Source organism: Pristiophorus japonicus, chromosome 24 (genome assembly GCF_044704955.1).
Source record: "Pristiophorus japonicus isolate sPriJap1 chromosome 24, sPriJap1.hap1, whole genome shotgun sequence".
NCBI lineage: Eukaryota > Metazoa > Chordata > Chondrichthyes > Pristiophoridae > Pristiophorus > Pristiophorus japonicus.
Genome location: NC_092000.1, coordinates 4,871,890 through 4,942,960, shown reverse-complemented (window position 1 = coordinate 4,942,960; position 71,071 = coordinate 4,871,890). Strand labels below are relative to the sequence as shown.

Sequence of the window (71,071 nt, the reverse complement as noted above, 5' to 3'; positions counted from 1 at the left end):
CATGGAGGGATTTGTAAACCAGGATGAGAATTTTGAAATCGAGTCCATGTTTTGATCTATTGAAACACGGATAATGATGGCACGGAGGAAGTTACCTTTCCTGTCCCGACATTTGTCTGTTGTTTCTCACTCCCCACTTGCTGCCGGAGGGAGGGGGCAGGTTTAACCCCCATTCCCCGCCACCGTCACCGGCAACAGGGCGAGAGAGAACCAGGAGGTGATAACGGCCCGAATGCAGCCGCCCGCGGTGTAGCTCCGGAGCGTGGCGCGGGTCTGCGCGATGGACACCAACCGACCTGATGTGGGGCCCTCCTCCGTGAACCCGTGGGCAGCGTGATCCCACGGAACCCAGGGGCGCAGCCTGTGCGGGAACATACCTGGGGTCACTAGGCCTGCTCCTCCAATCAGAAAAGATAAAAAAGAAAGACTCGCATTTATATAGCGCCTTTCACGACCACCGGATGTCACAAATCGCTTTACAGCCAATGAAGTACTTTTGGAGTGTAGTCACTGTTGTAATGTGGGAAACGCAGCAGCCAATTTGCGCACAGCAAGCTCCCACAAACAGCAATGTGATAATGACCCAGATAATCTGTTTTTGTTATGTTGATTGAGGGATAAATATTGGCCCCAGGACACCGGGGAGAACTCCCCTGCTCTTCTTCAAAATAGTGCCATGGGATCTTTTACATCCACCCGAGAGAGCAGACGGGGCCTCAGTTTAAAGTCTCATCCGAAAGACGGCACCTCCAACAGTGCAGCACTCCCTCAGTACTGCCCCTCTGACAGTGCGGCACTCCCTCAGTACTGCCCCTCCAACAGTGCGGCGCTCCCTCAGTACTTCCCGTCCGACAGTGTGGTGCTCCCTCAGTACTGCCCCTCCGACAGTGCAGCTCTCCCTCAGTACTGCCCCTCCGACAGCGCGGCACTCCCTCAGTACTGCGCCTCCGACAGTGCAGCGCTCCCTCAGTACTGCCCCTCCGACAGTGCAGCGCTCCCTCAGTACTGCCCCTCCGACAGTACAGCCCTTCCGACAGTGCGCGCTCTCTCAGTACTGCCCCTCCGACAGTGCTGCACTCCCCCAGTACTACCCCTCCGACAGTGTGGTGCTCCCTCAGTACTGCCCCTCCAACAGTGCAGCCCTCCCTCAGTACTGCGCCTCCGACAGTGCGGCGCTCCCTTAGTACTGCCCCTCCGACAGTGCGGCGCTCCCTCAGTACTGCCCCTCCGACAGTGCGGCGCTCCCTCAGTACTGCCCTTCCGACAGTGCGCGCTCCCTCAGTACTGACCCTCCAACAGTACAGTGCTCCCTCAGCACTGCCCCTCCGACAGTGCACGCTCCCTCAGTACTGCCCCTCCGACAGTACAGCGCTCCCTCAGTACTGCCCCTCCGACAGTACAGTGCTCCCTCAGCACTGCCCCTCCGACAGTGCGCGCTCCCTCAGTACTGCCCCTCCGACAGTACAGCGCTCCCTCAGCACTGCCCCTCCGACAGTGCGCGCTCCCTCAGTACTGCCCCTCCGACAGTACAGCGCTCCCTCAGCACTGCCCCTCCGACAGTGCGGCGCTCCCTCAGTACCGCCCCTCCGACAGTACAGCGCTCCCTCAGCACTGCCCCTCCGACAGTGCGCGCTCCCTCAGTACTGCCCCTCCGACAGTACAGCGCTCCCTCAGTACTGCCCCTCCGACAGTGCGGCGCTCCCTCAGTACTGCCCCTCCGACAGTGCAGCGCTCCCTCAGTACTGCCCCTCCGACAGTACAGCGCTCCCTCAGCACTGCATTGGGAGTGTCAGCCTGGATTTATGTGCTCAAGTCTCTGGAGTGGGACTTGAACCCACAACCTCCTGACTCAGAGCCGAGAGTGCTGCCCACTGAGCCACGGCTGAATCAGGAAACAGAATTAGGTTTTACATAATTTCAGAAGGGAATCCTATAATCGGATTTAATTACAATGACTTTACAGGATTAGAATGTAACTACTAATTAGCTTAATTGCACCAACCACACAACATCTTCGATCTGTTAGTAAAAATGTAATTTTGATGATAATAATTATCGGCGTCAGTGAAACTCCAATCTTGGCAGAAACAGGAAAAACTCATTTGATTTAATGACACTATCCGATTTCGATGATGAAAATAGTTCAAACACGCCTGGTGTGTCCCCTGATGCCTGATGGAAACAGGCCCCGAGCCTGTTTGAATCGACCGCAACATTTCCGTGCGCAATAGCTGGGGCGGTTTGTGGGCGATTAGCCCAACTCTCCAGCCGACGGATAATCTCGCACGTTGGGGATCTGACACATGCGGAAACTCCATACCTGCGGCCTATTTCGACAGGCGGCGTGACAGGGTATTCACGGAGTACGCCGTCACTCCCAGCACAACTTCTGGCCCTGTTGAAAGAAAATGCAAAGAGCTTTGCGAGGTGACCAGGTGCTTGGGAGAATAAAACTCCCAGTTCCCCAAACGCCGGAGAAACGAGCAGGCCACAGAGCCCGGGTGAAGATCTGATTCAACAGCTGCAGGAGAAGGTGGGTGCCTGGGGGGGGGGGGGGAAATATTACGGGGGGCAAAGTAAAAGATCGAAAGAAAACACATTTGTGAAGTCAATGACCAGGAGTTTCCGTTGGAACTGCCCCTGGACCGTCCCGTGAAGCATGGCGGAACGCCCGGTGACCTCTGGCCAAGTTACGCTGACGGAGGGCAGGGCCGGGGTCAGGGCCTGATGGGCCTGGGGCAAACTGATCCACGTGGGCCGACAGTTATCTTTCTTCATTACATCAAGGATACGGTTCTGATCCTGAGTCTGGAAACATAGGCCGCTATATTCAACAATGGAAGCATATATTCTGTACCAAGTGGCGAACATTGCAATACTAGACTCCGAGACATATATGCACATTTCTCTCAAAAACATGTGAAATAAAACAGGCTGGTAAATATTCTGTTCTGTGTATTGGTACATTAATGTATATAGGTAAGTTAGTGTATATAGGTACATCAGTGTATATAGATACATTAGTGTATATCGGTACATTAGTGTATATAGGAACATTAGTGTATATCACTACATTAATATATATAGGTATATTAGTGTATATAGGTATGTTAGTGTATATAGGTACATTAGTGTATATAGGTACGTTAGTGTATATAGGTACATCAGTGTATATAGGCACATTAGTGTATATCGGTACGTTAGTGTAAATAGGTACCTCAGTGCATATCGGTACATTAGTGTATATCGTCTACATTAGTGTATATAGGTACATCAGTGTATATTAGTACATCAGTGTATATAGGTACATCAGTGTTTTTCAGTACATTAGTGTATATAGGAACGTTAGTGTATATCGGTATGTTAGTGTATATAGGTACATCAGTGTATATAGGTACGTTTGTGTTTATAGGTACATCAGTGTATATAGGTACATCAGTGTTTTTCAGTTCATCAGTGTATATAGGTACATTAGTGTATATCGGTATGTTAGTGTATGTCGGTACATTAGTGTATATAGGTACATTAGTATATATCGGTATGTTAGTGTATAGCGGTACATTAGTGTATATAGGTACGTTAGTGTATATCAGTATGTCAGTGTATATCGGTACATTAGTGTATATAGGTACATTAGTATATATCGGTATGTTAGTGTATAGTGGTACATTAGTGTATATAGGTACGTCAGTGTATATAGGTAAGTTAGTGTATATATTACATCAGTGTATATAGGTACATCAGTGTATATAGGTACATCAGTGTATATCGGTATGTTAGTGTATATCGGTACATTATTGTATATTGGTACGTTAGTGTATATAGATACGTTAGTGTATATCGGTATGTCAGTGTACATAGGTACATTAGTGTATATAGGTACATCAGTGCATATAGGTACATTAGTGTATATCGGTATGTCAGTGTATATCGGTACATTAGTGTATATAGGTACATCAGTGTATGTAGGTACATTAGTGTATATAGGTACATTAGTATATGTATATAGGTACATCAGTGTATAGTGGTACGTTAGCGTATATCATCATCATCATCGTCGGCGGTCCCTCATATCGAAGGTGACTTGCTTCCACACCAAAATGGGATGAGTTCCCAGGTGTTTCAATGAAGGACCTAATATTCCAGATCCTGAACTACATCCTGAAGGGTGGAAGATGCCTGTGGGGGGATTTTTTTAACGTGGGGTGACCGTTGCACACCAGCCACCACACGGGGCTTGACAGAGCGAGGTCTTGGTCCAGTGGCAAGGGTTAACCAGGACGACTGGAGACCAGCTCTGCTGCACGGACCCAGTGTGTATAGGGACTTCTGTATATCGGTATAAACAAGTGAATCTATTTTCCTCGGTCTTGTTTTTCCGCTCTTATTGTCGATTCTATTCAGTCTATTTGGGAGGCCTTATATTGTTTCCTACATTTATTCGTTGGGCCTGGGACTGCAGCTCCATTCGCGCCGTGGTCAATCCCACCCCCCCCCACCGCAGTCAATCCCTCCCGCAGTCAATGCCCCCCGCAGTCACTCCGCCCCGCGATCAATCCCCCCCCCCCCGTGGTCAATCCCTCCCGCGGTCAATCCCCCCCGCAGTCAAAGCCACCCCGCAGTCAATCCCCCCCTCCCCCGTGGTCAATCCCTCCCGCGGTCAATCCCCCCCGCAGTCAATGCCACCCCGCAGTCACTCCGCCCCGCGGTCAATACCCCCCCCCCCCCGCGGTCAATCCCCCCCCCCGTGGTCAATCCCTCCCGCGATCAATCCCCCCCGCAGTCACGCCGCCCCGCGGTCAATACCCCCCCCCCCGCGGTCAATCCCCCCCCCCGTGGTCAATCCCTCCCGCGGTCAATCCCCCCCGCAATCAATGCTCCCCCGCAGTCACTCCGCCCCGCGGTCAATACCCCCCCGCCCCCCCCCCGCGGTCAATCCCCCACCCCGTGGTCAATCCCTCCCGCGGTCAATCCCCCCCGCAGTCAATGCCACCCCGCAGTCACTCCGCCCCGCGGTCAATACCACCCCCCCCCCGCGGTCAATCCCCCCCGCAATCAATGCCCCCCGCAGTCACTCCGCCCCGCGATCAATCCCCCCCCCCCGTGGTCAATCCCTCCCGCGGTCAATCCCCCCCGCAGTCAATGCCACCCCGCAGTCACTCCGCCCCGCGGTCAATACCACCCCCCCCCCGCGGTCAATCCCCCCCGCAATCAATGCCCCCCGCAGTCACTCCGCCCCGCGGTCAATCCCCCCCTCCCCCGTGGTCAATTCCTCCCGCGGTCAATCCCCCCCCGCGATCAATCCCCCCCGCAGTCACTCCGCCCCGCGGTCAATCCCCCCCCCCCCGCGGTCAATCCCCCCCGCAATCAATGCCCCCCGCAGTCACTCCGCCCCGCGATCAATCACCCCCCTCCCCCGTGGTCAATCCCTCCCGCGGTCAATCCCCCCCCGCGATCAATCCCCCCCGCAGTCACTCCGCCCCGCGGTCAATACCACCCCCCCCCCGCGGTCAATCCCCCCCCGCGATCAATGCCCCCCGCAGTCACTCCACCCCGCGGTCAATCCCCCCCTCCCCCGTGGTCAATTCCTCCCGCGGTCAATCCCCCCCGCGATTAATGCCCCCCGCAGTCACTCCGCCCCGCGGTCAATCCCGCCCGTGGTCAATCCAATCCGCTCCGAAGTCAATCCCTCCCTGACGGAGTGGGAACAGCTCTGAGGACATCCCCCGACCAATGGTTCCCATCTCGATCTTGTCATGTTCTCGGGGGTGGAAATTTGGTCGTTTCTCAGTTGGGCCGGTGTTCCGGGCGGTGGGTTACATTTTGCGCCGGCAAATGATTTCCGACTCCAGCCGCAAAATTCATCCGTCGGGCCCGGAATGTGGGGCAGAGCGCTCAGGGAAGCGTTGCGCACCTCTCTTAGGGCGCTAGGCCATCTGAGCAAAGGAAAATCCCGAGCTAAACAGCAGGCCTGGGAGAACCCTGACAGAGGGCTCGGGGGGGAGGGGGGGAATCTGTAAAAAAAAAACACCAAAAACATTCCCAATAAACAACTCACGCCACCACAACATAAATCGCAAAAGAAACACAATCACATTTACCTGAGGTGGACATTACTGACCTCACTGTGGCCGTTACTATTGAATACTATTTGAATGGGGAGAAATTACAACATGCTGCGGTGCAGAGGGACCTGGGGGTCCTTGTGCATGAATCCCAAAAAGTTAGTTTGCAGGTGCAGCAGGTAATCAGGAAGGCGAATGGAATGTTGGCCTTCATTGCGAGAGGGATTGAGTACAAAAGCAGGGAGGTCCTGCTACAACTGTACAGGGTATTGGTGAGGCCGCACCTGGAGTACTGCGTGCAGTTTGGGTCACCTTACTTAAGGAAGGATATACTGGCTTTGGAGGGGGTACAGAGACGATTCACGAGGCTGATTCCGCAGATGAGGGGGTTACCTTATGATGATAGATTGAGTAGACTGGGTCTTTACTCGTTGGAGTTCAGAAGGATGAGGGGTGATCTTATAGAAACATTTAAAATAATGAAAGGGATAGACAAGATAGAGGCAGAGAGGTTGTTTCCACTGGTCGGGGAGACTAGAACTAGGGGGCACAGCCTCAAAATACGGGGGAGCCAATTTAAAACCAAGTTGAGAAGGAATTTCTTCTCCCAGAGGGTTGCGAATCTGCTTTTGTACTCCATCCCTCTCGCAATGAAGGCCAACATTCCATTCGCCTTCCTGATTACCTGCTGCACCTGCAAACTAACTTTTTGAGATTCATGCACAAGGATCCCCAGGTCCCTCTGCACCTCAGCATGTTGTAATTTCTCACCACCTCCCCATGACATTCAACGGCATTACCATCGCCGAATCTCCCACCATCAACATCCTGGGGATCATCATTGACCAGAAACTTAACCGGACCAGCCACATAAATACTGTGGCAACAAGAGCGGGTCAGAGGCTGGGTATTCTGGGGCGAGTGTCTCACCTCCTGACTCCCCAAAGCCTCTCCACCATCTACAAGTCACAAGTCAGGAGTGTGATGGAACACTCTCCACTTGCCTGGATGAGTGCAGCTCCAACAACACTCAAGAAGCCCGACACCATCCAGGACAAAGCAGCCCGCTTGATTGGCACGCTACCCACCACCTTCAACATTCACTCCCTCCACCACCGGCGCCCCCTGGCTGCAGTGTGCACCATCTACAAGACGCACTGCAGCAACTCACCAAGGCTTCTTCGGCAGCACCTCCCAAACCCACGACCTCTACCCCCTAGAAGGACAAGGGCAGCAGGCACATGGGAACACCACCACCTCCACGTTCCCCTCCCAGTCACACACCATCCTGACTGGGAAATATATCGGCCGTTCCTCCATCGTCGCTGGGTCACAATCCTGGAACTCCCTCCCTAACAGCACTGTGGGAGCACCTTCACCACACGGACTGCAGCGGTTCAAGAAGGCGGCTCACCACCACCTTCTCACGGGGCAATTAGGGATGGGCAATAAACACCGGCCTTGCCAGCAACGCCCACATACCTGGAACAAATTTTTTTAAATATCCTTTATCACCATTCCGCACGCCATCTTTCGAAACCCTGGATGGGATTCTGACCTCCATAAGTTGAAAATACACGAGAACACTCAGTTCTCTTTCTGAACTGGGTGCCTTAATAATGCTGAGGGTTGCAGTTTGGATCGTTTGCCTCCTTCCGTAATATTTATAAAATTCATAAACACCTGTGTCAGCTTTACTCGAAGTGGTTTCAATTCTGCAAAATGGGTGCACCGGATGTTGGCAGGAGGCGGGAGGGATCACACTGGAATCTGCCCTTGGGTTTTAGGAAGTACTCGCGGGCTTGGCGATATAACGTTGCCCATTCCTTCAGTAGTTCATTGTGAAGCTCAGCGCTGGTTCCTGCATCGTCGTACAGGATGGCTGGAGAAGAAGGCTTTGAGAGGTTTGCTGTGGACAGTCAGCAGAATGAGCATCGTTCAAAGTGGATTCCAGGTACATTAAAGTGAAGTGAGGATGGGAGTGAGCGGGCCAGTGGTCCCCACAGCATTTTGACGCATTATTGTCAGCTCGTGTCATTTGTGGCTCAGTGGGCAGCATTCTCCTCTGAGCCAGAAGGTTGTGGGTTGAAGCCCCACTCCAGGGACTTGAGCACATAAATCTAGGCTGACACCGCACTGCTGTGCTGAGGGAGCGCCGCACTGTCGGAGGGGCAGTACTGAGGGAGTGCTGCACTGTCGGAGGGGCAGTGCTGAGGGAGCGCCGCACTGTCGGAGGGGCAGTGCTGAGGGAGCGCCGCACTGTCGGAGGGGCAGTACTGAGGGAGCGCGGCACTGTCGGAGGGGCTGTGCTGAGGGAGCGCCGCACTGTCGGAGGGGCGGTACTGAGGGAGCGCCGCACTGTCGGAAGGGCAGTACTGAGGGAGCGCCGCACTGTCGGAGGGGCAGTACTGAGGGAGCGCCGCACTGTCGGAGTGGCAGTACTGAGGGAGCGCTGCACCATCAGAGGTGCCGTCTTTCGCATCAGACTTTAAAACAAGGCTCTCTCTCAAGTGGATGCAAAGGATCCCGTGGCACTATTTTGAAGAAGAGCAGGGGAGTTATCCCCGGTGTCCTGGGGCCAATATTTATCCCTCAATCAACATCACTAAAACAGATTATCTGGTCATTATCACATTGCTGTGTGTGGGAGCTTGCTGTGCGCAAATTGGCTGCCGCGTTTCCCACATTACAACAGTGCCTACACTCCAAAAGTACTTCATTGGCTGAAAAGCACTTTGGGACATCCGGTGGGATCATGAAAGGTGCTATATAAATGCAAGTCTTTCTTTCTATAAATTGTCATGAGAGCTACTGATCTGATGCTGGTTTTGACTGGGGGAGTGGGAGAATATGTTGGTCAGGACTATATTTTACTAGTCAGGATCTTCTTCAATTATGTTTTCCTGTGGTCCAAATAAAACCGACACTGCTCAGGGGGCACCTGTTCCTTTCAGTTAGGACCTTGTAACTTAAGCCATTTGCAGTTTTTGTTTAAGGTACTGTAATGTATTTGCTTCATGGGCTCTTTGCTTAAGAATTCACAGCAACACATTGCTATTAAGAACGAGTTGGTTTATTAGCAAAAGGTTTAACAATCACACGACACATTACCAGGTCATCCACCAGGCTCACAACCACCTGCCCCATCGTGGATCCCCCGAACCCAACTGGCCGGGGTTTTATTGAGTCTTGTGAACATCACGTGACTGGCTGAGCCACTCCCCAATTCAACGGCTCTACAAACCTGTGAGCATGCGCATAGGTGCGCACATTACAGGTACCTTGCAGGAACTGCTGAGGGGTTGAAATTCGATTAGGCCTGAGAGCGGATGCCCGTTCAAACTGGTGCAGCCAGCATGCCAAATTCGTGCAGCCTGCTCATTGACCTGATTGGAGCACTGAGCCCAGGGCTAAGCGCACAGCTGGTGGGGTAGCAATATCGGGCGCAGACTGCTGGCCAATAAAATGGTGCCTCAGATCCCTGTACATCTTAAAGGGCCGGGTGCTTTGTTGCAGAAGCACCTCGTTCTCACTCTGCATGCAGCCTTTGCTCAACAGGACTGAGAAAAGGCTGGGAGATTATAGAATCAGACAATCATGGAAATTTACACGGAATGAGGCCATTCGGCCCATCGTGTCCGTGCTGGCCGACAGAGAGCTACCCAGCCTAATCCCACTTTCCAGCTCTCGGTCCGTAGCCCTGTAGGTTACGGCACTTCAAGTGCACATCAAAGTATTTTTTAAATGTGGTGAGGGTTTCTGCCTCTACCACCCCTTTCAGGCAGTGAGTTCCACCCCAGACCCCCACCACCCTCTGGGTGAAGACATTTCCCCTCAGATCCCCTCTAAACCTCCCCCCAATTACTTTAAATCTGTGTCCCCTGGTTGTTGACCCCTCTGGTAAGGGAAATAAGTCCTTCCTATCCACTCTATCCAGGCCCCTCATAATATTATACACCTTAATAAGGTCTCTCCTCAGCCTCCTCTGTAACAAAGAAAATTGTCACGTATCCTACACGGCTACTGTTGATACTATCACAAGGTGTGCCACCAGAGGGCACTGCAGTGGGGGGGCTCGTAGGTTACCTGTACAGGTGTGCCTGGCCTCGTATAAAAGGCAGGCCACCAGGTGTGGTCCTCACTCTGGAGTTAACTAATAAAGGATTCGGGTCACTACAGTTCAATTACAACACACTGCCTCGTAGAATCATTGTTAGAGCATCTAAGAACACTACAAAACCAACCCCAGCCTATCCAATCTTTCCTCATAGCTAAAATTCTCCAGTCCAGGCAACATCCTGGTAAATCCGACAGCCCATCCGGAACGGGGATTGCCTCCTCCTCCTGAGGTGGTCGGGGAAACCGTGGTGTCAAAGGCTGAACCCTCATGATGGACAAGTTGCAGAAGAAGCAGCGGACCCCCACGAAATGGGACACCCGCCCCAGTGTGTACTAGAGGGCCCCTCCCAAGCTGTCAAGGCAACGGATCCATTGTTCGAGCACCCTGATGGTCTGTTCGATGAGCTTCCTTGTGGCAGCGAGGTTGACATTACGTGACTGCTGGCCACGAGTGGTGGGATCGCGGAGGGGAGTCATCACCCAGGTGTAGAGCGGGCAACGGGGACATCAATTAGTTTCCTCTTATCTTGAAGACATCAAACCTCCACACACTGTTATTTGAAATGTCAACATATTAAACTCCAGCCTAGTTGAAGGGTTATTATTATCAACAGAAACAAACGCCAACTCACAAAGTGAACTCGGTTCAGTCGGGATGTGACCAACTCCTGCAGTCACTTGTGAACTCGCTGGTGTCTCAGCGGGTTGGGTGACTGAGTGACTCCCTTCCCACACACTGAGCAGGTGAATGGTCCTTCCCCAGTGTCAACTCGCTGGTGTCTCAGTAGGTCAGATCTTACTGACTGCTCCATTTTTGATCGGGGCGGAGGAGAGGCGAGAGTTCGGGGCCCAGAAGCCCCGAGGGGCCCAGGGTCAGCATGGGGCCCAGCCCACACTGTGCGATATGTGAGCGCACTAGGTCCGTGCAGCAGAGCTGGTCTCCAGTCGTCCTGGTTAACCCTTGCTACTGGACCAAGACCCAGCTCTGTCAAGCCCGTGTGGTGGCTGGTGTGCAACGGTCACCCCACGTTAAAAAAATCCACGCACAGGCATCTTCCACCCTTCAGGATGTAGTTCGGGATCCGGAATATTTGGTCCTTCATTGAAACACCTGGGAACTCATCCCTTTTCCTCGATAGGAGGGATCGTCTAATACTAGAGCTGGTCTCCAAGCAGCCACCCTCGGGTTTGGCGGGGTGGCTGGAAGATTGCTGGTGCACCCCGGGACTGGTGCAGGATGGAGGCATCATGACCACTGTCAGGATAGCAGGCATCCAACATCATGATGTGCTGGGCACGGTCACACACCAACTGCACATTGAGTAAGTGGTTGCCTTTGTGGTGGCGGCACATCTCAAGGTTGATGTGCGGCGCCCGCAAAGCCACCTGTGTGTGCAGTCGATGGCGCCCTGCACCCCGGGGAAGCCCAGTATCCTGGCAACGCCACGTGCACACTCCTCCTGCTTCTCTCTGTTCCGCGAGGAGAGGCCCCTTTTCCTGGCGCACAGAGGCTCCACAGAGGCAGCGATGGACAGAGCACTTCAGTGCAGTTAAACGTCCCAAGACGCTTCACAGGGGCGTCATCAAATAAAATCTGACACGGAGCCACATAAGGAGATATCAGGGACGGGTGACCAAAAGCTTGGCCAAAGAAGTCGGTTTTAAGGAGCGTCTTAAGAGAAGAGAGGTAGCGATGTGGAGAGGTTTAGGGAGGGACAGAGCTGCATTGGCCACAAGCGTTTTGGGACACCCTGAGGTTGGGAAAGACGCTATAACAATGCAATGTTTCCTTTACTTGCATCACAATGTGTTCATGGTGTTTGGCATTGGCTTTTTGAAGGCGTATGGCTTTCAAGAATAAATGATAAAAGTGAGCTCATTTGGCGACGATTACATTTGTCCATTATTTTGAAGATTTTAACGCTATATAATACGATATCCTAACTGGTGTCATGTTTGAAATATCCCAGCTAGCCGATTCAAGTCACTTCTGATGCTCCTAATATTCATTCTTCTGGGTGTCTTCCTCATTCTTCTGATCGCTGGAGTCATCAAATGTGAGTAACTTCACACTTCATGTCCATGTTGTTTTTTTATAATACATTCTCGGGTGTGGGCGTCGCTGGCAAGGCCGGGCATTTATTGCCCCTTGAGAAGATGGTGGTGAGCCGCCCTCTTCCTGAACCGCCACAGCCTCTCGCCTCTTGGGCAACGTGTAACTGTGGGACAGACCGACAGCTAGCAGACAGAAGGCCCTGGACAAGTAGCCCATTGCAGCGTTAAGCAGATAGCCTGATGCTTACACGTATCGGGGGAAGTGGCACAGAGAGCTTCACTCTGGACCCAACCCATGCTGGGACGGCCCATACCCCACATACTTACATAGAATATACAGTACCCAAACAGGCCATTCAGCCCAACTGGTATTCCCCTCCCAGTCACACACACCATCCTGGCTTGGAAATATATCGGCCGTTCCTTCCATCGTTGCTGGGTCACAATCCTGGAACTCCCTCCCTAACAGCACTGTGTGGGAGCACCTTCACCACACGGACTGCAGCGGTTCAAGAAGGCGGCTCACCACCACCTTCTCAAGGGGCGATTAGGGATGGGCAATAAATGCCGGCCTTGCCAGCGACACCCACATCCTGAGAATTAACTTTTAAAAGTCTGTGTGGTGAAGGTGATCCCACAATGGGTTCAGACTTGGTAAAGTAACATCACCTTCCAGCAACAGCATTGACTCAAGGTCAGCTGATGTGTGGCTGATTGTAACAAGGGCGAGGAATTTATCGGGCCAAGTCACTGCCCAGCGCAGAGAGTCACTGCCTCTGGGACATTTTAGGTAGCAAATACTCCAGCATGGGTCAAGTGTAGAAATATTCAGGATGTCAAACCTTGCTCGAATTGCAATGCCCAGAATGTTATTATTTTAAGAATGTTCTAGAATCATTACATCTCGTATTGGATGAGCAATACCAGCTTTGCTTGAGAGAGGACCGCAATGTCTTTGCTTCATGGGTTCTTTGCTTAAGAATTCACAGCAACACATTGCTATTAAGAACCAGTTGGTTTATTAGCAAAGGTTTAACAATCACACGACACATTACCGGTTCATCCACCGGGCTTACAACCACCTGTCTCATCGTGAATCTCCCGAACCCAACTGGCCGGGGTTTTATTGAGTCTTGTGACTAAGCCAATCTCAACTCACTGGCTCTACAACTATTTTTTTTTGTAGACACTAATAATCAAATGTCCCCTTATTAAAGGGGGGGGGGGTGGGGTACACTCCAAAAACTTTTAAAGTGCCCCCCCTTTTTTTCTTTTTTTTTAAGGGCACTAAAAACACAAATTATACAAGTGCCCCTGGCTAAAAGGCTGGGGGGGCACTAAAACCGGCAAATTAAACAAATTAAACTTTAGACATTAAAATCAAATTAAAATTTGGTTGCCGGGGGTGATGATGCACTCCAGTCCCTCCGGCGCCCACCTCTCGCGGAAGGCCGCGAGCGTACCGGTGGACACCGCGTGCTCCATCTCCAGGGACACCCTGGCTCGGATTTAACCGCGGAAGAGAGGCAGGCAGTCGGGCTGAACGACCCCCTCGACCGCCTGCTGCCTGGACCGGCTGATGGCCCCCTTGGCCAGGCCCAGGAGCAGTCCGACGAGGAGGCCTTCCGACCTGCCCGCTCCCCTCCGCACCGGGTGCCCAAAGATCAGGAGTGTGGGACTGAAGTGCAACCAGGATTTGAGGAGCAGCCCCTTCAAATATTGGAACAGGGGCTGCAACCTCGCACATTCAATAAAAACATGGAACACGGACTCCTCCAGACCGCAGAAATTGCAAGCGGCCTGGGAGCCCGTGAACCGGCTTAAAAACTTATTGCATGGGACTGCTCCATGCACCACCCTCCAGGCCAAGTCCCTCAACAGTTCTGCAAACCTGTGAGCATACTCGCAGGTGCATACATTAAAAGGACAGAGCTAACATTTCGGGGTCTAGCAGCTGTGGAGAGAGGAACAGACCCGAAACGTTAGCTCTGTTCCTCTCTCCACCAATGCTGCCTGACCTGCTGATGTGACAGGGTCTCAGGATGTGGGTTCATGCCCTGTAATTTCCCGGAGGCTGAGTTCCCTATCTCAGTTGTGCTATTATAGAAAATTTCTCACAGCAACCGAGTATTGGATTAAAAAAAAAACGCCCTCGGCCTACATTGCCACAGGTCTGGGGTCTGATCACCTGTCCACTTGCAGCACATCGCATGAACCAACCCAGGAAATGGGGAAAGGGAGAAAATGGATCCTTTTATAACTGTTTGAACATAAGAATTAGGAGCAGGAGTCGGCCATTCAGCCCCTCAATTAGGAGCAGGAGTCGGCCATTCGGCCCCTCGTGCCTGCTCCGCCATTCAATAAGATCACGGCTGATCTTCGACCTCAACTCCACTTTCCCGCCCGATCCCCATATCCCTTGATTCCCCGAGAGTCCAAAAACCTATCGCTCTCAGCCTTGAATATACTCAACGACTGAGCCCTCTGGGGCAGAGAATCCCAAAGATTCACCACCCTCTGAGTGAAGAAATTTCTCCTCATCTCAGTCCGAAATGGCCGACCCCTTATCCTGAGACTGTGACCCCTGGTTCTAGACTCCCCAGCCCGGGGGAAACATCCTCCCTGCATCTACCCTGTCAAGCCCTGTAAGAATTTTGCTTATTTCAATGAGATCACCTCTCATTCTTCTAAACTCTAGAGAATATAGGCCTAGTCTGCTCAGTCTCTATTCATAGGAATGAGGTTGAGGTGAAGGTGGATAGAGGGACGGGAGGAGAGCAGAGAGAGGAGAGGAGTAAAATAATTGAACCATACTATCAGCTCAGGTTTATGGATGATAGATAGCGATAAACCGCTTCTTGTGTCTCTTCACTGACGTCTTCCATTAGATGATGCAGGTAGCCAGGGCGACATCATTGGTGGAAGAGTCTGTTTATCACGGTGGCTGAAGAAGAGTTAACAATAAGACGGAAGCCACCAACACCAGGGGAGTATGGCAGGAGGAATGGCTTCGATTCTGAAATCTGCCTCGCTGTGGATGAAACTCATTGCAACCTTTGGTGACCTTAGGAAGCGCTCCCGGTCATAAGACATAGAGGGAAATGGGCGATCAACTGAGTTGCATTTTAAAAACAATCTAGTCCTTCAGACATTGTGGCACCCTATTTAATGTCTGCTTCGCAATTTTGAAACTCTCCCGACAGCTTGCTCAATTTTAACAAGAGCCTGCCCTGTCTGTCACAAGACTGGTGCAACGTTTACAGATCATAGAAACATAGAAAATAGATGTAGGAGTAGGCCATTCGGCCCTTTGAGCCTGCACCACCATTCAATAAGATCATGGCTGATCATTCACCTCAGTACCCCTTTCCTGCTTTCTCTCCATACCCCTTGATCCCTTTAGCCGTAAGGGTCACATCTAACTCCCTTTTGAATATATCTAGCAAACTGGCCTCAACAACTCTCTGTGGTAGAGAATTCCACAGGTTCACAATTCTCTGAGTGAATCTGTTGATCACTCTTAGTTTTATGGAGGGGTCCATTCAATGGCACATTTTGAAGGGTTTATTGCTGGTAATTCGGGTTTTTGAGAAGTTACTTTAAAATATTTTTTTTTGCACTCGTTCCTGGGACGTGGGCATCGCTGGCGAGGCTGGCATTTATTGCCCATCCTTAATTGCCCTGAGGTGGCTCGCTGGGCAAGTTCAGGGGGCAGTTAAGAGTCAACCACATTGCTGTGGGTCTGGAGTCACATATCGGCCAGACCGGGTAAGGGCGACAGATTTCCTTCCCTAAAGGGACATCAGTGAACCAGTTGGGTTTTTATGACAATCCGATAGTTTCATGATGCAAGATTTTCATTAATTTAATTAACTGAATTTAAATTGACATGGTGGGTGTAATGTGTGCATCTGTGAGGATGCTCACAGGTTGGGAGAGCTGTTGAGTTGGGGAGTGGCTTAGCCAGTCACGTGATCTTCACAAGACTCAATAAATCCCCGGCCAGTTGGGTTCGGGGGGATCCATGAAGAGGCAGGTGGTTGTGAGCCTGGTGGATGAACCGGTAATGTGTAGTGTGATTGTTAAACGTTTGCTAATAAACCAACTAGTTCTTAAAAGCAATGTGTTGCTGTGAATTCTTAAGCAAAGAACCCATGAAGCAAATACATCACTGTGGGATTTGAACTACGTCTCCAGACCTCTAGATTATTAGTCCAGTAACAGAACCACTATGCTACCATACTTAGCACCTAAATTCTTGTCAACTTTTAAGCTTCAGAGACGAACGAGACGGTGGAGGAATTTCAGTCGCAAGTCCAGATGCAAGTCTCTCAGGCTCTGATTAACGGTGAGTGCCCGATCATTGAATAGTTTGAAACCGGTGTCATTGGAGGAGCAACACCTGTACATGCCCTGGGCTACAGAGCCAAACTTAAATCACCAGGACATCAACCAAGTTAGCACTTAATTATTCCGTAAATTCTTACACTATTTTTGATCTGTTCTTGGGCACCATTGCTAAGGACACGTTTATTGCATTACCCCAAGATGTTTGTGGGCCTTCTCATTTGTTTTCAAACAACTGAGTTAGGCCACTTCAGAGGGTGTTAACCCCCTGGGATGGGATTGAAGTCACAATTAGGTGTCCTTTCCTGAAGAGCATCAGTGAACAAATTGGATTATTACATGGCCATATCTTCTGGCACCAGCTCGCTAAGGACCATTGTCTCACCTTCTGAGTCAAATGTAGATCTGGCTTTAAAACAGATCTCTCAAGTCCTATGATCGTTATCTCAAGTAATAATTGTGCATCTTTATGTCAGATTGTTTCATTGGACAAGATAGATGGAAACTAAACACTGGAACCAGAGGGATAGGTACAATAAAGAGTTAAAGATGGAGGGTGTGTGATTGGAGGGTTTGATCCCAAGGGACTGGAGATAGAGGGATAGACACCACAGGACTGGAGATAGAGGGATAGACACCACAGGACTGGAGATAGAGGGATAGACACCACAGGACTGAGATAGAGGGATAGACACCAAGGGACTGGAGATAGAGGGATAGACACCAAGGGACTGGAGATAGAGGGATAGACACCACGGGATTGGAGATGGAGGGTTAGACACCACGGGATTGTATATACCCCTACAACACTCTGAGATCTCTGCTCTCCTCCAATTCTGGCGCATCCCTGATTATAATCGCTCCACCATCGGTGGCCGTGCCTTCAGCTGCCTGAGCCCCAAGCTCTGGAATTCCCTCCCTAAACCTCTCCGCCTCTCTACCTCTTTTAAGGCATCCCTTAAAACCTACCTCTTTGAACAAGCCTTCTGTCTTCTGTCCTAATATCTCCTTATGTGGCTCGGTGAAGCACCTTTGGGATGTTAAAGGTGCTATATAAATGCAAGTTGCTGTTGTTGCCCTAGGTTCTCTACACCTGTCCTGCACTCTCTGCCTTTCCCCTGTGCTGTAATCAGGATTCATCCCATCATCTTGAACTCTAACTTATTTCATCCAGCAGCTCAAAACTCTGGGGATCATTGGCTTCCTCAGTCGCCCTTCCTCCCATAATGGCCTCAATTTCCCCCAGTGATTTGAGCCATTTTTTTGGAGCAGGCTGCTCTTTTTGGCCTAAGCTAAAAAACCACAGTTTTCCCAATCAATTTGCACCAGCGTAACTCAGTTAGTAACAGTTTTTTTAGGTCAGTTTTTTTTTTACAGCCAAAGTGGGAAAACATAGAAAACATAGAAAATAGGTGCAGGAGTAGGCCATTCGGCCTTTCGAGCCTGCACCACCATTCAATATGATCATGGCTGATCATTCACCTCAGTACCCCTTTCCTGCTTTCTCTCCATACCCCTTGATCCCTTTAGCCGTAAGGGCCATATCTAACTCTCTTTTGAATATATCCAACGAACTGGCATCAACAACTCTCTGCGGCAGGGAATTCCTCACCTCGATCCTAAATGGCTTACCCCTTATCCTTAGACTGTGACCCCTGGTTCTGGACTTCCCCAACATTGGGAACATTCTTCCTGCATCTAACCTGTCCAATCCCGTCAGAATTTTATACGTTTTGATGAGATCCCCTCTCATTCTTCTAAACACCAGTGAATATAAACCGAGTCGATCCAGTCTTTCTTCATATGTCAGTCCTGTCATCCCGGGAATCAGTCTGGTGAACCTTCGCTGCACTCCCTCAATAGCAAGAATGTCCTTCCTCAGGTTAGGAGACCAAAACTGTACACAATATTTAAGGTGTGGTCTCACCTGCAGCAAGATCTCCCTGCTCCAATACTCAAATCTTCTCGCTATGAAGGCCAACATACCATTTGCCTTCTTCACTGCCTGCTATACCTGCATGCCAACTTTCAATGATTGATGTACCATGACACCCAGGTCTCGTTGCACTTCCCCTTTTACTAATCTGTCACCATTCAGATAATATTCTGCCTTCCTGTTTTTGCCACCAAAGTGGATAACCTCACAGTTATCTACATCATACTGCACCTGCCATGCATTTGCCCACTCACCTAACCTGTCCAAGTCACCCTGCAGTCTCTTAGCATCCTCCTCACAGCTCACACTGCCATCCAGCTTAGTGTCATCTGCAAACTTGGAAATATTACATTCAATTTCTTTGACTAAATCATTAATGTATATTGTAAATAGCTGGGTTCCCAGTACTGAACCTTGCGGTACCCCACTAGTCACTGCCTGCCATTCTGAAAAGAACCGTTTTATTCCTACTCTTTGCTGCTTGTCTGCCAACAATTTCTCTATCCACGTCAATACATTACCCCCAATCCCATGTGCTTTAATTTTGCACACTAATCTCTTGTGTGGGATCTTGTCAAAAGCCTTTTGAAAGTCCGGATACACCACATCCACTGGTTCTCCCTTGTCCACTCTACTGGTTACATCCTCAAAAATTTTTAGAAGATTTGTCAAGCATGATTTCCCTTTCATAAATCCATGCTGACTTGGACCGATCCTGTCACTGCTTTCCAAATGCGCTGCTATTTCATCTTTAATAATTGATTCCAGCATTTTCCCCACAACCGATGTCAGGCCACCTATGCCAATTCTGTCCATTTAGGGAAGTTTGGCCAGGAGAGAGAGAGAGAGGGAGAGAGAATGTGTGTGTGTGTGTGTGTGTGTGTGTGTGTGTGTCCGGGGACTGAGAATGGGACCAGACCGGCAAGCCCTTTGAGCGGGGTTGGAGGCAGGTTGCTGCTATGTGTTTTTCAATTCTTTTATAATGTGTTGGGAGCTGGCTGTATGTTTCACTTTGCAGCCTCATGGTCGCATTGTGTCCCTGGTTACCATGGCAACCCGATCTTTTTGGCCCAGATCAAGGCTCCATCCCCAAAACTAAAGGTCGGGTTACGCCCGCCAAAATGAAGAAATCCAACGGGGAAACTTAGAATATTTTTTTTTTAGTGTACTTGGGGCCCCAGAAAATTGGGCATAACTCTTCAAGTACACCAAAAAAAAGCGTTGGGGAAAATTGAGCCCTTTATGTGTGCGTTGCGAGTGTTTGTCAACACGGCAGTGAGTCCTAATTTTTTCTCCTCCAAATCTCTGGCATTAGTTGGTATCCTGTTATGAATTGGTTGACACATTCCAAAGATGTGAAGGGCTCCATTTTCCAACGCATTGTCAGTTGGGGTAACACGGGATGGGAAAAGGGGAACATGGGTCCTCCCACCCAGCTAATTGTGAGTGAGGTTGGTGCCATCTTCTCCCGGGTCCCCAGTGACTGATTCCTGCTCAAATTGTTCCCGGGGCTGCCTCTCGATTGGCCCATCTCGTCATTCATTAACGACCTTAATGAGAGGGTAAAGCTAAGTTAACATAAAGAGCGCTGTTCCATCTCGCTATTCCAGATGGGGTTGCCAATATTTTCCAGATCCAGACCAGAGTGATTTTTGATGGGTAAGGGTGTAATGCATTGGCTTCATGGGTTATTTGCTAAAGAACCAGGGGTCACAATCTAAGGATAAGGGCTAGGCCATTTAGGACTGAGATGAGGAGAAACTTCTTCACTCAGAGAGTTGTTAACCTGTGGAATTCCCTGCCGCAGAGAGTTGTTGAGCCCAACGTTGCAACCATCGTGAGTTCATTTTCTAAATTCTCGCCTTGGCGTCTAAATGATTTCTCCCATTTTAGTCTCAGATAAATCCGAGCTGAACGACCTCGAACTCCGAATTCGGAATGAAGTGACGCAGCTGGGCGCAAGAGGTGAGTGAGACAATTGTTGGGCCAATCGAGAGGCAGCTCCGGGAACAATTTGAGCAGGAATCAGTCACTGGGGACCCGGGAGAAGATGGCACCAACCTCACTCGCAATTAGCTGGGTGGGAGGACCCATGTTCCCCTTTTCCCATCCCGTGTTACCCCAACTGGCGAGCGCATAGGCGTTGGGCAACACTTGCCCCACCCACAACCCCCGTGATGCACCCCATGCCCGGATAACCTCCTACCACTCACAGTTCAGGCTCACGTAGTAAGAATGACCCCCTGGGGAAGCCTGCTCCCCTGACATCCATGGAGTGAGCGCCTTCAAAAGAAGGAGGACCCATCTCGTCATTCATTAACGACCTTAATGAGAGGGTAAAGCTAAGTTAATACAAAGAGCGCTGTTCCATCTCGCTATTCCAGATGGGGTTGCCAATATTTTCCAGATCCAGACCAGAGTGATTTTTGATGGGTAAGTGTGTAATGCATTGGCTTCATGGGTTATTTGCTAAAGAACCAGGGGTCACAATCTAAGGATAAGGGCTAGGCCATTTAGGACTGAGATGAGGAGAAACTTCTTCACTCAGAGTTGTTAACCTGTGGAATTCCCTGCCGCAGAGAGTTGTTGAGGCCAGTTCATTGGATATATTCAAGAGGGAGTTAGATATGGCCCTTACGGCTAAAGGGATCAAGGGGTATGGAGAGAAAGCAGGAAAGGGGTACTGAGGTGAATGATCAGCCATGATCTTATTGAATGGTGGTGCAGGCTCGAAGGGCCAAATAGCCTACTCCTGCACCTATTTTCTATGTTTCTATGTGGCACATTGCTATTAAGAACTAGTTGGTTTATTAGCAAAAGGTTTAACAATCACGCTACACATTATCAGTTTATCCACCAGGCTCACAACCACCTGCCCCATCGTGGATCCCCCGAACCCAACTGGCTGGGGTTTTATTGAGTCTTGTGAACATCACATGACTGGCTAAGCCACTCCCAACTCAACAGCTCTCCAACTATTTTTGTAGACAACATTAATCAAGAGCCCCTGGTTAAGGGGGGGCACACTCCAGACACTTTCAAACAAGTGCCCTCTTGTTTTTTCTTTAGGGCACTAAAAACACAAATTATACAAGTGCCCCCTGGCTAAAAGCAGGGGGGGGGGAGGGAGCACAATAAACAAATTAAACTTTAGACAAAAAACATCAAATTAAAATGTGGTTGCCGGGGGTGATGATGCACTCCAGCCCCTCCGGCGCCCACCTCTAGCGGAAGGCCGCGAGCGTACTGGTGGACACCGCGTGCTCCATCTCCAGGGACACCCTGGCTCGGATGTAACCACGGAAGAGAGGCAGGCAGTCGGGCTGAACGACCCCCTCGACCGCTCGCTGCCTGGACCGGCTGATGGCCCCCTTGGCCAGGCCCAGGAGCAATCCTACGAGGAGGCCCTTCCGACCTGCCCGCTCCCCTCTGCACTCAACAGCTCTACAAACCTGTGAGCAGGCTCACACGTGCACACATTACAGGCATTAAGGGTTACAGAACCAAGGCGTGGAGGTCAGAAAGGAATTCTGTCCAATGTAACCTTTTTTTAACTAGCAGTGGGGGGGGTTAATAACCGTGACCCCCCCTCACTCCACTCGCACACCTCAGTCTCTTGCGATCGGAATGCACTGAGCTCAAGTTGAGCGGAGAGCACTGGGTGCGGATGAGAATCAAATGCTGCAGATAGCAGCAGCTTTCAATCCTGCTCCTTCCCCCCCCGCCCCCCCCCCACACCCTCCGCCCGTTGTATTTTAAGCATCGAAACACCCTCCACAGAAAGGCAACACTCCTGGCTCAGCCAGCATCAGAAGCAGATTGACTGCTCAGTCCTCCCCTGGCTGTGTGGGATGTTTCCGACATGGGAGAGCAGTTGCCTTTAATCACATTAAAGAACCATTTGTTGCGTCAAGTACTCCAAGGATATTTTGAGTGAGAAAGAAGGGAACAAATGCAGGCATTACAGATGTGATTGAGTCCGTGTGAGTAAAGGTGTGAGTGTGCGTGTGTGAGCGTGTGTGTGTGAGTGTGTGCATGTGTGAGTGTGTGTGTGAGTGTGTTTGAGCGTGTGTGTGTGTATGTATGTATGTGTGTCCGTGAAAGAGTGTGTGAGTGTGTGAGTGAGTGAGTGTGTGTGAGTGTGTGAATGTGTGAGTGTGTGTGTGTGTATGTGTGTGTGAGTGAGTGTGTGAATGTGTGAGTGTGTGTGAGTGAGTGAGTGTGTGTGAGTGTGTGTAAGTGTGTGAGTAAGCGTGTGTGTGAGTGTGTGTGAGTGAATGTAAGTGAGTGTGTGTGAGTGTGTGTGACTGTGTGTGCGTGAGTGTGTGAGTGAGTGAGTGTGATTCTGTGTATATTTACCACTGATGCTGATCCACACTTGACTCCCTCTTGCTGTTTAGTTTTGGCGGAGTTGTCGGAGAAGATTGCTAACGCAATAAGGCAGTTCACTGCAAAACTGGAAATGCTGCCGGAACCTGGTGAGTTAGCTGAAGATAATCGCTTTAAATACAGTTACTGCCTGTCGATATATGAATGGTGAGCAGCATGGTTGAGCGGGTGTGGGGGAACCCTTACTACACAGTATAAATGCACACGAGGCCCATGCTTGAGAGAAGGTCAGTCTGTGACCTGTCCTTTATTCCTTAGCACTCAAGTGATGGAAGTGGGTGGAGCTTCCCCTTTTATACCTGAAGGCCCAGGTTAGGAGTGTCTCCCACCTAGTGGTCAGTGTTCTCACAGTGTACAACTTAGGTCAGTTTATACATGGGTTACAATGCTGGCTGAATACATGACTCGCCCAGTCGCACGCATGCCATCAGTGCACAGGCTGTTCTATTTGCAACAGCTTTTCTCCCGCATCCTCTCCTGAAGATAGAGTTCCTGCATTGCCAGTCTCACTAGCATCATTCTGGTGCGTTCCCGCAGGAATTACAATGAGATATTAGGACAGGTGACCAAAAGCTTGGTCAAAGAGGTCAGCTTTAAGAGGCGTGTTAATGGAGGAGAGAGAGGCGGAGAGGCTTAGGGAGAACTTAGGGCCCAGGCAGCTGAAGGCACGGCCACCGATGGTGGAGCGATGGGGATCAGGGATGCTCAAGAGGCCTGAATTGGAGGGAAATCATTACTTTGAAGGTTTTGGAGCAAGTACATCTCTTAATGCAAAAGCAAAATACTGCGGATGCTGGAATCTGAAATAAAAACAGAAAATGCTGGAAATCTCCGCGGGTCGGGCAGCATCAGTGGAGAGAGAGAAACAGAGTTAATGTTTCGGGTCTGTGACCCTTCGTCAAAATTGGGAAAGTTTGGGGTGTGACAGATTCTTGAGGCAGTGCCGGGGCAGTGAGAGGGGGGTGGGACGGAGAGAAAAGGGAAGGTCTGTGACAGGGTGGAAGGCAGGAGAGATTAGAGAGACAAAAGGGCTGATTGGGCAAAAGTGAGATGGTCATGGCACAAGTTAGGAAACAAAAGATGAGTCTAGATAGGGCGTGAATGGCGGAAATTATCAGCTGCCGTGGGAAACAGAAAAATTAATTAAAAGGGTTTGTAAAAAGAAACGGAGGAAAGGGGGCCAAAGAGGGGCAGAGGTTAGGGTCTGAAATTGTTGAACTCGATGTTGGGTCCAGAAGGCTGTAAGGTGCCTAAACGAAAGGTGAGGTGCTGTTCCTCGAGCTTGCGTCGAGCTTCGTTGGAACAGTGTCGGAGGCCCAAGGACGGAGAGGTCAGAGTGGGAGTGGAGCGGGGAATTAAAGTGACAGGCGACCGGAAGCTCGGGGTCACGCTTACGGACTGAACGGAGGTGTTCCGCAAAGCGGTCACCCCAATCTGCGTTTGGTCTCCCCAATGTAGAGGAGACCACATGGTGAGCAGCGAATACAGTATACTACATTGCAAGCAGTACAAGTAAATCGCTGTTAACCCCGCTCAATGATTGACGGCTGGTCCTGCCTGCTGGGCGGTGTTGATTTACTGAAATGTCGGCTGTTTTGCGGAGGTGGCCTCTCTGAATGTTGACTGTTTTTCAGCGTGCCAAAACCTTCAATGCCCTCGCTACTGGCAACACTTCAACGGGAGCTGCTACTACTTTTCAACCAAACAAATCTCGTGGAACTCGAGCAACCTGTACTGTTCCCTCCGTGGGTCCCACCTCGTGGTCATTAACGACCGTAACGAGCAGGTAAAGCTAAGCTGACACAACGAGCCCTGCTCCATCTCTCTATTCCACATGGGGTTGACAATATTTTCCAGATCCAGACCAGAGTGATTTTTGTTGGGCGAGAGTATCGCTTCAGGGGGTTCTTTGCTTAAGAATTCACAGCAACACATTGCTATTAAGAATTAGTTGGTTTATTAGCAAACGGTTTAACAGTCGCACGACCCATTACCGGTCCATCCACCAGGCTCACAACCACCTGCCCCATCGTGGATCCCCCGAACCCAACTGGCTGGGGTTTTATTGAGTCTTGTGAACATCACGTGATTGGCTAATGCACTCCCAACTCAACAGCTCTACAACTATGTTAGATAGAACTTAAAGGGGCATTAGAACCGACAAATTAACAAATAAAACTTTGTGAATCTTAAACGGTCAAATTAAAATGTGGTTGCCGGGGGTGATGATGCACTCCAGTCCCTCCGGCGCCCATCTCTCACAGAAGGCCGCGAGCGTACCGGTGGACACCGCGTGCTCCATCTCCAGGGACACCCTGGCGCGAACGTATCCACAGAAGAGAGGCAGGCAGTCGGGCTGAACGACCCCCTCAACCGCTCGCTGCCTGGACCTGTTAATGGCCACCCCAACAGCTCTACAACTCTTTTAGAGGAGACAAATAAACATTAGGTCAAGTGACCCCCGATCTGGGGGACACTCCAAACATTTCGCAAGGCCCTTTTTTTTAAAAAATATTTTTGTAGATTTCTTTTGGTTTTTTTTGGGCTCTAAAAACATAATTTACAAGTGCCCCCTATAAAAGGGGAGGGGGACACTAAAACCCGGCAATTAAAACAAATTAAACTTTAAAACATAAAATCAAATTAAAATGTGGTTGCCGGGGGTGATGATGCACTCCAGTCCCTCCGGTGCCCATCTCTCACAGAAGGCCACGAGCGTACCGGTGGACACCGCGTGCTCCATCTCCAGGGACACCCTGGCGCGAACGTAGCCACGGAAGAGAGGCAGGCAGTCGGGCTGAACCACCCCCTCGACCGCTCGCTGCCTGGACCTATTAATGGCCACCCCTACAGCTCTACAAACCTGTGAGCCATACTCACAGGTGCATGCGTTACAGGTATTAAGGGCTACAGAACCAAGGTGGGTAGATGGAGTTAAGATACAGATCAGCCGTGATCTGATTGAATGGTGGAACAGGCTCGAGGGGCTGAACGGCCCTCCTCCTGTCCCTCTGTGCCTATGACCGTGGCAACTAAGGAGATGAGATAGGGTGGGAGTGTGGGGTGGGGGACGGTGGGGTGGTGGGGGGGGGGGGGGGAGGTGGGGAGGGGGTGTAAGGAGGGGCCCAGTGAGGCAGGGTGAGGGACAGAGTAAGAAGTTCCCCACAGGATGGGATATTGGTGTATGACAGGGATGGGGTGGGACAGGGCAGAAGACGGGCCCGTGGCTTGAGTACTGAGGCTTCCTGTAATGCTGATGGGAATTCATCCAGAACCCTAATAACAAGATAATGGGGCCAGTTTTCCTCCACCCCACCCCATCATCGCCTCAGTGTAAATTAGGCGTTGCCCGTTCCCCAGGTCTCTGAGTTGATCCCAGCCGAACCGGGCCATATGTTTAGTAACCAGTGCCAGGTGGGACCAGCGCCTCAGAATCTGGGCTCACCCGACACCAGGGTCGGGAATTTGAGCGTTGATTAAAGAAGGAAAAGGCTTATTTGCTCTGGTTGCCCTGAGGATTTTTTTCCCGGGTGAGGCTCAAGAAAAGTGCCCCAGAGATTAATCTTCAGTTCCTGGAGACCCCAGACCAATCCTGGAGGGTTGGTGACCACCAGAGTTAAGTCTGCCTGAGGCCCCATTGCACACTCTGAGCATATCGTGACTGTTAACTATTTCCCCACTTGCTAATTGCTGATTCCATTTCCATCCTTGTGCAGCATTTTGCTACGTTGGAATCTCAATCCAAGAGATTCTGGATTGGTCTGAGTGATGCCAATAGTCAGGACAACTGGCAATGGGTGGACGGCACGGCTTATGAAACAACACCAACGTGAGTTTGTTTAAAAATTACACAACACCAGGGCCGAATGCTGGCCATCGGAGCGACTTACGGAACAGTCAGCGCGACTCCATCAAAAATAGATGTCAAAACGCAGGCTCCAATATCGTCATTTTCAATAATGCTGCAAAGTCCCACAGCTGGATATTGTGAGAAATTGTTTCCACTTTGGTAGGAAGAATAGGGAGGTCACTTATTACTACTAGCGGGATCAAGAGGTATGGCGAAAAAGCAGGAATGGGGTACTGAAGTTGCATGTTCAGCCATGAACTCATTGAATGGCGGTGCAGGCTCGAAGGGCCGAATGGCCTACTCCTGCACCTATTTTCTATGTTTCTATGTTTCTATATTACTGGGAGGGTGCGAGTCTGGGTGGGGTAGAGGAACAAAGGGATCTCGAAATACAAATACACAAATCGCCAAAGGTTGCAATACAGGTAAGCAAGGCCGTAAAAAAGCAAACCAAGAACTAGGGTTTATTTCGAGAGGGATAGAATTGAAAAGTAGGGAAGTCATGCTAAACCTGTATCGAACCTGGGTTAGAGCACACTTGGAGTACTGCGTACAGTTCTGGTCGCCATATTATAAAAAGGATATAGAGGCACTGGAGAGGGTGCAGAGAAGATTTACAAGGATGATATCATAAATGCGAGAGTATACATATCAGGAAAGGATGAACAGGCTGGGTCTCTTTTCTCTTGAAAAAAGAAGACTGAGGGGTGACCTAATAGAGGTCTTTAAAATGATGAAAGGTTTTGACAGAGTGGATACAGAGAGAGTGTTCCCACTTGTGGGGAAGAGCATAACTAGAGGCCATCAATATAAGATCGTCATCCAGAAATCCAATGGGGAATTCAGGAGAAACTTCTTTACCCAGAGAGTGGTGAGAATGTGGAACTCGCTAAGGATTAAGGGGTTATGGGGAGCGGGCAGGGAAGTGGAGCTGAGTCCATCATCAGATCAGCCATGATCGTATTGAATGGTGGAGCAGGCTCGAGGGGCCGTATGGCCTACTCCTGCTCCTATTTCTTATGTTCATAGGGAGTGGTTGAGGCGAATAGTATCGCTGCATTTAAGGGGAGGCTGGATAACCACATGAGGGAGAAGGGAATAGAGGGTTATGCTGATAGATTTAGATGAGGAAAGACAGGAGGAGGCTCGACTGGAGCATAAAGGCCGGCATGGACTGGTTGGGCCGAATGGCCTGTTTCTGTGCCGTATATTCTATGTAATGTCAGCCGATTGTGTTACAAAGAAACAAACCTTTTCATAGGGCTGATCAACATCTGTCATACGATCCTGATGGTGTAATTCCCGATTTGACAAAAGGGGTTCTGATGGAAATCCTCTCTTCAAATGGTGTCCTGACTGTCTTATTAAACATCACCTTCAACTACAACAACTTGAATTTATATAGCGCCTTTAACATAGTAAAACATCCCAAGGCGCCTCACAAAAGCGTCATCAAACAAAATTTGTCACCAAGCGACGTAAGCAGATCGTAAGGACAGGTGACCAAAATCTTGGTAAAAGAGGCAGGTTTTAAGGAGCGCCTTAAAGGAGGAGAGGGGAAGAGGTTTAGGGAGGGAGTTCCAGAGCTTGAGGCCCAGGCAGCTGAAGGCACGGCCACCGATGGTGGAGCGATGGGAATCGGGGATGCTCAGGAGGGCAGAATTAGAGGAGCGCAGACATCTCGGGGGGGGGTTGTGGGGCTGGAGGAGATTACAAAGATAGGGAGGGGCGAGGGTCACAGAGGGATTTGTAAACAAGGAGGAGAATTTTAGATGGTCTTCCCCGACCTTACGATTCGCTCCTCACTGGGAGTACGAGTCTGTATTTACTGGCGTGAAGTTATCTGTAAATCTACGGGGAAGCAATCAGAGTATCCATGAATCTATGGGAATGGCCCACGGGTATCGAAGTGCCGAATTTTAACCACACGCTCTCAATGGATACCGAAGCCAATTTATGGGATATCAGTCATTATTTGCAATGGAATAGTCAGAGGCCCCGCCAAAGTATTAAAGATTATAATCAGGGATGCTCAAGAGGGCAGAATTAGAGGAGCTCAAGTGGGGTTTCCCCTCTCTGCACCCAGCATTTATCGTCAATATTTCCAAAAGTAAGTTAAGGCATGGTAGCTTTCGCAGTTACTCGAGTTGCGCTAACATTTTCATTGCCGATGCCCGCCACCCGAGCCACCTTCACAGATGTGCCCTGGATTGGATGCGGCAATAACTGGGATTTTGTTCCTTAGGTTCTGGATGCCCGGGGAGCCCAACAACATACTGGAAGGCTGCGCTCACCTGTGGACTAATGGTTTGTGGAATGATGCCCCCTGCTCAAAGAAGGATTACTTCATCTGTGAAAAAGAGTCTCACCAATGAGCATCTTGCCAAGTCTGTCGCAGCGTCTCATGGCTGTTCAACATTTGGAACATCAAAGCACCAACTAACTATCTTGCATTGTCTTTAATCCCTTCTGTCATGTAATCGCTTCAGGGGTTCTTTGCTTAAGAATTCACAGCAACACATTTGCTATTAAGAACTAGTTGGTTTATTAGCAAAAGGTTTAACAATCACACTGCACATTACCGGTTCATCCACCAGGCTCACAACCACCTGCCCCATCGTGGATCCCCCGAACCCAACTGGCCGGGGTTTTATTGAGTCTTGTGAACATCACGTGACGGGCTAAGCCACTCACAATGCAACAGCTCTACAACTATTTGAGTTGAATGTGAATCAACTGCCCTCTGTTGTCAAGGACACCAGAAATGACAAATTTCAAATGAAACTTTCACAGTAACTTACATCAAATTAAAATTTGGTTTGCCGGGGGTGATGATGCACTCCAGTCCCTTCGGTGCCCACCTCTCGCGGAAGGCCGCGAGCGTACCGCGTGCTCCAAATAGCACCCTGGAATCTTTTACGTTCCCGTGAGAGCAGGCAGGGTCTCAGCTTAACGTCTCATATGAAAGACGGCACCTCCAACAGCGCAGCAGTCCCTCGGCACTGAGTGCTCGAGTCTCTGGAGTGGGACTTGAATCCACAACCTTCCAACTCAGAGGCGAGAGTGCTGCCCACTGAGCCACAGCGGCATTCTCACAGGTACACACATTACAGCTTCCTTCTTGAAGGACTTCTCGTGGTTCGTACCTCTCTGCGCAGCTGACAGCAAAGAAATAACTTGCATCTACATAGCGCCTCTCACCACCTCAGGATGACCCAAAGCGCTTTACAGCCAACGAAGTACTTTTGGAGTGTAGTCACGGTTGTAATGTGGGAAACGCAGCAGCCAATTTGCGCACAGCAAGCTCCCACACACAGCAATGTGATAACGACCCAGATAATCTGTTTTTGTGATGCTAAATTGAGGGATAACTATTGGCCCTGGAACACCGGGGATAACTCCCCTGCTCTTCTTCGAAATAGTGCCGTGGGATCTTTTACATCCACCTGAGCTTTTCCGCTGAAGTCATGGCAGACAATCAGAAGAACCCAGCTCCTTCCCCCCCAACCCCGCCCCGCAGAAATTCGACCAGAAGCTGCCACATTACTTCAGTCCCTGCGCCATTGGGATTTTATGAGTCTATCACCTGCATTGGACCAATACCAAAACACAGTAAGGAGACATGTGCAGGGCTATGGGGAAAGAGTAGGTTGGTGGGGGGGGGGGAGGGGGGCAGGGGAGGGAGTGGGACGAATCGAATCGCTCTTTCAAAGAGCCGGCACGGGCACGATGGGCCGAATGGCCTCCTTCACTGAATCTATGATTCTAAGCGTGATTGGAAAACACACATACAACTTCACAAGTATCGTTGACAGGAAATCAACTTAATGTGTGTTCTGAAGAGTTTTGTAAAGTTTTGCAATTTGCGACGTGGCAACTTTGTTCAGAATAAAGCTTTGGAGCTCTTGCGTACCTGTTGAGGTGCAAAGTTATAACATGCCGTAAGCTGTGCTGCGTTAGTTCAGTGTGCCACCTCACACTGAGAATCAGCGGGGTGAGGGGGTGCATTTCCTGTCTGTTTCCCGGAGGATCGGCTCTGTATAAACGATGCAGTGAATTTTCCTTCCGCGTGGCACTCGGGCGGAAGTCCTTCCACCAATTTCCCTTTCACTTTTTTAGGCTTCCCGCAATCCATCCGCCAAATGAATGCGCATATTGTCAGAGTGAGGGCCAGTGGCCACGTTTCTTGGCTTTACACTGCTGCTGCACTGGGGTAAGTTAGACTGGAATACAAGAGGATCAGGTGAACTACATTGGAGTTTAGTCGAACGTGAGGTGACCATATCGAAACATGTAAGATGCTGAGGGGGATTGACAAGGTAGATGCAGAGAGGATGTTTCCCCTCGTAGGGGAATTTAGAACTAGGGGGCATAGTTTCAGGAAATGAGGAGGAATTTCTTCTCTCAGAGGGTCGTGTATCTTTGGAATTCTCTGCCCCAGAGAGCTGTGGAGGCTGGGCCGCTGAATGTATTTAAGGCGGAGATCGACAAGGGTTATGGGGAGCGGGCGGGGAAGTGGAGTTGAGGCCAAGATCAGATCAGCCATGATCTTATTGAATGGCGGAGCAGGCTCGAGGGGCCGAATGGCCGACTCCTGCTCCTATTTCTTATGTTCTTAGGTTCACGATCACCTGATCGATGTGGAATTCAGGGCCTTCGAGCAGGAAGAGTTGAAACATTGGTTTCTGTAGCTGGGATGCATGTTTGAAAGCTTTTGGTTTGGGGATTTCTGAGTACAAATACCTACCCTTCGTTCAGACAGGATTGGTCCACCACCATATCTTCAGAACTCCCCAAGCTCCCACACTCAGGGATTGTCAGGGATAGCTATGGCACTCCCCATGGGTGCACCACCGAACATCCTTATAGAAACATAGAAACATAGAAACATAGAAAATAGGTGCAGGAGTAGGCCATTCGGCCCTTCAAGCCTGCACCACCATTCAATATGATCTTGGCTGATCATGCAACTTCAGTACCCCATTCCTGCTTTCTCTCCATACCCCTTGATCCCTTTAGCCGTAAGGGCCACATCTAACTCCCTTTTGAATATATCTAACGAACTGGCCTCAACATCTTTCTGTGGTAGAGAATTCCACAGGTTCACAATTCTCTGAGTGAAGAAGTTTCTCCTCATCTCGGTCCTAAATGGATTACCCCTTATCCTTAGACTGTGACCCCTGGTTCTGGACTTCCCCAACATCCAGAACATTTTTCCTGCATCTAACCTGTCCAGTCCCGTCAGAATTTTATATGTTTCTGTGAGATCCCCACTCATTCTTCTAAATATAAGCCTTGTCGATCCAGTCTTTTATCATATGCCGTCCCGGGAATCAGTCTGGTGAACCTTCGCTGCACTCCCTCTATAGCAAGAACATCCTTCCTCAGATTAGGAGACCAAAACTGTACACAATATTCCAGGTGAGGCCTCACCAAGGCCCTGTACAACTGCAGTAAGACCTCCCTGCTCCTATACTCAAATCCTCTCACTATGAAGGCCAACATGCCATTTGCCTTCTTCACCGCCTGCTGTACCTGCATGCTAAACTTTCAATGACTGATGTACCGTGACACCCAGGTCTCGCTGCACCTCCCCTTTTTCCTAATCTGTCACCATTCAGATAATAATCTGCCTTCCTGCTTTTACTACTGAAGTGGATAACCTCACATTTATGGACATTATACTGCATCTGCCATGCAGTTATCAGGGAGGACTGTAGGATGGAGCTGAGGAGAGTCAGGTCCCGGGACAAGAGTGCAGCCCATCAGTCAGGTCACCCAGCCGCCAGGATTGCCCCAGAGTTTCCAGCAACTGAGGATTCATCTCCAGGATACTGTCCGCGGCAACACCCAGGGAGCATCCAAAGAAAAATTCCTTAATCCCTTTTTTAACAAATATTGGAGATGGGAAAATGGCTGTTTGACACTACAACAACAACTTTTATTTGTATAGCATCTTTAACATAGTGAAATGTCCCAAGGCGCTTCACAGGAGTGTTATAAGACAAAACAGATAACTTTGACACTGAGCCACATCAGAAATTAGGGCAGGGGACCAAAAGCTTGGTTACAGAGGTACATTTTAAGGAGCATCTTAAAGGAGGAGAGAGAGGTAGAGAGGCAGAGAGGTTTAGGGAGCGAGTTCTAGAGCTTGGGGCCCAGGCAACGGAAGGCATGGCCACCAATGGTTCAGCGATTATAATCAGGGATGCTCAAGAGGGTAGAATTACCAGAACGCAGACATCTCGCGGGGTTGTGAGGCTGAAAGAGATTACAGACAATGACACCCATTTATCCACCTATCAGTCCCTTGCCTGAAGGCAGTGTACCATTTACATAGAAACATAGAAACATAGAAAATAGGTGCAGGAGTAGGCCATTCGGCCCTTCGAGCCTGCACCACCATTCAATAAGATCATGGCTGATCATTCCCTCAGTACCCCTTTCCTGCTTTCTCTCCATATCCCTTGATCTCTTTAGCCGTAAGGGCCATATCTAACTCCCTCTTGAATATATCCAATGAACTGGCATCAACAACTCTCTGCGGCAGGGAATTCGACAGGTTAATAACTCTCTGAGTGAAGAAGTTTCTCCACAGCTCAGTCCTAAATGGCCTACCCCTTATCCTAAGACTATGTCCCCTGGTTCTGGACTTCCCCAACATCGGGAACATTCCTCCCGCATCTAACCTGTCCAGTCCCGTCAGAATCTTATAAGTTTCCATGAGATCCCCTCTCATCCTTCTAAACTCCAATGTATAAAGGCCCAGTTGATCCAGTCTCTCCTCATATGTCAGTTCAGCCATCGCTGGAATCAGTCTGGTGAACCTTCGCTGCACTCCCTCAATAGCAAGAACGCCCTTCCTCAGATTAGGAGACCAAAACTGAACACAAAATTCCAGGTGAGGCCTCACCAAGGCCCTGTACAACTGCAGTAAGACCTCCCTGCTCCTATACTCAAATCCCCTAGCTATGAAGGCCAACATACCATTTGCCTTCTTCACTGCCTGCTGTACCTGCATGCCAACTTTCAATGACTGATGTACCATGACACCCAGGTCTCGTTGCACCTCCTCTTTTCCTAATCTGCTGCCATTCAGATAATATTCTACCTTTGTGTTTTTGCCCCCAAAATGGATAACCTCACATTTATCCAGATTATACTGCATCTGCCATGCATTTGCCCACTCACCTAACTTGCCCAAGTCACCCTGCAGCCTCTTAGCGTCCTCCTCACAGCTCACACCGCCACCCAGTTTAGTGTCATCCGCAAACTTGGAGATATTACACTCAATTCCTTCATCTAAATCGTTAATGTATATTGTAAACGACTGACCAGTAGGGAGTCATCTGACCGAGATACAGTTTAAAAAGAGTCAGCTCGTGCAGAGCACAGAGTGCAGCAGCATAGAGTGGCATTTGTGAGTTTGGTAAGTGGGTGAGTTCGGGCATGTAGGGGTGGCTGGTGCTGTTTTGTCTTGTTTTTCCTACCAGTGCTGACACTAGAGCAGCTGATCAGGAGTGCGAGAATATGAGACGGAGGCACAGAGACCAGCCCAACCAGCTGCAGACAAAGATAGAGGGGTGAGAAATCGAGAGGTGACGTCACAGCCAAGTTGGTAAGTGGATGGCTGTTTGACTGGTAAGTATAACTCTCTTTTAGACTGACTTTTAGATTGGTTTAATTGGCAGTGAACTACTAAGTAGCTGTTTGGTGTTTAAGTAAATCTTAGTAAGTAAGTTAATTTAAGGGTTAAGTCATGGCAGGAGAGCTTGGACCCATGTCATGCTCCTCCTGTGCTCTGTGGGAAATCAGGGACTCTTCCAGTGGCCCTGACTACTATGTGTGTAGGAAGTGTGTCCAGCTGCAGCTCCTGACAGACCGCATGACGGCACTGGAGCTGCGGATGGACTCACTCTGGAGCATGCGCGATGCTGAGAATGTTGTGGATAGCACAGTTAGTGAGTTGGTCACACCGCAGGGAAGGGTTAGGACAGATAGTGAATGGGTGACCAAGAGACAAGGCAAGAGCAGGAAGGTAGTGCAGGAGTCCACTGCGGTTATCTCCCTCCAAAACAGATATACCATTTTGGATACTTTGGGGGAGATGACTTACCAGGAGAAGGCACCAGCAGCCAGGTTCATGGCACCGTGGGTGGCTCTGCTGCACAGAAGGGCGGGAAAAAGAGTGGGAGAGCTATAGTGATAGGGGACTCTATTGTATGGGGAATATATAAGAGTTTCTGCGGCCGCAACCGAGACTCCAGGATGGTATGATGCCTCCCTGGTGCAAGGGTCAAGGATGTCTCGGAGCGGCTGCAGTGCATTCTGGAGAGGGAGGGTGAACAGCCAGTTGTCGTGGTACATGTAGGTACCAACGATAAAGGTAAGAAGTGGGAACAGGTCCTACAAGCTGAATTTAGGGAGCTAGGAGTAAAATTAAAAAGTAGGACCTCAAAGGTAATAATCTCTGGATTGCTACCAGTGCCACATGCTAATCAGAGTAGAGGGAGCAGGATAGTTAGAATAAATATGTGGCTTGAGCAGTGGTGCAAAAGGGAGGGATTCAAATTCCTGGAACATTGGAACCAGTTCTGGGGGAAGTGGGACCTGTACAAAAGGGACGGTCTGCACTCGGGCAGGACTGTAACTGATGTCCTAGGGGTAACATTTGCTAATGCAGTTCTGGAGTGTTTAAACTAATATGGCAGGGGGATGGGAACCTATGCAGCGAGATAGGGCGAAGTAATATGGAGTCAGAAACAGATGGTAGATAGGTAAAAAGCAATAGTGGAAGGTCGAGTAAACAAAGGCAAGAAACAAAAAGGGCCACACTACATCATAATTCTAAAAGGACAAAGGGTGTTAAAAAAACAAGCCTGAAGGCTTTGTGTCTTAATGCAAGGAGTATCCGTAATAAGATGGAGGAATTCACTGTGCAAATAGATGTTAACAGATATGATGTGATTAGGATTACAGAGACGTGGCTCCAGGATGATCAGGGCTGGTAACTCAACATCCATGGGTATTCAACATTCAGGAAGGATAGAATAAAAGGAAAAGGAGGTGGGGTAGCATTGCTGGTTAAAGAGGAGATTAGCTTGGATGATGTGGAGTCTATATGGGTAGAGCTGCAGAACACCAAAGGGCAAAAAACGTTAGTGGGAGTTGTGTACAGACCTCCAAACAGTAGAAGTGATGTTGGGGAGGGCATCAAACAGGAAATTAGGGGTGCATGCAATAAAGGTGCAGCAGTTATCATGGGTGACTTTAATATGCATGTAGATTGGGCTAACCAAACTGGAAGCAATACGGTGGAGGAGGATTTCCTGGAGTGCATAAGGGATGGTGTTCCACACCAATATGTCGAGGAACCAACTAGGGGGGAGGCCATCTTAGACTGGGTGTTGTGTAATGAGAGAAGATTAATTAGCAATCTCGTTGTGCGAGGCCCCTTGGGGAAGAGTGACCATAATATGGTGGAATTCTACATTAGGATGGAGAATGAAACAATTAATTCAGAGACCATGGTCCAGAACTTAAAGAAGGGTAACTTTGAAGGAATGAGGCATGAATTGGCTAGGATAGATTGGCGAATGATACTTAAGGGGTTGACTGTGGATGGGCAATGGCAGACATTTAGAGACCGCATGGATGAACTACAACAATTGTACATCCCTGTCTGGCGTAAAAATAAAAATGGGAAGGTGGCTCAACCGTGGCTATCAAGGGAAATCAGGGATAGTATTAAAGCCAAGGAAGTGGCATACAAATTGGCCAGAAATAGCAGCGAACTCGGGGACTGGGAGAAATTTAGAACTCAGCAGAGGAGTACAAAGGGTTTGATTAGGGCAGGGAAAATAGAGTACGAGAGGAAGCTTGCAGGGAACATTAAGACGGACTGCAAAAGTTTCTATAGATATGTAAAGAGAAAAAGGTTAGTAAAGACAAACGTAGGTCCCCTGCAGTCAGAATCAGGGGAAGTCATAATGGGGAACAAAGAAATGGCAGACCAATTGAACAAGTACTTTGGTTCGGTATTCACTAAGGAGGACACAAACAACCTTCCGGATATAAAAGGGATCAGAGGGTCTAGTAAGAAGGAGGAACTGAGGGAATTCCTTATTAGTCGGGAAATTGTGTTGGGGAAGTTGATGGGATTGAAGGCCGATAAATCCCCAGGGCCTGATGGACTGCATGCCAGAGTACTTAAGGAGGTGGCCTTGGAAATAGCGGATGCATTGACAGTCATTTTCCAACATTCCATTGACTCTGGATCAGTTCCTATGGAGTGGAGGGTAGCCAATGTAACCCCACTTTTTAAAAAAGGAGGGAGAGAGAAAACAGGGAATTATAGACCTGTCAGCCTGACATCGGTAGTGGGTAAAATGATGGAATCAATTATTAAGGATGTCATAACAGCGCATTTGGTAAGAGGTGACATGATAGGTCCAAGTCAGCATGGATTTGTGAAAGGGAAATCATGCTTGACAAATCTTCTGGAATTTTTTGAGGATGTTTCCAGTAGAGTGGACAAGGGAGAACCAGTTGAGGTGGTGTATTTGGACTTTCAGAAGGCTTTCGACAAGGTCCCACACAAGAGATTAATGTGCAAAGTTAGAGCACATGGGATTGGGGGTAGTGTGCTGACGTGGATTGAGAACTGGTTGTCAGACAGGAAGCAAAGAGTAGGAGTAAACGGGTACTTTTCAGAATGGCAGGCAGTGACTAGTGGGGTACCGCAAGGTTCTGTGCTGGGGCCCCAGCTGTTTACATTGTACATTAATGATTTAGACGAGGGGATTAAATGTAGTATCTCCAAATTTGCGGATGACACTAAGTTGGATGGCAGTGTGAGCTGCGAGGAGGATGCTATGAGGCTGCAGAGCGACTTGGATAGGTTAAGTGAGTGGGCAAATGCATGGCAGATGAAGTATAATATGGATAAATGTGAGGTTATCCACTTTGGTGGTAAAAACAGAGAGACAGACTATTATCTGAATGGTGACAGATTAGGAAAAGGGGAGGTGCAACGAGACTTGGTGTCATGATATATCAGTCATTGAAGGTTGGCATGCAGGTACAGCAGGCGGTTAAGAAAGCAAATGGCATGTTGGCCTTCATAGCGAGGGGATTTGAGTACAGGGGCAGGGAGGTGTTACTACAGTTGTACAGGGCCTTGGTGAGGCCACACCTGGAGTATTGTGTACAGTTTTGGTCTCCTTACTTGAGGAAGGACATTCTTGCTATTGAGGGAGTGCAGCGAAGATTCACCAGACTGATTCCTAGGATGGTGGGACTGACATATCAAGAAAGACTGGATCAACTGGGCTTGTATTCAATGGAGTTCAGAAGAATGAGAGGGGATCTCATAGAAACATTTAAAATTCTGACGGGTATTAGACAGGTTAGATGCAGGAAGAATGTTCCCAATGTTGGGCACGTCCAGAACCAGGGGTCACAGTCTAAAGATAAGGGGTAAGCCATGAGGAGAAACTTCTTCACCCAGAGAGTGGTGAACCTGTGGAATTCTCTACCACAGAAAGTTGTTGAGGCCAATTCACTAAATATATTCAAAAAGGAGTTAGATGTAGTCCTTACTACTAGGGGGATCAAGGGGTATGGCGAGAAAGCAGGAATGGGGTACTGAAGTTGCATGTTCAGCCATGAACTCATTGAATGGCGATGCAGGCTTGAAGGACCAAATGGCCTACTCCTGCACCTATTTTCTATGTTTCTGTGTTCTATGTAAAGAGTTGGGGTCCCAGTACTGAGCCCTGCAGCACTCCATTTTCACTGCCTGCCATTCTGAAAAGGACCCGTTTATCGCAACTCTCTGCTTCCTGTCTGCCAACCAGTTCTCTATCCACGTCATTACCCCCAATACCATGTGCTTTGATTTTGCACACCAATCTCTTGTGCGGGACCTTGTCAAAGGACTTTTGAAAGTCCAAATACACCACATCCACTGGTTCTCCCTTATCCACTCTGCTAGTTACATCCTCAAAAAATTCCAGAAGATTCATCAAGCATGATTTCCCTTTCATAAATCCATGCTGACTTGGACCGATCCTGTCACTGCTTTCCAAATGCGCTGCTATTTCATCCTTAATGATTGATTCCAACATTTTCCCCACTACTGATGTCAGGCTAACTGGTCTATAATTACCCGTTTTCTCTCTCCCTCCTTTTTTAAAAAGTGGTGTTACATTAGCTACCCTCCAGTCCATAGGAACTGATCCAGAGTCGATAGACTGTTGGAAAATGATCACCAATGCATCCACTATTTCTAGGGCCACTTCCCTAAATACTCTGGGATGCAGACTATCAGGCCCTGGGTATTTATCGGCCTTCAGTCCCATCAATTTCCCTAACACAATTTCCCGCCTAATAAGGATATCCTTCAGTTCCTCCTTCTCACTAGACCCACTGTCCCCTAGTACATTCGGAAGGTTATTTGTGTCTTCCTTCTTGAAGACAGAACCAAAGTATTTCTCCAATTGGTCTGCCATTTCTTTGTTCCCATTATAAATTCACCTGAATCCGGCTGTAAGGGACCTACGTTTGTCTTCACTAATCTTTTTCTCTTCACATATTTATAGAAGCTTTTGCAGTCAGTTTTTGTGTTCCCTACAAGCTTCCTCTCGTACTCTATTTTCCCCCTCTTAATTAAACCCTTAGTCCTCCTCTGTTGAATTCTAAATTTCTCCCAATCCTCAGGTTTGTTGCTTTTTCTAGCCAATTTATATGCCTCTTCCTTGGTTTTAATACTATCCTTAATTTCCCTTGTTAGCCACGGTTGAGCCACCTTCCCCGTTTTATTTTTACTCCAGACAGGGATGTACAATTGCTGAAGTTCATCCATGTGATCTTTAAATGTTTGCCATTGCCTATCCACCATCAACCTTTTCAGTATCCTTTGCCAGTCTATTCTAGCCAATTCACACCTCATACCGTCGAAGTTACCTTTCCTTAAGTTCAGGGCCCTAGTTTCCGAATTAACTGTGTCACTCTCCACCTTAATAAAGAATTCTACCATATTATGGTCACTCTTCCCCAAGGAGCCACGCACAACGAGATTGCTAATTAGTCCCTTCTCATTACACATCACCCAGTCTAGGATGGCCAGCTCTCTAGTTGGTTCCTCGACATATTGGTCTAGAAAACCATCACTAATACACTCCAGGAAATCCTCCTCCACCGCATTGCTACCAGTTTGGTTAGCCCATGATAACTGCTGTACCTTTATTGCAAACATCCCTTATTTGTTGTTTGATGCTGTCCCCAACCTCACTACTATTGTTTGGTGGTCTGTACACAACTCCCACTAGCGTTTTCTGCCCTTTGGTATTCCACAGCTCCACCCATACCGATTCCACATCATCCAGGCTGATGTCCCTCCTTACTATTGCATTAATTTCCTCTTTAACCAGCAACACCACCCCACCTCCTTTCCCTCTGACTATCCTTCCTAAATGCTGAATACCCCTGGATGTTGAGTTCCCAGCCTTGGTCACCCTGGAGCCATGTCTCTGTGATGCCAATTACATCATATCCGCTAACTGCTATCTGCGCAGTTAATTCGTCCACCTTGTTCCGAATACTCCTCGCATTGAGGCATAGAGCCTTCAGGCTTGTCTTTATAACACACTTTGCCCCTTTAGAATTTTGATGTAATGTGGCCCTTTTTATTTTTTGCCTTGGGTTTCTCTGCCCTCCACTTTTACTATTCTCCTTTCTATCTTTTGTTTTTGTCGCCATTTTATTTCCCTCTGTCTCCCTGCATTGGTTCCCATCCCCCTGCCATGTTAGTTTAACTCCTCCCAAACAGCACTAGCAAACATGCCCCCTAGGACATTGGTTCCGGTCCTGCCCAGGTGCAGACCGTCCAGTTTGTACTGGTCCCACCTCCCCCAGAGCCGGTTCCAATGCCCCAGGGATTTGAATCCCTCCCTTCTGCACCACTCCTCAAGCCACGTATTCATCTGAGTTATCCTGTGATTCCTACTCTGACTAGCACGTGGCACTGGTAGCAATCCTGAGATTACTACTTTTGAGGTCCAACTTTTTAATTTAACTCCTAGCTTCCTAAATTCATCTCGTAGGACCTCATCCCATTTTTTTACCTATATCGTTGGTATCTATATGCACCACGACAACTGGCTGTTCACCCTCCCTTTTCAGAATGTCCTGCACCCGCTCCGAGACATCCTTGACCCTTGCACCAGGGAGGCAACATACCATCCTGGAGTCTCAGTTGCGGCCGCAGAAACGCCTATCTATTCCCCTTACAATTGAATCCTCTGTCACTATCGCTCTCCCACTCTTTTTCCTGCCCGCCTGTGCAACAGAGCCACCCACGGTGCCATGAACTTGGCTGCTGCTGCCCTCCCCTGATGAGTCATCCCCCTCAACAGTACTCAAAGCGGTGTATCTGTTTTGCAAGGGGATGACCGCAGGGGACCCCTGCACTACTTTCCTTGCACTGCTCTTCCTGTTGGTCACCCATCCCCTATCTGGCTGTGTACCTTTAACCTGCAGTAAGACCAACTCATTAAACGTGCTATTCACGTCATTCTCAGCATCGTGGATGCTCCAGAGAATCCACCCGCAGCTCCAGTCCCGCAATGCGGTCCGTCAGGAGCTGCAGGCGGATACACTTCCCGCACACGTAGTCGTCAGGGACACGGGAAGCGTCCCTGACTTCCCACATAGCACAGGAGGAGCATAACACGTGGCCGAGCTCTCCTGCCATGTCTTAACCCTTAGACTAACTTAATTTTGCACCAACAATGCTAAAGGTTACTTACTGATGTAGAAAACAAAAAAGAAAAACTACTTATCAATCACCAGCCAATCACTTACCCCTTTTACCAATAAATAACGGTGAGCTCCATTCGCCCCACAGCAAAAACTGGCCCATGGAATTTTATGTAGCCTGTACAGCACAGAAACAGGCCATTTGACCCACCGCTCTGTGCCGGGGTCTATGCTCCACACCAGCCCCCTCCCACCCTCTTCAGCTCACCCCATCAGCATATCCTTCTATTCCTTTCTCTCTCAACAACAGCAACTTATATTTATATAGCGCCTTTAACATAGTAAAGCATCCCAAGACGCTTCACAAGAGTGTCATAAAACATAATTTGACACCGAGCCACGTAAGAAGATATTAGGGCAGGCGACCAAAAGATAGGATTTTAAGGAACGTCTTAAAGAGAGGGGGAGAGGCGGAGATGTAATTGTGAGGGAATTCCAGAGCTTGGGGCCCAGGCAACTGAAGGCACGGCCACCGATGGTGGAGCGATTATAATCAGGGATGCTCAGGAGGGCAGAATTAGAGGAGCGCAGAGATCTCGGGGGGTTGTGGGGCTGGAGGAGATTACAGAGATAGGGAGCGAGGCCAAATAGAGGGATTTGAAAACAAGGATGGGAATTTTAAAATCGAGGCATGTGTTTATCTAGCTTCTCCTGACACGCATCTGTGCTATTCGCCTCAACCACACCCTGTGGTAGCGAGTTCCACATTCTCACCACTCTCTGGGTAAATACTGTGTGACTAATTTCATTGCCCTCACACTGGTTGGGTGATGTAGAGGGCCTGGGAATGGTTCAAAGGTGGGCTGGTAGATCAATGCACAGGTTAAAACCCCTTTGGTTGACATGATTTCTCTCGGGAGGATCAGGGGACACGAGTATAAAAGGCCTAAACCTGGAACTAGGTGAGATGTCTGTGAGATGTTCTTCCGACGTCACCAACAAACACTCTGCATTGTGGCTCCAACTGTCGTCATGTGACCTTGCCACTTGACCCTTTGATTATTTGCATCAGTAGTTGCATTACCACAGTGGTCCCGCTAGGTGGCGCTCTACTACTCCGTCAGGAGGGACCTCCAATGGCGAAGAGTTGTTGATCTCGGGAGCAAGTTGTCAGCGCCAGTGGATCACTGCAAACACTGCGAAGGGAGATGGAGGAGTTGCTGAGTGTGGGCGATGTAACTACGGAGAGAAGGTGTTTGCGGTTCTGGGGGCTTGTCCCCCAGTCACCCGGTCTCCTGAAACTTCAGGGGTGGGGGTGGGGGGTGCGCGGAGAGGAACTTCTCCGAGTTCTCCCGCTGTTTTTGTGACCCTAACCCTATCTGCATGGCTGATTGGAGAGGGGGAGGGGTTGCGACAACTTGCATTTATATAGCGCCTTTAAGGTAGTAAAACGTCCCAAGTCACTTCACAGGAGTGTTACAAGACAAAACAGATACATTTGACACCGAGCCACATAAGGAGATATTAGGGCAGGTGTTCGAAAGCTTGGTCAAACAGGGAGGTTTTAAGGGGCGTCTTAAAGGAGGAGAGGCCGGAGAGGTTTAGGGAGGGAGTTCCGGAGCTTGGGGCCCAGGCAGCTGAAGGTACGGCCACCGATGGTGGAGCGATGGAAATCAGGGATGCACAAGAGGGAAGAATTAGAGGTGCGCAGAGATCTCGGGTGGTTGTGGGGCTGGAGGAGGGGACAGAGATAGGAAGGGCAGGGGAAGGGGGCAAGGGCCATGGAGGGATTTGAAAACTAGGATGAGAATTTTAATATTGAGGTGTTCACTATTGCAGCTGCCGATTATTATTCCGACATTTCGAAAAATATGGTATCACCCATCTCTGTGTTCTAACTGATAATTACAACACACACTCCCTCCCCGGATCTACACAATGGACTATTCTACTGTTGGCAATAAGCCATTGTGGGATTTGAGATGTTCTTACATGTCACGGCAGGTCTGGTTCTGTCTGTGCTGTCCCATTTGCCTGATGGTTGAATGCACAGCGACTGTACCCCAGGAGAGCAAGACCCTAGGGCTGAAACACAGTCGATCATGTGAGTGGAAGCCCTGTGATGAGGAGAATTTCAGATTCTGATCCGTCCTGTGTACTGTGGGCCTGTCATATCACTTCCTGTAACTTGCCTGTGTCAGCCGGAGCTCAGTGGGTAGCTCTCTCGCCTCGAAATCAAAAGCCCACTCTGGAGATTGAACACAAAATCCAGGCTGATACTCCTAGTGCAGGACTGAGGGAGCGCCGCACTGTCGGAGGGGCGGTCCTGAGGGAGCGCCGCACTGTCGGAGGGGCGGTCCTGAGGGAGCGCCGCACTGTCGGAGGGGCAGGACTGAGGGAGCGCCGCACTGTCGGAGGGGCAGGACTGAGGGAGCGCCGCACTGTCGGAGGGGCGGTCCTGAGGGAGCGCCGCACTGTCGGAGGGGCAGTACTGAGGGAGCGCCGCACTGTCGGAGGGGCAGGACTGAGGGAGCGCCGCACTGTCGGAGGGGCAGTACTGAGGGAGTGCCGCACTGTCGGAGGGGCAGGACTGAGGGAGCGCCGCACTGTCGGAGGGGCGGTACTGAGGGAGCGCCGCACTGTCGGAGAGGCGGTACTGAGGGAGCGCCGCACTATCGGAGGGGCAGTACTGAGGGAGTGCCGCACTGTCGGAGGGGCGGTCCTGAGGGAGCGCCGCACTGTCGGAGGGGCGGTACTGAGGGAGCGCCGCACTGTCGGAGGGGCAGGACTGAGGGAGCTTTGCACTGTTGGACGGGCAGTACTGAGGAAGTGCCGCACTGTCGGAGGGGCAGTACTGAGGGAGCGCTACACTATCGAAGGAGCGGTACTGAGGGAGCGCCGCACTGTCGGAGGGGCAGTACTGAGAGAGAGCAGCACTGCTGGAGAGGCAGTACTGAGGGAGTGCCACACTGTCGGAGGGGCAGTACTGAGGGAGTGCTGCACTGTCACAGAGGCAGTACTGAGGGAGTGCTGTACTGTTGGAGGGGCAGTACTGAAGGAGAGCAGCACTGTTGGAGGGGCAGTACTGAGGGAGCGCAGCACTGTTGGAGGGGCAGTACTGAGGGAGCGCCGCACTGTCGGAAGGGCAGTACTGAGGGAGCGCCGCACTGTTGAAAGGGCAGTACTGAGGGAGCGCCGCACTGTCGGAGGGGCAGTACTGAGGGAGCGTTGCACTGTCGGAGGGGCAGTACTGAGGGAGCGCCGCACTGTCGGAGGGGCAGTACTGAGGGAGCGCCGCACTGTCGGAGGGGCGGAACTGAGGGAGTGCCACACTGTCGGAGGGGCAGTACTGAGGGAGCGTTGCACTGTCGGAGGGGCAGTACTGAGGGAGCGCTGCACTGTCGGAGGTATCGTCTTTAGGATGAGACATTACATCCAGGCCATCTGCCCTCTAAGGTGGATGTACAAGATCCCATGACACTATTTCAAAGAAGAGCAGGGGAGTTATCCCCGGCATCCTGGGGCCAATATTTATCCCTCAATTAATATAACAAAAAACAGATTATCCGGTCATTATCACATTGCTGTGTGTGGGAGCTTGCTGTGCGCAAATTGGCTGCCGCGTTTCCCACATTACAACAGTGACTACACTCCAAAAGTACTTCATTGGCTGCAAAACGATTCGGGACGCCCATTTGGTATTCTGCAGCTCCACCCATACCGATTCCACACCATCCAGGCTAATGTCCCTCCTTACTATTGCATTCATTTCCTCTTTAACCGGCAACGCCACCTGGCTCTGTGGGTAGCTCTCTGGCCTCGGAGTCAGAGGGTTAGGGGTTCAAGCCCCATTCCAGGTCACAATCTCAGAATAAAGGGGTCGGCCATTTAGAACTAATATGAGGAGAAATTTCTTCACTCAGAGGGTGGTGAAGCTTTGGAATTCTCTGCCCAAGAGGGCTGTGGAGGCTCAGTCTTTGAGTATATTCAAGACGGAGATCGATAGATTATTGAATATCAAAGGATATGGGGATCGGGTGGGAAAGTGGAGTTGGGGTCAAAGATCAGTCATGATCTCATTGAATGGTGGAGCAGGCTCGAATGGCCGACTCCTGCTCCTAATTCTTATCTTCTTTCCTGGCCATGGTTTTGCGGGGCTATTCTGAGTTAAGAATACACGAGCTTTAATAGCTTTTTGCGGGGTCAGTAGAAATCATCCCTGTACCAAATGATGAAAGGTTGCCCCGGCGAATGTCACGGGTTAAATGGTCACATGGGGGATGTGGTGCTGGCATTGCCCAAAGCCACAAGCCACAATGAGAATACAGGAAGAGGGGGCAACTGCCACAGATCACAGGTTGAAGCCCAACAGTCGCACAGTGAGAAAATAGGAAGATTGCTTGGATGGCCAACCTGCTTTGTTCCTGGTTTCATTGTCACTCATTGGTGGATTTTATAACTCTTTCCCCACTCGGACAACTGTTCTGCTATTTCATGATTGCATCACAAACGGCATCTCAGTGAACATCGCATCTACTGGATATCCTTCCCTGATAACACAGCGGGGGGCAGGCGGAGGGGAGAGGAGGGGAAGTTGGTAGAACTTAAGAGTTGCTCGGTGTACAGTGACCCGGCTCCATCGAGTTCGCTTTCTACCATCCTGGTAGTCACGAGCTGTTGACTAATCGTGGCATTCAGTCTCTGTCACAGTGTCAGCCGTGGCTCAGTGGGCAGCATTCTCGCCTCTGAGTCAGAAGGTTGTGGGTTCAAGTCCCACTCCAGGGACTTGAGCACAAAAATCTTGGCTGACACTCCCAGTGCAGTACTGAGGGAGTGCCGCACTGTCAGCGGGGCAGTACTGAGGGAGGGCCGCACTGTCAGAGGGACAGTACCGAGGGAGTGTCGGAGGGACAGTACTGAGGGAGCGCCGCACTGTCGGAGGGGCAGTGCAGAGGGAGTGCCGCACTGTTGGAGGGTCAGTGCTGAGGGAGCACTGCCTTGTCTTTTTTTAAAAAAAAATTTTTTTTTTTTATTTTTTTATTTTTCGTTGCCAATCTTTCCAATTCTTTGTCAAATCACAAATGCCAGAGGTCACCTTGCACACATCAAGGATCACTCTGCGCCAATGCTCTTAGCCAAAAGGCCTAGAGCCACTGCACCGTTCCTGGAAGTACTGCAATACCAGGTTCGTGCCATGGAGGTGGATGGGTCAGGCCCCCCCACACACCTCCTATTTCCAAAAAGCATAGGAGAACCACCTTCCTGATCCAGGGAGAACCACTTTGGGGTCATGGTTACTCCCCTGTCAGGTCAGTTATGCATGATCTTAGCCAAAAGGAGAAGCACTGCCTTGTCAGTGAGGGAGCGCCGCACTGTCGGAGGGGCCGTATTGAGAGAGGGCAGTACTGGGGGAGTGCTGCATTGTCGGAGGGGGGCAGTACTGAGGGATCGTCTTTAGGATGAGACATTAAACCGAGGCCTCCTCTGCTCTCTCAGGGGGAACGTAAAATATCCCACGGCACTATTTGAAAGAAGAGCAGGGGAGTTCTCCCCTGGTGTCCTGGGGCCAATATTTATCCCTCAACCAACATCACAAAAAACAGATTATCCGGTCATTATCACATTGCTGTGTGTGGGAGCTTGCTGTGCGCAAATTGGCTGCTGCGTTTCCCACATTACAACAGCGACTACACTTTTACAAAAAAGTACTTCATTGGCGGTAAGACGTTTTGGGACGTCCTGGGGTGATGAAGGACGCTATATAAATGCAAGTCTTTCTTTAATCAGCAGATTGGTGGTGGGCATCACAGACTAATGGAGATTTGTGAAAGCAAGAAGTGAAACTTGCTTTATCCTGTTCTCTCGCATTCGCTCACGAGCCTTTTCAGTCCCAGAGCCGCCCCCCAAGTTGACTTTGTGTCAATGAAGCCGTTTTGATTTTCCTGCTGCACATCCTCTTTGCGAAAGTTCCGCCACTTGGTGAAGACGCGTCCAGCGAGACTGACCGATCGGGAGAGAAGGTAAAGGTCTCGGGGATTTCGGAATGGGCGGCTCATGACTTGATCTCCTCTTTAAAATGCGTAAATGTTGCACTTGTGATTCTGAAAATACTTTGTTCCAAAAAGTTTCTGGGACACGAGAGAAAGCAGTCATGTAATGTAGGGGGAAAGCTGGGAAGATCTCTAAACTAGAAATGCACCAATTCTCAGGTTCTTATTTATTGTATTGACCTGGTTAACGCTGCCAAGTTTAATTTGATTCACCTTCCTTCACCCCCCACCCCAAACTTTAAGATGGACTCTTCCAAACGCATGCTAAAGTGGCCCTCCGACTTGTGACTCAGTGGGTAGGACAAAGAGTTCAAACTGGTGAGAGGTGACGGGAGGGGGAGCCAGGCTTATGACAGGAGGGTGCTTCAACTGCGGCTGAAGAGGCGGAGAGTGGGGCAGAGACGGAAGCCAGCGCTCTGACGAAGGTCAGAACTGTGAGCAACAGAGTGAGTGAACAGCGACTGAAGCTGGGTGATAAAGTGACGGACTGAGGGGGAAGGGCGATCACACAGGCTACTGCTCACTGCACTCTTAACACAGTTGCAGCAGAGAAACTGGATTTGCGGGAGTGTTTGTTTAAAAAAAACTCTCAATCTTATGTTAGCTGAGGACGGCTGGAGTTTGCTCTTGTGGTTGATGATACAATCTGAACTACTTTTGTAGAGCTGGCTTTATTGTGTCAGCCGTGGCTCAGTGGGCAGCACTCTCGCCTGAGTCAGAAGGTTTTGCGTTCGAGTCCCACTCCAGGAACTTGAGCACAAAAATCTAGGCTGACACTTCCAGTGCAGTACTGAGGGAGCGCCGCACTGTCGGAGGGGCAGTACTGAGGGAGTGCCGCACTGTCGGAGGGGCAGTACTGAGGGAGTGCCGCACTGTCGGAGGGGCAGTACTGAGGGAGTGCCGCACTGTCGGAGGGGCAGTACTGAGGGAGTGCCGCACTGTCGGAGGGGCAGTACTGAGGGAGTGCCGCACTGTCGGAGGGGCAGTACTGAGGGAGTGCCGCACTGTCGGAGGGGCAGTACTGAGGGAGCGCTGCACTGTAGGAGGGACAGTGCTGAGGGAGTGCCGCACTGTCGGGGAGGCAGTGCTGAGGGAGCACCGCACTGTCGGAGGAGCAGTACTGAGGGAGCCCCGCACTGTCGGAGGAGCAGTACTGACGGAGTGCCACACTGTCAGAGGGGCAGTACTGAGGGAGCGCTGCACTGTTGGAGGGGCAGTTCTGAGGGAGCCCCGCACTGTCGGAGGGGCAGTTCTGAGGGAGCGCCGCACTGTCGGAGGGGCAGTTCTGAGGGAGCACCGTACTGTCGGAGGGGCAGTACTGAGGGAGCGCTGCACTGTCGGAGGGGGAGTTCTGAGGGAGCCCCGCACTGTCGGAGGGGCAGTATTGAGGGAGCGCTGCACTGTTGGAGGTGCCGTCTTTCAGATGAGACGTTAAACCGAGGCCCCGTCTGCTCTCTCAGGTGGACGTAAAAGATCCCATGGCACTATTTCGAAGAAGAGCAGGGGAGTTATCCCCGGTGTCCTGGGCCAATATTTATCCCTCAATCAACATCACTAAAACAGATTATCTGGGTCATTATCACATTACTGTTTGTGGGAGCTTGCTGTGTGCAAATTGGCTGCTGCGTTTCCCACATTACAACAGTGACTACACTCCAAAAGTACTTCATTGGCTGTAAAGCGCTTTGGGACGTCTGGTGGTTGTGAAAGGCGCTAATGAAATGCACATCAGTCAGTATTGTAATTGTAATTAAAAAAGCATATGGGATCCTGGGCTTCATAAATAGAGGCACAGAGTACAAAAGCAAGGGAGTTATGATGAACCTGTATAAAACACTGGTTCGGCCTCAACTGGAGTATTGTGTCCAGTTCTGGGCACCACACTTTAGGCAGGATGTGAAGGCCTTAGAGAGGGTGCAGCAAAGATTTACAAGAATGGTTCCAGGGATGAGGGACTTCAGTTCCGTGGATAGACTGGAGAAGCCGGGGTTGTTCTCCTTGGAGCAGAGAAGGTTGAGAGGAGATTTGATCGAGGTGTTCAAAATCATGAGGGGTCTGGACAGAGTAGAGAGAGAGAGAGACTGTTCCCATTGGTGGAAGGGTCGGGAACCAGAGGACACAGATTTAAGGCGATTGGCAGAAGACATGAGACAAAGGCGACATGAGGAAAAACATTTTCCCGCAGCGAGTGGTTAGGATCTGGAATGCGCTGCCTGAGAGGGTGGTGGAGGCAGACTCAATCGCGGCTTTCAAAAGGGAGTTGGATAAGTGCCTGAAGGAAAAAGAATGTGCAGGGTTACGGGGAAAGGGCTGGGGAGTGGGACTGGCTGAGAGGCATGATGGGCCGAATGGCCTCCTTCTGAGCTGTAACCATTCTATTCGATGTTCCTGTCCTCCAATTATTCATTCTCGCCTTCTTTCTCACTCCAGTTCTGTTAAAAGTTAACTTCCATACATTGAGTAAAGTTCCGATGTGACACGACTGTCTTTTTATTGACATCTTTTGTACCGCAATTCTCAGCAATGCAGTGCGATTCTGTCACCAATTGGCCTTGTAGAGGGGGCAGTGAGCTGTGTGCTGATTAATGAGACATTGGAAGGAGAGAGCAGGCTGGTTGCTTTGGTTCTGGTCTAGTGGGCCAGCACTGGGTGTTTATCTTGTTTCAACACTAGACTGGGGAGGGGCTTCAAGGTTTAAGTTACGAGGAGAGGTTACACAAGCTAGGCTTGTATTTCCTGGAATTTAGAAGGTTTAGGGTGATTCAAATCAAAGTTTTCAAGCTATTAAGGGGAACAGATCGGGTTGAGAGAAACTATTCCTGCTAGATGGGGATTCTAGGACTAGGGGCATAGACTAACGATTAGAGCCAGACCTTTAGGAAATGAGGAAACACTTGTACACACAAAGGATGGTAGAAGTTTGGAACTCTCTTCTGCAAACGGCAATTGATGCTCGATCAGTTCATTTTAAATCGCAGATTGATAGCTTTCTGTTAACCAAAGGTATTAAGGGATATGGGGCAAAGGCAGGTATATCGAGTTAGGTCGCAGATCAACAGTCCCTCGTAGCGAGGATGACTTGCTTCCAGGCCAAAAAAGGACGAGTTCACAGGTGTTTCAATGAAGGACCTAATATTCCAGGTGCAGAACTACATCCTGAAGGGTGGAAGATGCCTGTGGGTGGATTGTTTTAACGTGGGGTGACCGTTGCACACCAGCCACCACACGGGGCTTGACAGAGCTAGGCCTTGGTCCAGTGGCGAGGGTTAACCAGGACGACTGGAGACCAGCTCTGCTGCACGGACCCAGTGCGCCCACATATCGCACAGTGTAGGCTGGGCCCCGTGCTGCCCCTGGGCCCCTGGCCCCGAACTCACGCCTCCCCTGGGCCCCGATCACGTCCCTCGACAATCTCTCGCCGCTCCTTCGCCCCGACCTCGCCGCTCCTGCTGTACCTGCCCACGCTCCAGTCACCGACCTGGACCTTGATGACGTCACTCTTCGCTGCTGTCGCCCTCCATGCACCAGCTCGCGCTGCTCCCTGGAGTAGTACGCCTCCACGCCGCTCCTTTTATGGCCCCGACCTGCCGCTGGTGTTCTCACGTAGGTCGGGGCCTCCATGCAGTGTCTCGCTTGCTTGGATCAGCCATGATCTCATCGAATGGCGGAGCAGGCTCGAGGGGCCGTACGGCCCACTCCTGTTCCTATGTTCTTCTGTTCCTATGACAGTCACGGCGAGAGAGTTCACAACTCATTAAAAGGATGTTTGTTGACTTTTAAAAGCAGACCAGACCGGTTAAATGACCAATAAATCCTGTGCCAGTCCTGTATGTGTTCTGAGTTTGTATCTTCAAACCATGTCCCAGTTTCTACTGCTTCTTTTTAACATAAGTTTTTTATTCATTCATGGGATGTGGGCGTCGCTGGCAAGGCCGGCGTTTATTGCCCGTCCCTAATTGCCCCGTGAGAAGGTGGTGGTGAGCCGCCTTCTTGAACCGCTGCAGTCCCGTGTGGTGAAGGTGCTCCCACAGTGCTGTTAGGGAGGGAGTTCCAGGATTGTGACCCAGCGACGATGAAGGAACCTCACTACATATAACAACAACTTGAATTTATATAGCGCCTTTCACGTAACAAAATGCCCCAAGGCGCTTCACAGGAGCGTTATCAAAGAAAATTTGACACGGAGCCCACGTAATGAGATACAAGGGCAGGTGACCAAAAGCTTGGTCAAAGAGGTAGTGCCTTAAAGACGGAGAGAGAGGTGGAGAGGTTTAGGGGGGGAGTTCCAGAGCTTGGGGCCCAGGCAGCTGAAGGCTACCAACGGCAAAGTGAAAATCAGGGATGCACAAATGGCCAGAATTGGAGGAGCGCAGAGATCTGGGAGGGATGTAGGGCTGGAGGAGGTTGCAGAGATAGAGTGGAGCAAGCTCTGGAAGGACTTGAACACAAGGATGAGGATCCGCCGATTGCTGACTGCAAGCGGATGCTTGATCTTCAATGTTCTCAATGTTTTGCAGATGGTGGACTGTTGGTATACACTCGCTTCTCTGATCGTTGCCTGTTTCGTGTCTTCCGCGTACTCTAACATCTCTTGCTATAACGATGATGGGCAGCCTGTTGATTGGTAAGTTGGGCCATTTGCCTTCCCCGTCTGCAACTTGTTCAACTAAAGACTGAGCTGTAACCATCAGGGAAACACAAGCAGTGACCTTTCTGATCAGCAACCAACATAGGAACAGGAGGAGGCCATTCAGCCCCTCGAACCTGTTCAGCCATTCAATTCGATCACGTTTGATCTTAACTCCATCTGGTACCGTAACCACCAACACCCTCTGTAGGGGGTCCCCAGGACGGTGTGTGTTTGCAGGGGGTCCCCAGGAGGATGTATATTTGCAGGGGGTCCTTGAGAGGGTGTGTATTTGAATGGCGCTCCCTCAGTGCTGCCCCTCCAACAGTGCAGCGCTCCCTCAGGTACTGCACCTCCAACAGTGCAGCGCTCCCTCAGTACTGCACCTCCAACAGTGCAGCGCTCCCTCAGGTACTGCACCTCCAACAGTGCAGCGCTCCCTCAGTACTGCACCTCCAACAGTGCAGCGCTCCCTCAGGTACTGCACCTCCAACAGTGCAGCGCTCCCTCAGTACTGCACCTCCAACAGTGCAGCGCTCCCTCAGTACTGCACCTCTGACTTTGCAGCACTCCCTCAATCAACATAACAAAAAACAGATGATCTGGGTCATTATCACATTACTGTGTGTGGGAGCTTGCTGTGCGCAAATTGGCTGCCGCGTTTCCCACATTACAACAGTGACTGCACTCCAAAGGTACTTCATTGGCTGTAAAGCGCTTTGAGATGTCCGCTGGTCGTGAAAGGCGCTATATAAATGCAAGTCTTTCTTTCTCTGAGTAAGGGTTACCACTGAATGAGAGGGCAGATAATGTGACATGGGCTTGAGCCCACCAGGAGTGATGGATTGTTGCTGTCCACAATCGGTTTATGCAGGCAGCGACCCCCTGCTCATGCACACGGCCTTTGCTGTAAAAATTGTTCTCCTCCTCTCCCTCACCCCCCCTACCCCCGACCCCTCTGCTTTCAGGTTTATTATTTACAAGTTACCCAAACGCGTGAATGGAAGTGGTTTATTGTATAGATACATGGACCCCACGGCTGCTGGCTGGAGAGATGGGAAACACACAATAAATGAGACTGACGGAGCTGTGGGAGCGACTTTGCAGCAACTGTACAGAAGTGCTGAAACTCGGGTAAGTGAAGTGTTTGCTTCTATCACTGAGCTGCAAGGGGCGTGGTAACGAGTACACCCACACATGGAACAATCACATCATTAGCACTTTCAGTATCAGCCGTGCAGCACTCTCACCTCTTAAGTCAGAAGGTTGTGGGTTCAAGTCCCACTCCAGGAAGTTGAGCACAAAATCTAGGCTGACATGAGGGAGTGCTGCACTGCTGGAGGGGCAGTACTGAGGGAGTGCCGCACTGTCGGAGGGGCAGTGCTGAGGGAGCGCCGCACTGTCGGAGGGGCAGTACTGAGGGAGCTCCGCACTGTTGGAGGGGCAGTACTGAGGGAGTGCCGCACTGTTGGAGGGGCAGTACTGAGGGAGCGCTGCACTCTCCGGGGTGCTGTCTTTCAGATGAGACGTTATACTGAGGCCCTGTCTGCTCTCTATGGTGGACATAAAAGATCCCTTGGCACTATTTCGTAGAAGAGCAGTGAATTTATCCCCAGTGTCCTGGGGCCAATATTTATCCCTCAATCAACATCACAAAAACAGATTATCTGGTCATTTTCACATTGCTGTGTGTGGGAGCTTGCTGTGCGCAAATTGGCTGCCGCGTTTCCCACATTACAACAGTGACTACACTCCAAAATGTACTTCATTGGCTGTAAAGCCCCTTGAGATGTCCGGTGGTCGTGAAAGGCGCTATATAAATGCAAGTCTTATTATTATTTTTATCAAGACTATTGAGAATGTCAACCGGCAGAGTGGTGGCAGTCTGGTATTCTTCTCCTTGGATTTGAGAGAGACCTGCATTTATATAGCAACTTTCACGACCTCGGGAAGTCCCAAAGCACTTTACAGCCAGTGAAGTACTTTTTGCAATGTAGTCACTGTTGGAATGTGGGAAATGCGGCAGCCAATTTGCGCACAGCAAGCTCCCACAACCAGCAATGAGATAATGACCAGTTTTGGTGATGTTGGTTGAGGGATAAATATTGGCCCCAGGACACCGGGAATAACCGTCCTGCTCTTCTTTGTAAAATTGCCATGGGATCTTTTTTTTTTTTACACCCGTCCGAGAGGGCAGAATATATCATGATTAGCAGAAACATACAATTATATTTTGAGGTGTTTGTCTGACCATGTGGTGCACACTAGAAGGACATTTCAATATCCCGGACTGGTATAGCGTAGTGCCCCCTCTGGCTGCCTCATAAATTATTTAATTGCGGGAGAGATTAAATGATGAAAGAAATGATGGTGCATGGCAAAATGCCCCATTACCATCTCCTTTTGCCTTGCACCATCGTCTCTTTTGTCTCTTAATCCCTTCTGCCGTCCACCCTATCACAGACCTTCTCTTTTGTTCCTTTTCCCCCCCCGCTTTCCCTGCCCCTACACTTGCTTAAAAACCTGTCACATCTCTAACTTTTTCCAGTTCTGACGAAAGGTCATCCAGGCTGTTGAGCGAAGCAAAAGAGGAAACAGCAGAGGCTTTGACCAGCATTTTCCAATCCTCTCTGTCTTCAGGTGTGGTGCCAGAGGACTGGAGGACTGCTCATGTGGTGCCTCCGTTTAAGAAGGAAGAAATGGTTAGACCGAGTATTTACAGGCCAGTCAGTCTAACCTCAGTGGTGGGAAAATTATTGGAAAAAAATCCTGAAGGACAGGATAAATCTTCACTTCGAAAGACACGGATTAATCAAGGACAGTCAGCATGGATTTGTTAAGGGAAGATCGTGTCTGACTAACTAGATTGAATTTTTTGGGGAGGTAACCAGGAGGGTTGATGAAGGCAAAGCATATGATGCAGTGTATATGGATTTTAGGAAGGCTTTTGATAAGGTCCCACATGGCAGACTGGTCACAAAAGTAAAAGCCCATGGGATCCAGGGCAAAGTGGCAAGTTGGATCCAAAATTGGCTCAGAGGCAGGAAGCAAAGGGTCATGGTTGATGGGTGTTTTTGCGACTGGAAGGATGTTTCCAGTGGAGTTCCGCAGGGCTCAGTACCAGGTCTCTTGCTTCTTGTGATATACATCAATGATCTAGACTTGAACATAGAGGGTATGATGAAGAAGTTTGGAGATGATACTAAAATCGGCCGTGTGGTTGATAATGCAGAAGTATGTTGCGGACTGCAGGAAGATATCAATCAACTGGTCAGGTGGGCAGCACAGTGGCAAATGGAATTTAATCCGGAGAAGTGTGAGGTAATGCATTTGGGGAGGGCTAACAAGGAAAGGGAATACACATTAAATGGTAGAACACTGAGAAGTGTAGAGGAACAAAGGGACCTTGGAGTGCAGGTCCACAGATCCCTGAAAGTAGCAGGTAAATAAGGTGGCTAAGAAGGCATACGGAATGTTTGCCTTTATTAGCCAAGACAGAGAATACAAGAACAGAGGGGTTATGCTTGCACTGTATAAAATACTGATAAGGCCACAGCTGGAGTACTGCGTACAGTTCTGGTCACCACATTACAGGAAGGACGTGATTGCACTGGAGAGGATACAGAGGAGATTTATGAGGATGTTGCCGGGAGAATCTAAGCTATGAGGATAGATTAGATAGGCTGGGGTTGTTTTCTTTGGAACAGAGGAGGCTGAGGGGAGACCTCATTGAGGTGTATAAAATTATGAGGGGCCTAGATATAGTGGATAGCAAGGGCTTATTTCCCTTAGCAGAGGGGTCAACAATCAGGGGGCATAGAAACATAGACATTTACAGTGCAGAAGAAGGCCATTTCGGCCCATCACGGCCGACAAAGAGCCGCACGGCCCTCGGTCAGCAGCCCTAAAGGTTACATACAAACCCATGAATAATGACAGAAAGGCAACATAGAAACATAGAAAATAGGTGCAGGAGTAGGCCATTCAGTCCTTCGAGCCTGCACCACCATTCAATAAGATCATGGCTGATCATTCACCTCAGTACCCCTTTCCTGCTTTCTCTTGATCCCTTTAGCCGTAAGGGCCATATCTAACTCCCTCTTGAATACATCCAATGAACTGGGATCAACAACTCTCTGCGGTAGGGAATTCCACAGGTTAACAACTCTCTGAAGAAGTTTCTCCTCATCTCAGTCCTAAATGGCTTACCCCTTATCTTTAGACTATGTCCCCTGGTTCTGGACTTCCCCAACATCGGGAACATTCTTCCTGCATCTAACCTGTCCAGTCCCGTCAGAATTTTATATGTTTCGATGAGATCCCCTCTCATCCTTCTAAACTCCAGTGAATACAGGCCCAGTCGATCCAGTCTCTCCTCATATGTCAGTCCAGCCATCCTGGGAATCAGTCTGGTGAACCTTCACTGCACTCCCTCAATAGTAAGAACATCCTTCCTCAGATTAGGAGACCAAAACTGAACACAATATTCCAGGTGAGGCCTCACCAAGGCCCTGTACAACTGCAGTAAGACCCCCCTGCTCCTATACTCAAATCCCCTAGTTATGAAGGCCAACATGCCATTTGCCTTCTTCACCGCCTGCTGTACCTGCATGCCAACTTTCAATGACTGATGTACCATGATACCCAGGTCTTGTTGCACCTCCTCTTTTCCTAATCTGCCGCCATTCAGATAATATTCTGCCTTCGTGTTTTAGCCACCAAAGTGGATAACCTCACATTTATCCACAATATACTGTCTCTGCCATGCGTTTGCCCACTCACCTAACCTGTCCAAGTCACCCTGCAGCCTCTTAGCATCCTCCTCACAGTTCACACCGCCACCCAGCTTAGTGTCATCTGCAAACTTGGAGATATTACACTCAATTCCTTCATCTAAATGATTAATGTATATTGTAAATAGCTGGGGTCCCAGCACTGAGCCCTGCAGCATCCCACTAGTCACTGCTTGCCATTCTGAAAAGAACTCGTTTATCCCGACTCTCTGCTTCCTGTCTGCCAACCAGTTCTCTATCCACATCAATACATTACCCCCAATAACATGTGCTTTAATTTTGCACCCCAATCTCTTGTGTGGGACCTTGTCAAAAGCCTTTTGAAAGTCCAAATACACCACATCCACTGGTTCTCCCTTGTCTACTCTACTAGTTACATCCTCAAAAAATTCTAGAAGATTTGTCAAGCATGATTTCCCTTTCACAAATCCATGCTGACTTGGACCGATCCTGTCACTGCTTTCCAAATTCGCTGCTATTTGATCTTTAATAATTGATTCCAACATTTTCCCCACTACTGATGTCAGGCTAACCGGTCAAAAATAAGCCGTTTTTTCTCTCCCTCCTGTTTTAAAAAGTGGTGTTACTTTAGCTACCCTCCAGTCCATAGAAACTGATCCAGAGTCGATAGACTGTTGGAAAATGATCACCAATGCATCCACTATTTCTAGGGCCACTTCCTTAAGTACTCTGGGATGCAGACTATCCGGCCCCAGGGATTTATCGGCCTTCAATCCCATCAATTTCCCTAACACAATTTCCTGCCCACCTTGCCCAACCAGTCCGGCCACACCACTACAATACCCCTTATACTAAAAACATCTATACTCCACCCCAACCGGAGCCATGTGATCTCCTGGGAGAGGCAAAAACCAGATAAAAACCCAGGCCAATTTAGGGAGAAAAAATCTTGGAAAATTCCTCTGCAACCCATCCACGCGATCGAAGAGATCACCCTGGCCGTATTCTATTCCCTGCAGTACTTACCATTATATCTGCGCCGACCAACAAAAGGTCATCCAGTCTAATCCCAATTACCAGCTCGAGGTCTAAGTGCCCATCCAACCATCTCTTAAAAGTGGTGAGGGTTTGTGCATTCACCACTCTTTCAAGCAGTGAGTTCCAGATCCCCACCACCCTCTGTGTAAAGAAACCCCCCCCCCCCACCCTCAAATCCCCTCTAAACCTTCCACCAACCACCTTAAAACTATGCCCCCTCATAATAGCCTCCTCCACCAATGGAATTAGACCCTTAATATCCACCAGGTCCCTCAATATTTTGTACACCTCGATGAGGTCTCCTCTCAACCTCCTCTGTTCCAATGAGAACAAACCCAGCCTATCCAATCTGTCCTCATATCTAAGATTCTCCATTCCAGGCAATATCCTAGTAGATTTAAAGTAATTGGGGGCAGGTTTAGAGGGGACTTGAGGGGAAATTTCTTCACGCAGAGGGTGGTTGGGGGGGGGGGGGGGTCTGGAACTCACTGCCTGAAAGGGTGGTAGAGGCAGAAACCCTCACCACATTTAACAAGTACTTGGATGTGCACTTGAAGTGCCGTAACCTACAGGGCTATGGACCCAGAGCTGCAAAGTGGGATTAGGCTGGGTAGCTCTTTGTTGGCCGGCGCAAACACGATGGGCCGAATGGCCTCCTTCCATGTTGTAAATTTCTATGATTCTATGAAACGTTAGCTCTGTTTCTCTCTCCGCAGAGGCTGCCTGACCTGCTGAGTGTTTCCAGCATTTTCTGTTTTCACTCTTGGAAACTCATCCTTTCAAATACTTTAATGGGTCTCAGGCAGAGAACAATTTAGCCAGAAGGAAATGGAGTAAGGGAATCAAATCAGATGGACTCGTTATAAACGGAGGGTTAGACTGAAGTAATGGGAGGGGGAAGCTCGGACAAAGACAAATCACAGGACAAGGAATGTCTTAAATGCAGGTTTTGCAATCCACAGAGTGTGGGAAATCAAATATTTTACAGGCAGCATTAACAAAAACTTACAGTATTGTATTTTGTTTTTCCAGAGTGAGGTTGTGGCATACATGCTGTACAATGATCAGAGCAGTGCCTCTGCTTCGAGTGGTGGCCATACCAAAGGTGATGAGCAAAGACTGCGCTGTGACATTTCCTCTCGTGCTCCAACACCTATGTCTCTCCACAAGCAACACTCTGCAAGCTTGCTTAACACGGGCTGGGTTACTGGGTGATTTCCCCACCTTCCCAGTACTCTGTTTGTCTTGTGTCGCTATGCATGTGCTTGATAAATGCGATTGTTTCATGGATTATTGTAGAAGTATTTCCGCCCTGCCTCCCCGCTATATTTGGTGTCAGCCGTGGCTCAGTGGGCAGCACTCTCGCCTCTGAGTCAGAAGGTTGTGGGTTCAAGTCCCGCTCCAGGGACCTGAGCGCATAAATCGAGGCTGATGCTCCCAGTGCAGTGCTGAGGGAGCTTTGCACTGTCGGAGGGGCAGTACTGAGGGAGTGCCGCACTGTCAGAGGGGCAGTACTGAGGGAGTGCCGCACTGTCGGAGAGGCCGTGCTGAGGGAGTGTCGCACTGTCGGAGGGGCAGTGCTGAGGGAGCTCCGCACTGTCGGAGGGATAGTACTGAGGGAGTGCCACACTGTCGGAGGCCCAGTACTGAGGGAGTGCTGCACTGTCGGAGGCGCAGTACTGAGGGAGCACTACACTGTTGGAGGTGCCGTCTTTCGGATGAGACTTTAAACCGAGGCCCCGTCTGCTCTCTCAGGTGGACTTAAATGATCCCATGGCACTATTTCGAAGAAGAGCAGGGGAGTTCTCCCCGGTGTCCTGGGGCCAATATTTATCCCTCAACCAACATAATAAAAAAAGATTATCCGGCCACGATCACATATCTGTTTGCGGGAGCTAGCTGTGCCGCGTTTCCCACATAACAACACAATCTTTCATTGGTTGTAAGGTATGTCATGAGGTCATGGAAGGCGCTGTATAGGAAGCTCCTCCTATCTCTCTCTGTGATTTAGATTTGGGGAACTGCATTCAGGCCACTGGCTGAGGTTGTACCAGACGGGTCACATCCTTGACATCCTACTTGACCCCAAGTTGAACTTCCGAAGCCCATATCCTCTCCACCACCAGGACTGCCTATTTCCACCGTCGTAATTTCACCCATCTCTGTCCCTTGCCTCAGCTCATCTATTGCTGAAACACATATCCCTGCCTTTGTTACCCCCAGACTTGAGTATGCCAATGCTCTCCTGGCCGGCCTCCCGTACTCCATAAACATGCACTCATCCAAAGCATTGCTGCCTATGTCCTAACTCGCACCGAGTCCCGCTCACCCATCACCCCCTGTGCTCACTGCCCCATGTCCTAACTCGCACCAAGTCCCGCTCACCCATCACCCCCTGTGCCCCATGTCCTAACTCGCACCAAGTCCCGCTCACCCATTACCCCCTGTGCTCGCTGCCCCGTGTCCTAACTCACACCGAGTCCCACTCGCCCATCACCCCCTGTGCTCGCTACCCCGTGTCCTAACTCGCACCGAGTCCCGCTCACCCATCACCCCCTGTGCTCACTGCCCCGTGTCCTAACTCACACCGAGTCCCACTCGCCCATCACCCCCTGTGCTCACTGCCCCGTGTCCTAACTCGCACCGAGTCCCACTCACCCATCAACCTCTGTGCTCGCTACCCCGTGTCCTAACTCGCACCGAGTCCCACTCGCCCATCAACCTCTGTGCTCGCTACCCCGTGTCCTAACTCGCACCGAGTCCCGCTCACCCATCACCCCCTGTGCTCACTGCCCCGTGTCCTAACTCACACCGAGTCCCACTCACCCATCAACCTCTGTGCTCGCTACCCCGTGTCCTAACTCGCACCGAGTCCCGCTCACCCATCACCCCCTGTGCTCGCTGCCCCGTGTCCAAACTCGCATCGAGTCCCGCTCATCCATCACCCCCTGTGCTCGCTGCCCCGTGTCCTAATTCACACCGAGTCCCACTCGCCCATCAACCTCTGTGCTCGCTGCCCCGTGTCCTAACTCACACCGAGCCCCACTCACCCATCACCCGCTGTGCTCACTGCCCCGTGTCCTAACTCACACCGAGTCCCACTCGCCCATCAACCTCTGTGCTCGCTGCCCCGTGTCCAAACTTGCACCGAGTCCCGCTCACCCATCATCCCCTGTGCTCGCTGCCCCGTGTCCAAACTTGCACCGAGTCCCGCTCACCCATCATCCCCTGTGCTCGCTGCCCCGTGTCCTAACTCGCACCGTGTCCTGCTCACCCATCACCCCCTGTGCTCACTGACCTACATTGACTCTCGGTCCGGCAACGCCTCAATTTAAAAATTTTTGTTTTCAAATCCCTCCATGGCCTCGACCCTCCCTATCTCTCTGGCCTTGTCCAGCCCTGCAACCTTCTGAGATCTCGGCATTCTTCTCATTTTGGCCTCTTGTATATCTCTCATTTCCTTTGTCCCTCCCTTGGTGGCCGTGCCTTCTGTTGCCTGGGCCCCAAGCTCTGAAACCCCCTGCCAAAACTCTCCACTTCTCTATCTCTCTTTCCTCCTTAAAGGCGCTCCTTAAAACCTACCTCTTTGACCAAGCTTTTGATCACATGTCCTAATATCTCCTTTTGTGGCTCGGTATTAGATTTTGCTTGATAATCGCTCCTGTGAAGCACCTTGGGACGTTTTACTACGTTAAAGGTGCTATATAAATGCAAGTTGTTGTTGTTGTATTCCATATGTTGCAGTTTACACCCTTCACTGGCCCAATGAGTCCAAAATTTCAAACCTGTCGCTGACAGGATGAAGCCTATCGGTTACCTCTAGCACTAAGGTCAGCGTAGCTCAGTGCGGGTGTTACTTCACTGGAATATATAGAGGCTGGATCGTTGATTAATGCTCGTTTTCTTCCTAAAACCAGGAGTTGTACTGTTGGACAAGACACAAGGCTTCTGGTTGGTACACAGCACGCCGCACTTCCCACCAAAAACTAACCAACACTACTTGTGGCCACACAATGGATTGCGAAACGGACAGTCGTTCCTCTGTGTTACCTACCCGTACGTCCAGTTCAAGGAAATCGGTAAGGAGATTGCTCAGCAAGGGTTGTGTTTCTTTTCTCCTGAGAGGACAATGCTCCTGCAGTGGCCCGGTTGATAAATGCACTGCCTGGGAAGGTCACTGATTACATCGGCTATGCGGCACAGAAACAGGCCATTCGGTCCAACCGGCATTTACGCTGCACTCGAGCCTCCTCCAGTCCTTCCTCATCCAGCTCGATCAGCATAGCCCTCTATTCCCTTCTTCCACATATGCTGGTCTAGCCTCCCCTTAAATGCATCCATACTATGAGCTGTGGCACGGTGGGTAACACATTCGCCTCTGAGTCAGAAGGTTGTGGGTCCTCCAGAGACTTCAGCACATACATCTTGGTTAATCCTTGCCACTGGACCAAGACCTAGCTCTGTCAAGCCCGTGTGGTGGCTGGTGTGCAACGGCCACCCCACGTTAAAAAAATCCACCCACAGGCATCTTCCACCCTTCAGGATGTAGTTCGGGATCCGGAATATTAGGTCCTTCATTGAAACACCTGTGAACTCATCCCTTTTTTGGCGTGGAATCAAGTCATCCTCGATACGGGAGACTGCCTTTGATGACTGAGGGAGCGCCGCACTGTCGGAGGGGCAGTGCTGAGGGAGCGCCGCACTGTCGGAGGGGCAGTGCTGAGGGAGCGCCGCACTGTCGGAGGGGCAGTGCTGAGGGAGCGCCGCACTGTCGGAGGGGCAGTGCTTAGGGAGCGCCGCACTGTCGGAGAGGCAGTACTGAGGGAGCGCCGCACTGTCGGAGGGGCAGTGCTGAGGGAGCGCCGCACTGTCGGAGGGGCAGTGCTGAGGGAGCGCCGCACTGTCGGAGAGGCAGTACTGAGGGAGCGCCGCACTGTCGGAGGGGCAGTGCTGAGGGAGCACCGCACTGTCGGAGAGGCAGTACTGAGGGAGCACCGCACTGTCGGAGGGGCAGTACTGAGGCAGCGCCGCACTGTCGGAGGGGCAGTGCTGAGGGAGCGCCGCACTGTCGGAGAGGCAGTACTGAGGGAGCGCCGCACTGTCGGAGGGGCAGTACTGAGGGAGCGCCGCACTGTCGGAGGGGCAGTACTGAGGGAACGCCGCACTGTTGGAGGGGCAGTACTGAGGGAACGCCGCACTGTCAGAGGGATAGTATTGAGGGAGCGCCGCACTGTCGGAGGGGCAGTACTGAGGGAGTGCTGCATTGTCGGAGGAGCAGTGATGAGGGAGTGCTGCACTGTCAGAGGGGCAGTAATGAGCGAGCACCACACTTTCGGAGGTGCAGTACTGAGGGAGCACTGCACTGTCGTAGGGGCAGTAGAAACATAGAAAATAGGTGCAGGAGTAGGCCATTCGGCTCTTCGAGCCTGCACCACCATTCAATATGACCATGCAACTTCAGTACCCCATTCCTGCTTTCTCTCCATACCCCTTGATCCCTTTAGCCGTAAGGGCCACATCTAACTCCCTTTTGAATATATCCAATGAGTTGGCCTCAACAACTTTCTGTGGTCAAGAATTCCACAGGTTCACAATTCTCTGGGTGAAGAAGTTTTTCCTCATCTCAGTCCTAAATGGCTTACCCCTTATCCTTAGACTGTGACCCCTGGTTCTGGACTTCCCCAACATCGGGAACATTCTTCCTGCATCTAACCTGTCCAATCCCATCAGAATTTTAGATGTTTCTATGAGATCCCCTCTCATCCTTCTAAATTCCAGTGAATATAAGCCTAGTCGATGCAGTCTTTCTTCATATGTCAGTCCTGCCATCCCGGGAATCAGTCTGGTGAACCTTCGCTGCACTCCCTCAACAGCAAGAACGTCCTTCTTCAGATTAGGAAACCAAAACTGGACACAATATTCCAGGTGAGGCCTCACCAAGACCTTGTACAACTGCAGTAAGACCTCCCTGCTCCTATATTCCAATCCTCTCACTATGAAGGCCAACATGCCATTTGCCTTCTTCACCGCCTGCTGTACCTGCATGCCAAACTTTCAATGACTGATGAACCATGACACCCAGGTCTCATTGCACCTCCCCCTTTCCTAACCTGTCACCATTCAGATAATATTCTTCCTTCCTGTTTTTGCCACCAAAGTGGATAACCTCACATTTATCCACATTATACTGCATCTGCCATGCATTTGCCCACTCACCTAACCTGTCCAAGTCACCCTGCAGCCTCTTAGCATCCTCCTCACAGCTCACACCGCCCCCCAGCTTAGTGTCATCTGCAAACCTGGAGATATTACATTCAATTTCTTTGTCTAAATCATTAATGTAAATTGTAAATAGCTGGGTTCCCAGTACTGAGCCTTGCGGTACCCCACTAGTCACTGTCTGCCATTCTGAAAAGGAACCTTTTATTCCCACTCTTTGCTTCCTGTCTGCCAACCAGTTCTCTATCCACATCAATACATTACCCCCAATACCATGTGCTTTAATTTTGCACACCAATCTCTTGTGTGGGACCTTGTCAAAAGCCTTTTGAAAGTCCAAATACACCACATCCACTGGTTCTCCCTTGTCCACTCTACTCGTTACATCCTCAAAAAATTCGAGAAGATTTTTCAAGCATGATTTCCCTTTCATAAATCCATGCTGACTTGGACCGATCCTGTCACTGCTTTCCAAATGCGCTGCTATTTCATCTTTAATAATCGATTCCAACATTTTCTCCACTATCGATGTCAGGCTGACCGGTCTATAATTCCCAGTTTTCTCTCTCCCTCCTTTTTTAAAAAGTGGGGTTACATTCGCTACCCTCCAATCCATAGGAACTGATCCAGAGTCTACAGAATGTTGGAAAATGACCTCCAATACATCCACTATTTCTAGGGCCACTTCCTTAAGTACTCTGGGATGCAGACTATGAGGCCTTGGGGATTTATCGGCCTTCAATCCCATCAATTTCCCTAACAGAATTTCTTGACTAATAAGGATTTCCTTCAGTTCCTCCTTCTAGACCCACTGTCCCCTAGTATTTCCTGAAGGTTATTTGTGTCTTCCTTAGTGAAGACAGAACCAAAATATTTGTTCAATTGGTCTGCCATTTCTTTGTTCCCCATTATAAATTCACCTGATTCTGACTGCAAGGAACCTACATTTGTCTTCACTAATTGTTTTCTCTTCACATATCGATAGAAGCTTTTGCAGTCCGTTTTTATGTTCCCTGCAAGCTTACTCACATACTCTATTTTCCCCTTCCTAATTAAACCCCACTCTGCTGTATTCTAAATTTCTCCCAGTCCTCAGGTTTGCTGCTTTTTCTGGCCAATTTATATGCCTCTTCCTTGGCTTTAACACTATCCCTAATTTCCCTTGTTAGCCACGGTTTTATTTTTATGCCAGAGAGGGATGTACAATTGTTGAAGTTCATCCATGTGATCTTTAAATGTCTGCCATTGCCTATCCACCGTCAACCCTTTAAGTATCATTCGCCAGTCTTTCCTCGCCAAGGAGCACTGTAGGAAGGGCAGTACTGAGGGAGCACAGCACTGTCGGGGGGGTGCAGTACTGAGGGAGTGCCGCACTGTCGGGGGGGCAGTACTGAGGGAGTGCCGCACTGTCGGAGGGGCAGTACTGAGGGAGTGCCACACTGTTGGAGGGGCAGTGCTGAGGGAGCGCAGCACTGTCAGTGGGGTGCAGTACTGAGGGAGCGCCACACTGTCGGAGGGGCTGTACTGAGGGACTGCTGCACTGTCGGAGGGGCAGTACTGAGGGAGCGCCGCACTGTCGGAGGGGCAGTACTGAGGGAGCGCCGCACTGTCGGAGGGGCAGTACTGAGGGAGCGCCGCACTGTCGGAGGGGCAGTACTGAGGGACTGCTGCACTGTTGGAGGGGCAGTACTGAGGGAGCGCCGCACTGTCGGAGGGGAGTGCTGAGGGAGAGCCGCACTGTCGGAGGGGCAGTACTGAGGGAGCGCCGCACTATAGGAGAGGCAGTACGGAGGGAGTGCTGCACTGTCGGAGGGGCAGTACTGAGGGAGTGCTGCACTATCGGAGGGGCAGTACTGAGGGAGTGCCGCACTGTCGGAGGGGCAGTACTGAGGGAGTGCTGCACTGTCGGAGGGGCAGTACTGAGGGAGTGCTGCACTATCGGAGGGGCAGTACTGAGGGAGTGCCGCACTGTCGGAGGGGCAGTACTGAGGGAGTGCCGCACTATCGGAGGGGCAGTACTGAGGGAGTGCCGCACTGTCGGAGGGGCAGTACTGAGGGAGTGCCGCACTGTCGGAGGGGCAGTACTGAGGGAGTGCTGCACTATCGGAGGGGCAGTACTGAGGGAGTGCCGCACTGTCGGAGGGGCAGTACTGAGGGAGTGCCGCACTATCGGAGGGGCAGTACTGAGGGAGTGCTGCACTGTCGGAGGGGCAGTACTGAGGGAGCGCCGCACTGTCGGAGGGGCAGTACTGAGGGAGTGCCGCACTATCGGAGGGGCAGTACTGAGGGAGCGCTGCACTGTCGGAGGGGCAGTACTGAGGGAGTGCCGCACTATCGGAGGGGCAGTACTGAGGGAGCGCTGCACTGTCAGAGGGGCAGTACTGAGGGAGTGCCGCACTGTCGGAGGGGCAGTACTGAGGGAGCGCCGCACTGTCGGAGGGGCAGTACTGAGGGAGTGCTGCACTATCGGAGGGGCAGTACTGAGGGAGTGCCGCACTGTCGGAGGGGCAGTACTGAGGGAGTGCCGCACTATCGGAGGGGCAGTACTGAGGGAGTGCTGCACTGTCGGAGGGGCAGTACTGAGGGAGCGCCGCACTGTCGGAGGGGCAGTACTGAGGGAGCGCCGCACTGTCGGAGGGGCAGTACTGAGGGAGCGCTGCACTGTCGGAGGGGCAGTACTGAGGGAGTGCCGCACTATCGGAGGGGCAGTACTGAGGGAGCGCCGCACTATCGGAGGGGCAGTACTGAGGGAGTGCCGCACTATCGGAGGGGCAGTGCTGAGGGAGTGCTGCACTGTCGGAGGGGCAGTACTGAGGGACCGCCCCAAAGAAGAGCCTCCCTCTCGCTCGCTGAATCGGCTTTCACTTTGTTTTGTTTAATTCATTAAAGGATTGGGCTGTTGTGAAAGTTTCCTGAGATGTCTAACCAGCTGCCCTCCACCTCTGAACGTTGCCCTTGTGCAGGTACGCAGTTGTTGTTGAACAACCCTCATGTCTACGACCAGTCGGTGCCGCCCAGCTTTGAAGATCTTGTGAACCTGACGAAGGTAGCGACTGGCTCACACCCAAGGGGCCCTCCCTGGAAGCGGGAGGTCATCCTGACGTCGGTAGCTGGAAAGCAGTTCACCAGTTTCGCAAAATACAGCAAGTTTGGAGATGGTAATGTCCTCCCTCCGTTGGTGCACCTAGCTGCATTCTCGCCCTCTCTCAGTCCGACTCCGGACTCTGCTCACTGCAAACCTCAACCATTCCCCGCTCCCGCTCTTTCAACACTCTTCTGTTTTTAAATGTGTTCCGTTCAAGTGGAAACAGATTCAATTGTAACTATCAAAAGGGAATTGGACAAATGCTTATCAAATAGATATATACTTATCGAATAGAATCTTACAGCACAGGAGGAGGCCCAGCGTGCCTCCGATTAGTCCCACTCCCCCCTGCTCTTTCCCCACAGCCCTGCCAAAATGTTTCCCCTTCAAGTATTTATCCAATTCCCTTTGAAAGTTACTATTAAATCTGCTCCCACCGCCCTCTCAGGCAGCGCGTTCCCAATCACAACAACTCGCTGCGTGAACACATTCTCCTCATCTCCCCCTCTGGTTCGTTTGCCAATCCTCTGGTTACCGACCCTCTTGCCCCTGGAGACAGTCTCTCCCGAGCTACTCGATCAAAACCTCTTGCAACACCTCTATTAAATCTCCCCATAACCTTCCCTGCTCTCAGGCAACAATCCCAACCTCTCCTGTCTGTCCACATCACTGAATGTATGTGACGATTATTTCAGCTGTTTTGACATTTCAGCTATTTTAATTCTAGCCGCCCCCCCCCTCTTTACACTTCTTCTGGGGTTCTAACACTAAGTCTAACCCAATCATTAGGTGATGGAAGAAAATATTACACAGAACGTACGGCACAGAAACAGACCATTGGGCCCAACCGCTCCAATTCTCCACACCAGCCCCCTCCCACCCCTCTTCATCTCACCCCATCGACATAACCCTCTATTCCTTTCTCCCTCATGTATTTATCCAGCTTCCCCTTAAATGCATCTACGCTCCTTCGCATATCAGCCGTGGCTCAGTGGGTAGCACTTTCGCCTCTGAGTCAGAAGGTCATAGGTTTAAGTCCCACTCCATGAGACCTCAGCACAAAATCCAGGCTGACACTCCAGTGCAGCGCTGAGGGAGCGCCGCACTGTCGGAGGTGCCGTCTTTCGAATGAGGCATTAAATCGAGGCCCCGTCTGCTCTCCCCGGTGGATGTAAAAGATCCCATGTCACTATTTTGAAGAAGAGCACGAGAAATTCCCCCCAGTGTCCTGCACAATATTTATCCCGCAACCCGCATAAAAACAAATTATCTGCTCATAATTGCTGTTGGTGGGAGCTTGCTGTGAGCAAATTGGCTGCCGCGTTTCCTACATTATAACAGTGACCACACAGTGACTACTGGCTGTGGGATGTCTTGAGGTTGTGAAAACAGCTGTATAAATGCAAGTCGTACTTTTATGGGAGCGAGTTCTACATTCTCACCACTCTCTGTGTAAAGATGTTTCTCCTGAATTCCCAATTGGATTTATTAGTGACGATCTTGTATTTATGGCCCCGAGTGTTGGATGGAACGGGTGGAGTTCCCGTTGATCCCTGGGTGTCCTTGTACACCAGCCATTGAAAGCAAACGTGCCGGTGCAGTAAGCAGTTAGGAAGACAAATGGTATGTTGGCCTTCATTGCAAGAGGGTTTGAGTACAGGAGCAAGGATGTCTTACTACAGTTATACAGGGCCTTGGTGAGACCGCACCTGGAGTATTGTGTGCAGTTTTGGTCTCCTTACCTAAGAAAGGATATACTTGCCATAGAGGGAGCGCAGCGAAGGTTCACCAGACTGATTCCTGGGATGGCAGGACTGTCGTATGAGGAGAGATTGGGTCGACTCGGCCTGTATTCACTAGAGTTTAGAAGAATGAGAGGGGATCTCATTGAAACGTATACATTTCTGACTGGGTTGGACAGACTGGATGCGGGGAGGATGTTTCCCCGGGGCTGGGAAGTCTAGAACAAGGGGTCACAGTCTCAGGATACGGGGCAGGAAATTTAGGAGCGAGATGAGGAGAAATGTTTTCACTCGGAGGGTGGTGAACCTGTGGAATTCTCTACCACAGAAGGCTGTGGAGGCCGAGACACTGAATATATTTAAGAGGGAGATAGATAGATTTCTAGACACAAAAGGCATCAAGGGGTATGGGGAAAAAAGCGGGAATATGGTGTTGAGATAGAGGATCAGCCATGATCATATTGAATGGCGGTGCAGGCTCGAAGGGCCGAATGGCTTACTCCTGCTCCTATTTACTATGTTTCTATGTCACCATGTTCTTGCACGTTGCAGATCTGTATTGCGGCTGGGTGGCAGGCTATGTCCAGAGCAACCTGCTGGTGCAGTCCTGGCCGAATTCTCCGCACACCCTCCCGTCCAACTGCACCATGAAGTACGCCGTGTACAACGTGAAGAGAATCGTGTTCAGCGCGGACGTCGGCTTCGTGAGCGAGGTGGACCACTCGAAGTGGTGCGTGACCACACCGGGAGCCGGCGTCAAGTGGACCTGCATCGGGGACATCAACCGCGACCTGGCGCAGGAGCTCAGGGGTGGCGGGACTGTCTGCACCAACGACCCAACCGTCTGGGAGTCCTTCTCCGGCCTGGTGGCCTCCTGCGAGGTCTGCAAGTGCTCCTGCGGTGGGACGCAAGGGCGGAATGTCTGAGCTGGGGGTTCCTGGATGGCGGGGGTGGGGGGGGCGCCCCGTGGGGTCAATGTGCAGTGGCTAGCATACTTTTTGCTTTTGTGAGTCCGGGTTTCACGTGTTTCCTCGTACGCTGCAGCACAGAGAGCATCCCGAATACTGGTCATCATCATCGGCAGCTCCTCGGGATCGAGGAAGACTTGCTTCCACTCTTAAAATGAGTCCTTCGGTGGCTGAACAGTCCAATACGGGAACCACAGTCCCTGTCACAGGTGGGACAGATAGTCGTTGAGGGAAGGGGAGGGTGGGACAGGTTTGCCGCACGCGCCTTCCGCTGCCTGCGCTTGGTTTCTGCGCGCTCTCGGCGACGAGACTCGAGGTGCTCAGCGCCCTCCTGGATACTGGTGGCCCGTTGGAATCCCCTCCCGCGAGCTACTGACTGCGTCCAGTCTTGGCCTCCAATGGACGACGGCCCGCAAGATTTTCTTTCACGTCCCATCTTCCTGGTGGGACGTTAAACCGAGGGTCCCGTCTGCTCTCTCAGGTGGATGTAAAAGATCCCACGGCATTATTTCGAAGAAGAGCAGGGGAGTTCTCCCCGGTGTCCTGGGGCAAATATTTATCCCTCAACCAACATAACAAAAAAACAGATTATCCGGTCATTATCGCATATCTGTTTGCGGGAGCTTGCTGTGTGCAAATTGCCTGCCGAGTTTCCCACGCACTAGGTGCATTTTTTAATTTGTCGCGCGAATGTCCTTGCCTGAACCATCACTAAATTGTACCCCGTTCGATTCGCTGTGTAACATAATAAATGTATCCTGGTTTTGAACTGGGAACGTGGTCTTTGATCTGGTTTTACTTTGTTTAACCTGCTAGGAATTAAATTTCAAATGTATTAGAGTGTCAATCCATGAACAGTGTAAATGCTGTATCTGGGGAATCATAGGGGCCCGAATTTGTTCTCCACCCGCCCAAGTGCTGCCCAAAGTACCGCCGATGGGCGCTGAGGTCCCCAACGGTACTCTGGGCGGAGTTTTCATCACCCAGGTCCCTCGAAGGTCGGCGGGCGACGAATGAGCGACGTACGCCGCCAATCTGGGCCAATCAGCCGGCGGGAGCTCTCATCC

At 50.3% G+C, this 71,071-nt stretch overlaps 2 protein-coding genes across 8 annotated transcripts; both read left to right on the top strand.

Annotated features, from left to right (window-relative positions):
- The first annotated feature begins 7,810 nt into the window (after positions 1 to 7,810).
- LOC139237794 (asialoglycoprotein receptor 1-like) lies at positions 7,811 to 29,394 on the top strand. The gene is made up of 8 exons (XM_070867003.1): positions 7,811 to 8,019; positions 12,155 to 12,241; positions 16,513 to 16,587; positions 20,416 to 20,487; positions 22,923 to 23,000; positions 24,546 to 24,697; positions 26,628 to 26,740; positions 29,007 to 29,394. Exons 1-8 carry the CDS (start codon positions 7,944 to 7,946, stop codon positions 29,134 to 29,136), a joined length of 783 nt encoding a protein of 260 aa, XP_070723104.1. The 5' UTR covers positions 7,811 to 7,943; the 3' UTR covers positions 29,137 to 29,394.
- Positions 29,395 to 43,500: 14,106 nt separating this feature from the next.
- On the top strand, positions 43,501 to 70,785 carry LOC139237793 (deoxyribonuclease-2-alpha-like). Of its 7 annotated transcripts, none has more exons than XM_070866997.1 (8): positions 43,501 to 43,625; positions 47,312 to 47,541; positions 52,089 to 52,195; positions 53,167 to 53,332; positions 59,023 to 59,095; positions 61,908 to 62,069; positions 67,173 to 67,367; positions 69,589 to 70,785. In XM_070866997.1, exons 3-8 carry the CDS (start codon positions 52,089 to 52,091, stop codon positions 69,960 to 69,962), a joined length of 1,077 nt encoding a protein of 358 aa, XP_070723098.1. In that variant the 5' UTR covers positions 43,501 to 43,625; positions 47,312 to 47,541; the 3' UTR covers positions 69,963 to 70,785. The 7 variants fall into 7 exon arrangements, with proteins under 7 accessions (XP_070723098.1, XP_070723097.1, XP_070723101.1 ...); XM_070866996.1 differs by having other exon boundaries at positions 47,309 to 47,541; XM_070867000.1 differs by lacking the exon at positions 47,312 to 47,541.
- Positions 70,786 to 71,071: the final 286 nt, after the last annotated feature.

Excerpts from the sequence above, each read along its gene's own strand:
- LOC139237794 (XM_070867003.1), top strand. The coding sequence starts at position 7,944 with ATGGCTGGAGAAGAAGGCTTTGAGAGGTTTGCTGTGGACAGTCAGCAG. Across the intron at positions 12,242-16,512 it reads GATCGCTGGAGTCATCAAAT|CTTCAGAGACGAACGAGACG; the intron begins GTGAGTAACTTC and ends TCAACTTTTAAG. Across the intron at positions 23,001-24,545 it reads GGAAATGCTGCCGGAACCTG|CGTGCCAAAACCTTCAATGC; the intron begins GTGAGTTAGCTG and ends ACTGTTTTTCAG.
- LOC139237793 (XM_070867000.1), top strand. The coding sequence starts at position 52,089 with ATGGTGGACTGTTGGTATACACTCGCTTCTCTGATCGTTGCCTGTTTC. Across the intron at positions 62,070-67,172 it reads CGTCCAGTTCAAGGAAATCG|GTACGCAGTTGTTGTTGAAC; the intron begins GTAAGGAGATTG and ends GCCCTTGTGCAG. Across the intron at positions 67,368-69,588 it reads ATACAGCAAGTTTGGAGATG|ATCTGTATTGCGGCTGGGTG; the intron begins GTAATGTCCTCC and ends TGCACGTTGCAG.